Source organism: Bombina bombina, chromosome 4, assembly GCF_027579735.1.
Source record: "Bombina bombina isolate aBomBom1 chromosome 4, aBomBom1.pri, whole genome shotgun sequence".
Lineage (NCBI taxonomy): Eukaryota > Metazoa > Chordata > Amphibia > Anura > Bombinatoridae > Bombina > Bombina bombina.
This window is the reverse complement of record NC_069502.1, coordinates 351,380,753-351,452,841: the sequence shown is the minus strand read 5'-3', so window position 1 is coordinate 351,452,841 and position 72,089 is coordinate 351,380,753.

Below are 72,089 nucleotides of genomic sequence, written 5' to 3'. Positions count from 1 at the left end.
ATTTACCTGTAAAATAAAACCTAACCTGTCTTACAGTAAAACCTAACATTACACTAAAATTAAATAAATTACATTAATCAAATACAATTAACTAAATTACAAAAAATATAAACACTAAATTACACAAAATAAAAAAGAAATTAACACATATTTAAACGAATTACACCTAATCTAATAGCCCCATCAAAATAAAAATGTCCCCCAAAATAATAAAAACCCCTAGCTTAAACTAAATTGCCAATAGCCCTTAAAAGGGACTTTTGCAGGGCATTGACCCAAAGAAATCAGCTCTTTTACCTGGCAAATAAAAATACAAACATCCCCCCAAGAGTAAAACCCACCACCCACACAACCAACCCCCCCAAATAAAATTCTATCTAAAAAACCTAAGCTACCCATTGCCCAGCCATTGCCCAGAAAAGAGCATTTGGATGGGCATTGCCCTTAAAAGGGCATTAAGCTCTTTTACATTGCCCAAACCCTTAGCTAAAAATAAAACCCACCTAATAAACCCTTAATAAAACCTAACACTAATCCCCAAAGATCCACTTACAGTTTTGGAAGACTGGACATCCATCCTCAACCAGCCAACGAAGTCCTCATCCACTCGGCAAGAAGTCCTCAACGAAGCCGGGAGAAGTCTTCATCCAAGCGGCAAGAAGTCCTCAACAAAGCCAGGAGAAGTCTTCATCCAAGAGGCAAGAAGTCATCATCCAGGCGGGCAGAAGTCTTCATCCAGATGGCATCTTCTATCTTCATCCTTCCAGCGTGGAGTGGGTCTATCTTCAAGACATCCGGCGCGGAGCATCCTCTTCATATGGTCCCAGCCATACACTAAAGGTTCCATTTAAGGGACGTCATCCAAGATGGCGTCCCTTGAATTCCGATTGGATGATAGAATTCTAACAGCCAATAGGAATTAAAGGGTAAAAAAATCCTATTGGCTGATGGGATTGAGCTTGCATTCTATTGGCTGTTCCAATGTCCGGAGTGGCAGATTAGGGGTTAATAAATTTATTTTAGTGTTTGCGATGCAGGAGGGCTTCGGCTTAGGGGTTAATTCATAACTACTGACTTTCAGGTGGCGGTACAGATCTTGTAGTTATAGGCTGTTATAGGCTGTACCGCTCACTCGCAATACCAGCGCTGTGGAAGTCCCAGTGAAAAAAGGACTTTTTAAAAAGTGCGGTACTTACGACGGCCAAAAAAGTCCAGTACAGCTATATCTACAACACCTGTAATACCAGCGGTAGTGAAAAAGAGCCATAACAATGCTTTTTCACTCATAACGCACAACTCGTAATCTAGCTGATTGTCTTGTATGTGAAGAACATTTGAATATGAAATATTAATAGCTCCTGTCCAGTTAGCACACGAGCAATAACTCTCGTTTTTTTTCTTCTACGCTCTCCTTTGAATATAACAGGGTGAATGCGTTAGCAATATCCAAAGTCCTGATGTTAGCTTGCATTTGGGCTTCTCTTGCACGCTAAAACTTTAACTTTTAACTTGTAATACATGCGCTAACCCACACCCAAAAAGATTACATCTAGCAAAGATTATGCTCTTGTTTGGGAACAAAATAGCGCACCACTTGTAATCTAGACCCATATGTCTATAAGTTACCAGTTACAGGAAGAAAATTATTAATCTGGAGGATAAAAGTTACTAGTTCACTCAATGTTAAAAAGAGACAAAATTTATTATTCCTACTTAGTCGTCCAGGACTAGTGTACTAGTGAAAATTTAAAGCGATAGATTGATACAGTCACTTCACTAATTTTATATAGTTACGCTTTCTAATTTTATTTGTCCCTTATTTCTAACTAGGCAATAAGCCTGCCCAGAGGGCAGTCTATCTATTTAAGATTACTGAAAAAAATTAAATAAAATTATCAAAAATTTAAAAATTAAACCTAATGTAATACCCCTCTAACAAATACCCCCCCCCATAAAAAAGACCCTAATCTGACAATAAACTATCAATGGTCCTTACAAGGGCCTATTGTAGGGCATTGCCCTAAGTTAAACAGCTCTTTTACCTAAAAAATTACAAAGTACCCCTAAAAGGAAACCCCCCACCCACACAATCCCCCAAAATAAAAAAAAACCTATGTCTAAAAAACCTAAGCTATCCATTGCCCCTAAACGGGCATTTTTATGGGCAATCAGATTTTTTGCTGCTCATTAAAAATCAAAAAAATCCCTAATAAAAAAAAAACCTGTCTAACCCTGAAAAAGGTTCTCACAGTTCCTGAAGTCCGGCGGTGAAGGTCTTCTTCCAGACGGCGACATCTTCATCCAACGGCGACCACATGAAGAGGAACCTCCACGCCGGTCCTGCTCTGTGGCCACCGGTCCTGCTCCATGGCCACCTCCGCTTCGTGCCGCCTTCACTCTGGATGAAGATAGAAGATGTCCTCACGCTGGATGAAGATGTCACTGCCTGGAAGAAGACCTTCACTGCCGGACTTCACGAACTGTGAGTACCTATTTTGTGGGTTAGACTTAAGTTTTATTTTAATTTTTTTGGGTAAGTTTTTTTTTTCAGATTAGGGATTTTTTTAATTTTTTAATGTGCAGCAAAAGAGCTGATTGCCCTTTTAAGGGCAATGCCCATACAAATGCCCCTTTAGGGGCAATGGGTAGCTTAGGTTTTTTTAGACAGGCTTTTTTATTTTGGGGGGTTGGTTGGGTGCAGTGTTTAACTGTTAGGGGGTACTTTGTATTTTTTTTAGGTAAAAGAGCTGTTTAATTTAGGGCAATGCCCTACAAAAGGCCCTTTTAAAGGCTATTGGTAGTTAAGTGTTAGATTAGGGGGTGTTTTTATTTTGTTTTTGTTTAGAGGTATTATTTTAGGTTTAAAAAAATGTATTTTGGATAATTACGTTTATTTTAGATTTTTTTATTTTTTGTAATTTTAGTGTTTTTTTTGTAATGTTAGATTTTTTAAATTTAATCTTAAATCTTGTAAAATAATTGGGGTTAATTTATGGGGTTTTAGGTTAGGGGGCTTAGTGATTGAATTTTTTGCATTGTTCGGGGTTGGCGGTTTAGGGGTTAATATTTTAATTAGGTAGTGGGCGTAGTGGAAGTTTTTTCATCTTAGGGGTTAATAGTGTAATTAGGTAGTTTGTGTTGTGGGAGGTTGGCAGTTTAAGGGTTAATATTTTAATTTGCAGATAAAATGTTAATTATTTTATTATTTTTGCGATGTGGGGGTTAGCAGTTTAGAGGTACATTTTGAGTTAGGTGTTTGTTAATATTTCTTGCGGGCGGTTAGGTTTTTTTTGTTAATACTTTGTGCGGGCGGTTGGGTGTTTTTTTGTAAATACTTTGTGCAGGCGTTTTTTTGTTGTTGTTAATACTTCTTTTTCGGTGGTTAGGTTTTTGTTAATATTTTGTGTGGGCAGTTAGGTATTTTGGCTAAATGCTTCGTTTGGCTCCACGCGTAGACTACATTCTTTTAGCTGCGCGCACAACTGACAACAGCAATGGACGCGTTACAAACACGATTATGATAACTGATATGCAATGTACCAGAAAAAAATAGTATTAAGTAATCATTTTTAAATTAATTTAATTCTCAGCTATTTGTCCTAATATTCTAAATATAAGCTAACAATAGTTAATCAAATTTCTTTAACGGCACATATTAAATTATGTAAACTTTTTTTGCTGTTTTTTTTTAGTTAACTCATTTTATTATTTTATTTCTTCTTTTTGAGAATTGGTTGCAGAAAACATGCCCTATATTAATGTGTTTACTAGCTAATCTTACTGAGGAATAATTATGCTTTCCTCTTTTGTGACTATGTCCTTTTTATGCATGGCAATATATTAATTTTCTTTGAAGCTGCTTACTGGCATATAACATTTCTCCATAAAAAGCTTAATCCTTTTTCCAAGATTTATTTTATTTACTTAAGATATACTTAATATATACATATCTTACTTAATTTTCAACACATACTGCTAGATTACGAGTCTTGTGTTAGCCTTAAAAAGCAGCGTTGAGAGGTCCCAACGCTGCTTTTAGCGCCCACTGGTATATGAGTCTTGCAGGTACAGGTGTACCGCTCACTTTTTTGGCCAGACTCGAAAATACCGCAAATCCACTTACATCAATTGCATATATTTTCAACGGGACTTGCATAGCGCCGGTGTTACGAGTCTGCCAAAAAGTGAGCGGTACACCCTCTCCTGTCAAGCCTGGTACCACATTTTAAAGTCAGTAGTTAAGAGTTTTACACTACAACGCCGTAGCATAAAACTCTTAACTAAAGTGCTAAAAAGTACACTAATACCCATAAACTACCTATTAACCCCTAAACCGAGTCCCCCCCATATCGCAAACACTAAAATACATTTTTTAACCCCTTATCTGCCAAACCGGATATCGCTGCCACTATAATAAACATATTAACCCCTAAACCGCCGCACTCCCGCCTCGCAAACACTAGTTACATTTTATTAACCCCTAATCTGCCATCCCTAACATCGCTGACATCTACCTACATTTATTAACCCGTAATCTGCCACCCCCAACGTCGCCGCCACTATATTAAAGTTCTTAACCCCTAAATCTAAGTCTAACCCTAACCCTAACACCCCCTAACTTAAATATAATTTAAATAAATGTAAATAAAATAACTACAATTAACTAAATAATTCCTATTTAAAACTAAATACCTATAAAATAAACCCTACGCTAGCTACAATATAACTAATAGTTACAATGTAGCTAGCTTAGGATTTATTTTTATTTTACAGGCAACTTTGTATTTATTTTAACTAGGTAGAATAGTTATTAAATAGTTATTAACTATTTAATAGCTACCTAGTTCAAATAAAGACAAATTTAATTGTAAAATAAAACCTAACCTAAGTTACAATTACACCTAACACTACACTATAATTAAATACATTCCCTAAATTAACTACAACTAAATACAATTAAATACAATTATCTAAAGTATGGAAAAAAAAACACTACATCACAGAAAATAATAAAATAATTACCATTTTTTTAAACTAATTACACCTAATCTAATCCCCCTAATAAAATAAAAAAGCCCCCCCAAAATAATAAAAATCCCTACCCTATACTAAATTACAAATAGCCCTTAAAAGGGCCTTTTGTGAGGCATTTCCCCAAAGTAATCAGCTCTTTTACCTGTAAAAAAAGTACAATACCCCCCAACATTAAAACCCACCACCCACGGGGGGGCGGAGTTAGCCCTGTATGTGAGCGGTCACACTCTCCATGAGCTCCGGCTATATCTTATAGATTTATACTTCATTGACCGCTCAGAACAGGTAACTGCACACTGACAGAGAACAGCACAAGAGGTAAAACACCTAAGTCACCTAAAAAGACATAAGAGAAAGCTACAGTGCCATATTCTGTGACATTTAATCGCTGAGGACAGCACAGTGCCTATATTACAGGTGCCATTTTGAGGCACAGGCCATCCTACGGCAACAACTTTGAACGCAACCAGCAACATTAGGGACTTTGTAACCTTTACATGATGGTGAGACACCCTTTGCCCACAGAAATTACAGATCGGCTAGCAGTCTTTATGCGGCAGATGGACAGATGCTTCGAAAATCTACTACTCTCCTTACACCCGGAGAACTCCAGCGCCACTATTACGGTGGAGACACTGAAAGCTGAGCCGCACACCCAGCACAGCATATCGGGTCCTCGGGACCCCATTCAGCCAGATAACGCTACCACTTCTACTAAGCCAAGCCCTTACCAGGGATCTCTATTAGACGCAGCACCACCGCTTACGCCGCCGCAACTTGCCATCGTGCAGAAGCCAACACTTGGGCCTTCGGAAGGGAGGTATCACTGTACTACCCTGCTCCCGCTAGGTCCCGAGCACAGACTGCTTAACATGCCCTGGTATGTACCGGATCTTACTACAGACACTCGACCTCTCGCTTACTCCAATTCCTTTTCTCAAGTACAGGGGAAGATAGAAGGCAGAGAGAGGGACCCGTACATGAGCAGATCGCAGGGTCTCGAAGATTGTATCCAACAGCCCCAGAAACCTCACTCAAGCTGCAACAGAAATTCTTTAAGTCAGAAACTTTTAATAGCTGCTATGTTTCTGCCCCCCAGATTGGGGATCGGATAAACGGGACAGCTCCTTCCTCATGTACCTCTCTTTGGCCTGATTAGTACATGCTGTGAAGAGGAGACATACATATTTAGTAGGTCAATTAGACTGTACCCCACACCGGTTTGATCTGTTAACAGTTAAGACACACAGAGCTGAATCATTTCTCCAGCTTGTTTAATGAGAGTATTATTGTTGTACCTGAGTTTATGCATAGTTTTATCTCCACTAAGTGTTATCCCAATGTTACGGGGAATTTCCTCTCAGCACTCATATTCATTATCTTGTATTCCACCTAGTATGGGACTACTCCGCAAAAGGTTATATTTTTATTTCTCTCACATGAGAAAATTAAGGTATTACTTGTTTAGACTCATATAAGAAGTACTCCTCTCTCTTTGCCGAGCTACTTAAGTTCTAACCCCCTAGACAAGCCTAATAGCATATCTATAATGGTCATGTACACCACAACTCTTCTACTTATTAACCATAAGAGGTGCCTTTCATAACTTTCTCTCTTAATAATACGCCTCCAATCTACTACTCCTCTGACACTTCTTCAGCACTAGACCATACATGCCTCTAACAAGAGCCCATCTCCCCCTCCAATTCTTCTCTTTCCTTTTCACACCTTTTCCCTTCCCTCCCTTTCATCTCTTTAAAGCAGCTTTGTCCTGCTGACCTTCCCTATCTTGCTATCCTAACCACTAGGCCCAAAAGCGGCCTCTTCAAAAGCCAATATCCTCTACCTGTGTTCATAAGATTTTTGGGGTTCAAAAGTAACTCCTCCTATTCATAGAGGATCACATTACAGAAAATAATATAAAAACAGAGGTTTAAAGTAGATGCCTACACAGTTCTAATGTATTGTCTTTATATTATTCAACCGCCTTTTGTATGTTACTTATTCAGTTATTTTTATTGCATGGCATTTTATTAATACTGTATCATTTTCGCAACCTCAATAAAAAATTAAAAAAAAAAAAAAAAAAAAACACCACCCACACAACCAACCCTACTCTAAAACCCACCCAATCCCCCCTTAATAAAACCTAACTCTAACCCCTTGAAGATCACCCTACCTTGAGAAGTCTTCACCCAACCGGGCCGAAGTCCTCAACAAAGCCGAGCGAAGTGGTCCTCCAGACGGGCAGAAGTCTTCATCCAAGCTGAGAAGAAGAGGCGCTCCAAATGGGCAGAAGTCTTCATCCAGATGGCATCTTCTATCTTCATCCAACCGGCGCAGAGCGGGTCCATCTTCAAGACATCCGACGCAGAGCATCCTCTTCTGTCTTCATCCGACGCCTGAATGAAGGTTCCTTTAAATGACGTCATCCTAGATGGCGTCCCTTAAATTCCGATTGGCTGATAGAATTCTATCAGCCAATTGGAATTAAGGTAGAAAAAATCCTATTGGCTGATGCAATCAGCCTATAGGATTGACCTTCAATCCTATTGGCTGTTCTAATCAGCCAATAGGATTGAAGTTCAATCCTATTGGCTGATTGCATCAGCCAATAGGATTTTTTCTACCTTAATTCCAATTGGCTGATAGAATTCTATCAGCCAATCGGACTTGAAGGGACGCCATCTTGGATGACTTCATTTAAAGGAACCTACATTCAGTCATCGGATGAAGACAGAAGAAGATCCTTTGCGTCGGATGTCTTGAAGATGGACCCACTCCGCGCCGGATGGATGAAGATAGAAGATGCCGTCTGGATGAAGACTTCTGCCTGTCTGGAGGACCTCTTCTGGCCAGCTTGGATGAAGACTTCTGCCCATCTGGAGGACCAATTCGCCCGGCATTGTTGAGGACTTTGGCCCGGTTGGGTGAAGACTTCTCAAGGTAGGGTGAACTTCAAGGGGTTAGTGTTAGGTTTTATTAAGGGGGGAATGGGTGGGTTTTAAAGTAGGGTTGGGTGTGTGGGTGGTGGGTTTTAATATTGGGGGGTATTGTGCTTTTTTTTACAGGTAAAAGAGCTGATTACTTTGGGGCAATGCCCCGCAAAAGGCCCTTTTAAGAACTATTTGTAATTTAGTATAGGGTAGGGATTTTTATTATTTTGGGGGGCTTTTTTATTTTATTAGGGGGATTAGATTAGGTGTAATTAGTTTAAAAAAACGGTAATTATTTTATTATTTTCTGTAATGTAGTGGGGGTTTTTTTCGGACTTTAGATAATTGTATTTAATTGTATTTAATTGTAGTTAATTTAGGGAATTCATTTAATTATAGTGTAGTGTTAGGTGTAATTGTAACTTAGGTTAAGTTTTATTTTACTGGAAAATTTGTCTTTATTTTAACTAGGTAGCTATTAAATAGTTAATAACTATTTAATAACTATTCTACCTAGTTAAAATAAAAACAAAGTTGTCTGTAAAATAAAAATAAATCCTAAACTAGCTACAATGTAACTATTAGTTATATTGTAGCTAGCTTAGGGTTTATTTTATAGGTAAGTATTTAGTTTTAAATAGGAATTATTTAGTTAATTGTAGTTATTTTATTTAGATTTATTTAAATTATATTTTAGTTAGGGGGGTTAGGGTTAGACTTAGATTTAGGGGTTAAGAACTTTAATATTGTGGCGGGGACGTTGGGGGCGGCAGATTAGGGGTTAATAAGTGTAGTTAGGTGGCGGCGACATTGGGGGCAGCAGAGTAGGGGTTAATAAATAAAATGTAGGTGTCAGCGATGTTGGGGGCAGCAGATTAGGGGTTCATAACTATAATGTAGGTGACGGCGGTGCCCGGAGCGGCAGATTAGCGGTTAATAAGTATAATGTAGGTGTCAGTGATAGGGGGATGGCAGATTAGGAGTTAATAAGTTTAAGATTAGGGGTTTTTAGACTCGGAGTTCATGTTAGGGTGTTAGGTGTAGACATAAATGTATTTCCCCATAGGAATCAATGGGGCTGCGTTAGGAGCTGAACGCTGCTTTTTTGCAGGTGTTAGGTTTTTTTTCAGCCAGCTCTGCCCCATTCATTCCTATGGGGAAATCGTGCACGATTACGTTTAGCCAGCTCAACGCTACCGTAAGCAGCACTGGTATTGAAGTGAGATGTGGAGCAAAATTTTGCTCTCCGCCCACTTTTCTGCAGCTAACGCCGGGTTTTCTAAAGACCCGTAATACCAGTGCTGTCTGTAGGTGAGCGGTGAGCATAAACTGCTCATTAGCACCGCACAGCCTTACCGACAAAACTCGTAATCTAGCCGACTGTTTGCTTGTGTTAAACCTCAAACATTCATTAGCCCTCTTTTTTCTATCAAGTATATGCTTTCAAGATTTAAAGATCTATAGCCTTATTACAATATATATATATATATATATATATATATATATATATATATATATTGCTCCAGAAAAAAAAGAGATACTGTGAAAAAATGTTTTTCTTAAAAACAAAAATGAATTTTATTTTTCAAAGATAATTAAAAATCATGTAAAAACATGTAAGCTATGTAAGCTAGAATATATATTATTTTTTTCATTTAATAATAAAAAGTACATAAGAATTATTTAATAATTGAGAACATATTTTTTCTTATTTTCTATTTCTTGTGAAGACCGTTGACAACATCATTCACACTTGATTTCTATTGGCAGATCGGATAATTGATAATATGTAAGTTATCCACTATCTTAGTTTTGGGTTGTACTACCATCACCAGAAGTTGATGAATCTTACTCATAAACCTTGCACATATCACTTATGTATGTTACTGATAAGTAGATAAGATATAGTTTTTTTGTTAGTAATCTTTAGCACATGTCACTGGAGAAAAACAATAGCATGGTGAGTTGTATCCAGTGATTTAATGTACCTTTAATTATTTTTCTAAGCCTACTTTAAGATCAGTGATACATGCTTTGAAAAAAAATGTTTACAGTATCATCTGCTAACAACTTTTTTTACAGCCTTCAGCTGATGGATTACAGCAGCTGCAGGCTGTAGAAAAAGCTGGTAGCAGATAATACTGTAAAAGTCTCCCCTTCTCTTACAAAGCTAAATAGCATTTTTCATTTTTAATACCACATGTATGATGATGACATTATTTACAATGGCTTTAATCTTTAAGAAAACTTTCCTCCCAAGATGCATACATTTCAGAACAGATTTAAATGAAATTGTTTAACACTGGTTTTATGATCTGGCCTGTGAACACATTTTACCTGTGTCTAAGATCAATCAATTACCTAAGTGTCCAAGTACATTGTTTTGTTTTTTATCAAGAGACAGGGTAGCTAAAGGTATAGAACTGACTCTTATGGCTAGTTCAAGACCCATTAAAGGTACTCATTGTTTTCAAACATTCAGATACTTATTTCAAAAGATACTGTCTATGACTCTCTTATGACCCTCTCTAACTGTAGTATACTTTACAGTATGTAAAAGTACATGTACTAATTATTGTGCTCAAGAGCAGGACACTTCTCTCCTTTTGCTTAAGAATGTGTCATAACAGACACTTGTAAAAGAGAGTGGTTTCTGTCCCTGCTGCAGTAAAGTATGCTGTACCTTTAAGTAGGCCTAGAAGATTAATTAGGCCTTAATTGGAGTTTTCTTTATATGTTATCTGTTTGCAGCCCGATGTGGGTTGTGTATTATGTAACAAACAGTAAACTATTTCCTGGCTGGGCCAATGATTTCTAACTGACAAGTAATGTTTAGCGTATCTGAATGCTGTGTCTCGGCCAAGACCACGATTATTGGTGGTGATCAGTGTTCCCTCTAAGGCCAGTTTTGTGAGCAGCCCAGCAGTGATACAGTTAATAAGGGAACCACACCTTGCAGTCTGACACTTTATCTCAGATTCAACAAACTTAACACAATTCTAAGTTGTGAAATTAACACACACACACACACATATATATATATATATATATATATATATATATATATATATATATATATACTTTATTGAACACCATACACATATATATATATATGCAGAACCCATCTCATTATCCTAGTTCCTATGCATGTTCAAGACACTATTAAACCATAGACAGACTACCCCCCATTTGATATTGCAATCTAATATCATCTAATTTAGAAATGTGCGATTTGTTTCAGATCGATTCGGAAATTCGGCCGATTTTGTTAAATTCGGAGATTCGGATCGATTTGAATTTCCAAATTCAAATAGTGCCGAATCTACCGAATAAATCCGAATTAGTTCGGATTTATTCGATAGATTCGGATGGCCATGGATTACACTAGTATTGTACAGTATATTAGGTTATATCACTCTGCTATGGGTTACACCTAATATACAGTACATAATACTAGTCTAATACACAGCACATCCCACCTAACATATACCGAAATTCCTAATTTCCGAATCGAATTGAACCGAATCCAGCCAAATTCATTCGAATCCGAATGAATCCGAAACGAATCCGAACCGAATTGATTCAAATTTTTCCAAATTTCAATCGATACGAACCGAAATTCGAAAACATCCGAATCGATCCGAACCGAACCAAATTTTTTCGCCATGCACATGTCTAATCTAATTAAATATCTCTCTATTTTTATGCATCCACAGATGGTGTCACCAGGGATTTATCAAGAACAGTGGTTTCGGTTTCATCGTCATATGATGATCTAATGGAAAAGAAAAACTATTTCGATGGGTGGTAGGAAAATCTTCACCATGAATCATTTCCAAATTCATAAAGACATGTAACCTAAACAAGAAGAACGGCATCAAGCCGACTTCACCAGGAAGAGGGTAACTGACTGACAGCATCAAGCCAACTTCACCAGAAGGAAGGACGGTAGTATATTGTTATGTAGCCCAAGCCCAGGTAAGTTTTGCTACTAATCCTTTTTTATCTTAATTCTCAAACTAAACCTAAACTTACTATCCTTATATTAGTTTATTTGCTACTGTACTTACTTGGTCATTAATTCAACCACCTTAATGTAACCCATAACTAGTAACAAACTATTACTAATTCCTGCAAATCCTTCATCTCATCATCATTTTACTCTTACAAACTTGTACTAAAACCTTAACTAACCTACTAAACCTAAAACTACTACCTAATCACAACAGGTCATTACTTATTAACTTATTAATTTACTAACCGTGTGCAAAAGTGATATACAAGTGATATAAATGAATGTTGCGTGTGTGGAAGAGAGATTGTTGATTGAGCATGTGAAAATGTGTGTATGGTTGCTGGTTTACACAATACCATGGTGTTACTGACACTACAAGAGTAAAACCACATTGAGCTAATTCAACCAATGGCAAGTATGTGTGGTATGGGATTGTGTGTAAAGAGTAAAATAGTTGACGCAATAACATGTGGTGTACTGACACTGCCTGAGTAACACCCCATTGTGCTAATTTAAGCAACAAGTGTGTATGTATGTGACTGTGTGTACTGTGTGTTGTATTTGTCCTTTGTGTTATTATTTGTAACCTGTACTAATTTTATTAACAAAAACACTGAAACCATGTGACAAACCACAAATTCACTCAAATTCTGCCAACGTGTATTGCATGTGCCTGGGGGGTGGAGGTGCCTGGCTGATTGTTTAGAAAATGCATTGAAGGTGTAACATAAAGAGAGTTACACCTGGTATGGGCAGAGGGAAAAATGTTAATGCCCAATGCCTGTCATTATGAGATCCTAGAATAAATGAAAGAAGGGATTCTCACTGGAGTGGGTGCCACTTCAACCTGTCTAGTGCAGAACTGTTTTTGTTGGGTGCTTTGTCAGGGTGTCTGGAGAGACCACTGCACTGTGTAATGGATTGTTGTTGTTTTTTCCCTCAGATTTGTGGTACCATGATGCCAGCCGGTATACTTAAGTTTTGATGGCAATGTTATGAGAGAGAATTTCCTGGCATAAGAAAGTACCCCTTCAGAGGTAAGAACATAAAAATAAATTTAATATCTCCGCTGTACGAGCCATGAACTTCAGCTTCTTCAACAGGGCATCTTCAAAGGTGTGTGTTCTGCACAAACAATAACATCCATATTTTCTTTTCCATCATAGGTTTTGGTGGAATATAAGAAGCATGCAACTTTTAAGCTTGTCCTCTGTCCTGGCTGCTTGCTTAGGTACTGTACATTTAAGTTTTTTTTTTTTGTTTGTTTTTCTAAAAATGCACAGCACAAAAATTAAATGTATAAATAAAAGAATAAGTTTAAAAATTAAATAGAATGACAAAGCTAAAGCTAATATAAATCAACAGCATAAAGAAGTGGTGAACTAGTCATTCTAATACTGGTAGGGGTTGCTATAAAGTTGTAGAGAATGTATAAGGCACATGTATAGTGCAGCTAAAATCTAGTGTGTCTAACCCAATATTACCAGATAATTCACAAATGAGGTATCAACATTGGAACTTCAATACCAAAATATTATCAAGGGTCACGCATAGATCATAATACAAACAATAGTCTCTATAGGATAAGTCTCTTTATGATCGAAGGACAACAAAAGCTGTGGCTGCTCTCTGGAAAGCTTGTCTCTATCAGATGGGTTTCTGAAGAGGGGAAGAAATACAGAGGTGCCTCTAAGTTCAATATCACCAAGCGGGGTAAAATCAACAGTATGTATATTGATGTATACACTCACATTTGGTGAAGCACACTGTAGTTCAATTGTGGTAGACCGAGACTTTTGAGTTGTTTGGCTGACTCCGACCTCTGGTATCTCCAACAGATGAAGTGGTGCAATTTCCTCACTTCCTTAGTATGAAGCCCCACATCCAGCAGCTACTCCTACTAATTGTCAGCAAATTCCCAATAGTTTAGAGGGGGTATGAGGGTAAAGACCTTACAAAGACCAGAGCAATAGCAGTAGTATGTTTAAAACAGATGTAATATAAAAACATATTAAAAACAGTGACACGGTTCCTCAGACTGTATATTACTACACTACCTATTTAAAAAAAGTCTCCTCCAATCAATCCTATGTCATTGATACACCTCCTCATGTGACGTCAAACAGGTGAGCAGCGTGCAAAAAATTCCATAATACTAATATCCTACTCTTCTTGCAACTATTGTTGACCAGACAAAGGGCGATTTTAAACTTATTATTATTGCATTAATGTGTACAGGATATCAGTTTTGTCACAAGCGTGTTTATATGGAATTCTCATGTAATAGTATACAGTATATATATATTTATATATATATATCATATAGTATTACATTGGCATAAACACATAAAATTGTAGTAAAAAGCGATGAACAAAACTATCTGAATGCAACTACCAAAATGTGCAAATTTGTTACTCGGCCGTTTTAGTAACCGGTCCATTTGTCTAGTCAGCATGAATGACTGAATGAGCCAAAATTCAAACAAACCCATATTTGTCCAAGACAGAGGGCTCGATGATTGAAAGCTTTTTTTTAAAATGATATGATGTAAAGATGTGCGCACTGGAGTACGAATATAATATCGTAATGATTGAAAGTGTTCAAAATTGATTGCGTGTATGTATTCAAAATGGGCGTGTTTTCTTCATTCGACATAAGCTGCAAATGTTTTTTTTTGCGTTCCCTCACACTGGTGTTTACAGCAGGGTCCTGTGAAGAAAATTCATTTTGAATTATTCCATGTTCATAATCATAATCTACATCAATATCTAGATTATTTTCCATGGCTAAATTATGAAGCATACAACACAAAGTTATTATGTCTGCAGCCTTTGTCGGTTGATATTTCAATGCTCCTCTAGTTTTATCGATACAATGGAACCTACTCTTAAGAAGTCCAAATGTACGTTCAATAGCTGATCTTGCTTTTGAGTGTGCGTCATTGAACTTCATTTCTTTTCTGTTTGCTGGTTTGGAGACAGGTGTGATTAACCATTTGTAACATGGGTATCCTGCATCTCCTGTTGGATGAATGATTTATGGTTAGTATTACAAATAATTTATTTTATGTATTAGACAATTAAAAATCTTAGTACATAACTTACCAAGTATCAAACCATTTCCACAAATTCGTGCATTCATATCTTCATAAAGGAGTGATTGCTTTAGAATATAAGAATCATGTGTACTCCCTGGAAAAGCTGACAACAGAGAAATAATTTTGTATTTGTGGCCACATACTACTTGAGTGTTTAGAGAGTGCCACCCCTTTCTGTTAAAATATGTTTCTGGATGATTAATTGGTGCACAAATTTGTATGTGTGTGCAGTCAATACATCCTAGAGTATTTGGTATTCCATAATGTTCATAGAAATATTCCTTAATTATATTTTTTTTCATTTTCAGTAATTGGAAATGTTATAAATCTGTAGATATTCTTCTTGAAAACATTAATAACCTGGTTAAGAAATCTGGAAAAAGCACTTTGTGACACACCTGTAATTGAACTGGTGGTACGTTGGAAAGAACCTGTTCCCAAAAAATGAAGTGTGGTCAGTAATTTAACAATTCCTGGTATTGCTCTATTTCTCCTTGTTCTAGGGCTCCATGTACTAAGCCGTCAATTCATCCGTCATTTTAGACGCGGATAAACTCGCCGTTACTCGCCGCGGGCGAAATGGTGTCCGCTGTCACTATGTACTAATAATCCCCCAATAAATAGACAAGTCTAGCCCGCCGCGAGCAGTGGCGGATTATTGATAAATTTGACGCCTCGCTCGCCGCGACTAAGCTGATGTACTTAACTTTCAGTTGAATTGTCTGGCCAATTATTAACACGTGACATGCAAGGTGTCACGAACATCATAGTAGTCGCGGGAATAGAATTTTGCTCCTATAAAAGTTCAACTTATCTAAACAACTTTATTATTGTTCAAAAATTTTTGAAGAGGGATAACAGAGCGTTATTTTTGTAATATTTATTTACAATTTGGATATGGCTTCATCTGGATCTGATAATATATAAATATTAATATAAAAATAATTATAAAGATTGACAACTATACAATACAAATTTAAAATATAGATTACTCTTTAATTACAGTCGACAAATTTGGCGCAATTTATGTACATGGAAATGAGAGACAAATTAGACGCCAGTTATGCTGTACAATGCTGATATTACTGCCTTTTATATATGTCTAGACTGGCGTCTAGATTGACTTTCCTATTGTTTTGTACCTTGCCCGCCACCTAAAAGGTGGCGAGGCAAAAATAACGAGGTGGGAGCGGAAATTGTAGCGAGCGGACAAATAGATTTTTTAGTACATTCGTTTTTGGCGAGTTGGTGGTCAAATGTGTCTAATTACAGTGAAAAATGGAGAGGTAGCGAGGTTTGGCGGATAAGTACGCTCGCAATTTTAAAGATGCGAGTTTGAACATAGTTGACGACTTTGTACATATCAGTTTGCGAGTTTTGACGCAAGATTTGTTGCGGGTAGCTCGCTGACTGCTTAGTACATGGAGCCCCTAGGATCCAAATCATCTTTAAATAATTTGTAAAGGGAAATTATAACAGTTACCGAAACCTGGCTATCTCTTTCCGACACAGTTTCAACTGCTGCTCTCACACATGGTGGTCTTCACTTTACCATACCCCTAGGCCAGGTGAGAAACGTGGCGGTGGTGTTGGGATCCTGCTCTCCCCCTCTTGCACTTATCAGTACCTACCTCCAATCCCATCTCTCTCCTTCTCTTCCTTTGAAGTCCACTGTATTCGCCTGTTCTCCCCCCTCTCCCTCAAAGTGGCAGACATCTATCGCCCTCCCGGACCTACCTCCCATTTTCTTGACAACTTTACCGCCTGGCTTCCTCACTTTCTCTCTACAAATATACCAACCCTAATTCTTGGGGACTTATACATTCCCATTGACAACCCATCTGCCCCTGCTACCTCTAAACTTCTTTCACTTACATCCTCCTTCGGTCTCTCACAATCCACCCTATTCCCTACCCACCGTGATGGACACTCCATCGACCTGGTATTTTCCTACCTCTTTTCTATATCTGACCCCACCTGTCGCCCCTTTCAGACAATCACCTGGTCACCTATAATATTAATGCAACAGCTAAACCAACTCCTCCATCCCGCCCCCACAGCTGTAGAAATCTGCATGCGGTGGAGCCGCTCCAATTTTCAAAAACTATTCAAGATCTCCTCCCTCACATTTCCACTATAACCTGCCCTGATCTCGCAACATCCCACTATAATAAAACTCTCTCCTCTGCACTAGACACACTTGCCTCTCCCCATCTGCGCAAAACATCACGCCGTCAGTTGCAGCCCTGGCACTCTCAGCAAACACGCTATTTGCAAAAATGCTCCCATTCTGCTGAGCGTGTCTGGAGGAAAACTCACTCTGAACCTGACTTCATACACTATAAGTTTATGCTTCATTCATACACTTGTGCCCTTCACTTAGCCAAGAAAACCTATTTCTCCTCCCTTATATCTACTCTTTCCTCAAACCCTAAACGACTCTTCTCCACCTTTAACTCTCTCCTCTATGCTCCTGCTCCACCCCCCTCATCTGTCTTTAGTGCTCAAGACTTGGCAGACTACTTTTTAAAGAAAACACTTTCTATCCGAGCAACATCCCAGCACCAACCTGCAATACTCCATCAACAGGCCCTGCTACTCCCTCTGCCACCCTCTGCATCCTCCATCCAGCCACTGAGAATGAAGTTTCCTCCTTGCTATCTTCCTCACGCCTCACTACCTGCCCACTCGAACCTATACCTTCCCATCTAATACCATCCCTATCTTCTACCCTCACTCCTACTCTTACTCACATCTTCAACCTATCTCTTTCTACCGGCTCATTCCCATACTCAAAAAACCCTCCCTTGTCCCTAATTCTCCTGAAAGCTACAGCCCGATATCACTGCTCCCACTAACATCAAAACTCCTTGAAAAACTAGTTTACAATTGCCTAACCTACTTCCTGCCCACCAACTCCTTGCTTGACCCCCTGCAATCCTGATTCCGCCCCAAACACTCAACTGAGACTGCCCTTACCAAGGTTATGAACGATCTTCGCTCTGCTAAAAATATTGTCCACTACTCCATACTCATCCTACTTGACCTCTCAGCTGCCTTCAACACAGTTGACCACCCCCTCCTCCTACAAACCCTTGGCTCTTTTGGCCTCTGTGGTACTGCTCTTTCCTGGTTTCACTCATCTTTCTCACAGGTCTTTTTCTGTGTCATTTGCCAATGACACCTCCTCTCCAACGCCTCTGTCTGTTGGAGTACCTCAAGGATCTGTTCTGGGTCCTCTACTCTTCTCCATTTATACTTCTTCTCTGGGTAAAATTATCAACAGTTATGGCTTCAAATATCACCTCTATGCTGATGACACCAGGATCTACCTTTCCACCCCTGCTCTCTCTCCCTCTGTCCTTTCTCATGTCAGCAACTGCTTATCTGGTATTCCTTCCTGGATAGCCCCTTCTTCTTATCCCCCCTCAAGCTCTACGCCGACCTGTGACTTCTCTATCCCTGTTGACGGCATCACCATTTCCCCATCGCCCCAAGTCCGCTGCCTCTGAGTTACACTTGACTTAAATCTATCCTTCATTCCCCATATCCAATCACTTTCTATATCCTGCTGCAACCATCTACGCAACATTTCCAGATTCAACCTTTTCTGTGCACTAACGCCACAAAGCAAATAATCCACTCCCTTGTTATCTCCCGACTTGACTACTGCAATAACCTACTTACTGGCCTTCCTCTTTCCCGCCTCTCCCCTCTTCAATCCATCATAAATACCTCTGCCAGGCTGATCCACCTTTCCCGTTGCTCTGGATCTGCTGCACCTCTCTGCGAGTCCCTTCATTGGCTCCCCATAGACAGCAGAATTAAATTCAAAATTCTCACCCTTGCATATAAAGTGCTCACCAAATCCGCTCCCTTCTACCTATCCTCTCTAATCAACAAGTATACTCCAGCCCGCCCACTAAGATCCAACAATGACCTGCTCCTTGCTTCTGCGACTATCACCTCCTCTCATGCTAGACTGCAGGACTTCTGTTGTGCAGCATCTATCCTCTGGAACACTCTCCCTCATGCTGTCAGGCTTTGCCCAAATCTTTCTTCCTTTAAATGCTCTCTGAAGACTTTTCTGTTCAGAGAAGCCTACCACCCAACTCAATAATATTCCTTTTACCTAACAACATTTCCCTCCTCTAACTCTGCATTAACATCTTTCTCAATCTTGCAGTCCTCACCTCCTGTTTCTCAACCTCCTACCCTTCTAGATTGTAAGTTCCCACGGGAATAGGCCCTCGATTCCTTCTGTATGTGTTTGTAAATTCTGTCCTGTCTCTTAGTCTTAGAAGTTTTATACTTTTGTTTTATTTAAATGATCTGTATCCATGGACAGCGCTGTGGAATATGATGGCGCTTCATAAATAAAGTATAATAATAAAATTTGTTAAATCGGAATCTTTGAAATACAATATCATCAGGCATGTCACTTAAAAATTGTCTTTCTCTGTATGTTCTGGGCCTGTATACCCTGTGTGTCCTCGTGGTTGTTGGTTCTGAAATTAATCACTGAGATTGTTCAACATCATTTTCATTCAATATTTCTATCATATTTGTATGATGTGTTATCAACCTCCTTCTTCTCCTTTGAAATCTTCTATGTTGAAATAATGTATAATATATATTTTCTGCCATCTGTAATTATAAATATTAAATCGAATTTTAAATTAAATATTGTAGTAAATTTAAAATCATATTTTTCGAAATCATTTTCGTAAACTTAACCTCGTAAATTGAATTTTGCGCACTTTTTTAAAAATTACGTCAAAATATTTATAATCTCGATAATTGCTTATTCCAACGCTCTTTGATCATGTCATTTTTGATCATTGCACATTTTTTAATAAAGTTTTACGGGGAAAACATACGCAATCATCCTTCGCTATTTCAATATAAACTTCGTAAATTTGTTTGTGAATATTCCTAACTGCAATTATTACGTAATTTGACATTATAAAAGTCTCCTTTTTATGGCGCAAAATTTTCTATGCTACTTTCCTGAGGAAACTTAAAATTCGATTTGCATTTTCCAAAGAAAAACAAGTGTATATAAATTTCGAAAATATTAACAATGGTAAGTACATATAATCCACCATATTATATATATTTATTGTATATGTTATTTTACATTTACTTTTATGTATTAATAGAAATATGACACATTTAATGCTAATGTTATTTTATAAAATATTTTTTTTTAAAAATGTATTCATAGGTTCTACCAACTGGAGTATCATCACAAAATAGTGAGTCTGGTAGAAACCCTGCATTCACAGAAGAGGAAAATCTTGTATTAGCACAACAAATGCAAATGTATTATGATAAACTGTTTGGATCCATGTCTGCAAAAACTTCTAATTTTGAAAAGAATTCAATATGGAAAAAAATTGCAAAATCTGTATCAGCTGTAGGTGTTAGGCCCAGATCAGTGACCAAATGCAAAAAAGATAGTCTGATTTAAAAATTAAAGTTAAAGCAAAAATGAGAAAAGAAAAAACTGAAAGAATGAAAACAGGTGGTGGAACATATGTACCAATCACATACTCTGAATCTGAAAAAATAATTAGAGAATTAATCCCAGCTGCAATGGTTTCTGGAGTTCCTGGACTAATGGATTAATATTGGTGTAAGAACAGATAATTTTGATTATGTTTCTGGATAATGTAATTTAAAATATGTATGTGAAATAAGAAATATAAAATAAAAAAAAAACACATTTTTTTATTTTTTTATTTTATATTTCTTATTTCACATACATATTTTAAATTACATTATCCAGAAACATAATCAAAATTATCTGTTCTTACACCAATATTAATCCATTAGTCCAGGAACTCCAGAAACCATTGCAACCAACTGTTGAAATACAATAAAAACGATTAAAAAAAAAAAAAAAAACACATTTCTTTTTTAGTGGCAGAATAACAAAATGAAAGTTCACAAGAAAATCTTGAGACACCATCATTGGATCGTAATGAATCTAATATTAATGAAAATGAAATGTTTGATAATTTAGAATGTAATATAACTAATAAAGAAATAAGCATTGAAAGTGAACTACCACCCAACAATATATCATCTCAAAATGAAATACCAATAAATGTAGTGTTGGATTTATCACAAGCCACATTTTATAATAGTAACATAGAACAGGAGGAGGAAAACAACAATAGCAATGAAGCTGAACATACAATTATTTATTTACAAAATGAAAATAATTCATTACCATCAGAAAATGAGAACAATCCTGAGGACAATGAATTGTATAAGGATGTTGGTGAATTTAGTTATAAATTAATACAACATAATGATTTATTACGCAACAGACTTGAGATTATGAATAACACAATGCTTGAATTTAAGGAAGAAATAGTTCAACAAAATCATGCTATCAAAAAATTAAATGTTTCTGTTGAAAAAAGTAATACACATTTGGAACACATTAGTGAGTCCTTAAAATCAATAGCTCAGTCAATGATTTTTCTATGTCAAAAAAATGATTGTACTAATACTCCTTTAAATTTAAATGTTAGTTCTTCAGAAAATCCTGAAAATTTAAATTCATTTGTAACCGAATCAACTAATTTAGGTAATTTAGATATTGATGGAATAAATTCTGATGTTATAATTTCTGATGGAAAAATAAAAGGAAATCAGAATTCTGATGGTAATCTTCCAGCTAGTAAAAAAAACAATAAGTAAATATAGAAAAAGAAAATAAATTTAATATGTGTATATTATTATTCTTTGAGTTAAACATAGTAATTTAAAATAAATGAAGAAAAAATATATGTAAAATATTTGTAAGGTTTATTTTTGAAAAATATTAAAGGGACAGTGCACACAAATATGCAGACAAATATGTGTATTATAAACTAATATAAGTAAGAACATGATTTGATAATGATATATACATCCATGTTCATTAATTATATAATCATACTTGTGAACACCCCACACTGAAATCATAAATCAAATGTACATGTCCATTTAATACATGTGCGAAAAATATGTAATGTGTTGTATGGTGTATAACTCAAGAAAATAAAGAGACCAATTGTAAACATTCTTTTTATTAACTTTCAAACAAACAAACAAAAAAACCAAACATAAGATATTAATGTGGATGATAATATGGTCCACCACGTGTTTTAACCCCAGAATAAAATGCCCTTCCTGCCCACCTTCTTTCTCTGAACATCATAGCACACTGTTCTTTTTGATTTTTCAATGATTCTGGTTAAAAGTCTTCTTATTTTTTGGTTGTGAACTTTATTTTTTCGAAAATGGTGAAGCATTGAGTCGTTTATAACTGTGATATTGGTGTTTATATTTTCTAGCAAAACACACATTTTATCAAATGTATTCTCTTCCCATTTTCCTGTTAGAAATAAAACAAATATCATATTAAACTACATTAAAAATGTAATTGCACTAAACACAAATTTAAAATATTGTTATGATAAAGAAAAAAAGAAAAAATGAATTGATAGTTCATGTGTTAAAAATAAAAAACCGTGACAACAATGTAATTTTATTTTTACATTTAAATAAAAAAATGCACACACATAAGTGACATTCTTTATTAACACGTAAATTAACATTCTAAGGTGTAAATGAATACATACCTTGTTCATGTAGTTGAAAATCTTCTGCATTGTCAGCATCAACCACATTTGAACTAATTGCATTTTCATTTTCATCATCTTTAAAAATAAAAAAATTAAATCAGTTAGAAAAATATTTATATATTATTTTCTATATGACAAGTAGTGAAAATAAAATATTGTGCATCCATTAATGTATAACAAATCCCTTTTATGGATGCATAATTAATAACCATCCATTACAAGTGCTTTTAACATTATTTACAAATCAGAAGCAGGTTTTTGGGGTTAAACTTTGCAGATGTAAGGAGATATCCTAACATGTTATAAATCAGGGGATTTACGTATTGGTCTATAGCAGAGCTTTCCAAACTTTTAATGTCGGTGACACACTTTTTAGACCTACATCATTTTGCGACACAGTGATTCAGTTGTACTAGCAAACAGGAGGTTAAACTAACTTGTTTTAAGAGATACGGACACATACATACAGTAAATGATATAATAACGAAATGTATTTACAAGTAACAGTATGTATGTGCAAGAATTAAAAAAAAGCGTCCCCTTCCTATCCATATATCAAGAGCAGGAACAGCAATGCACTACTGGGAGCTAGCTGCAAAAAAACCCCACTGACTTCTGACTTCAGCTCAGCGTTTAAGCTGCCGCCCTCAGAGCTCGGTGAGTCCGATTGACTACTGCCCACGCTGCAAACACACTGCTGTCCCACTCACTGACTACACATGCAGCCACGAGCCGATTGAGGAGACTACACGTGCAGTCAGGTGCCAATGTGCCCCCAAAGCCACCAATGGGAATAGTTTCAGTTCCCAATTGGTTAAGATGATCTGTGACCCACAAGGTATCAATCACGTGTCAACCATGTGATATGCGTAGCAGGCAGGCGGAAAGTCAGAAACCAAAAAAAAAAAAAACATTAAAAAAAATTAAAATTTTAAAAAAATTGTGCTGAAGCAGGGACACACCTACACACTGCTGCCGACACACTAGTGTGTCCCGACACACAGTTTGGAAAGCACTGGTCTATAGGGAACTTTGTCATCTAAGAAAAAATAAATATATATATATATATATTCGAAAATTACAATGCTTAAAGGGACACTGCACCCACTGATAGAGCATGCAATTTTAAGCAACTTTCTAATTTACTCCTATTATCAAATTTTAATTGTATTCTTGCTATCTTGATTTGAAAAAGAAGGCATGTAAGCTAAGAAGCCAGCAAATATTTTGGACAGCAGTTGTTTATTTGTGTGTGAACTTATCCAACAATCAAGAAGAACAACCCAGGTAGATCGTCAAAAATGTGCTAACAACTAAACCTACATTATTGCTTTTCGAATAAAGATAGCAAGAGAATGTATAACATTTGATAATAGGAGTAAACTAGAAGTTGATTAAAATTGCATGCTGTATCTTATTCACAAAATAAAAAATGTGGGTTCATTGTCCCTTTAAATTGATGTTTAAACTTACATGCTAAATGATTATAAAATAAAAATATATACATATATACCGGTAATGATGAATTCCAGATTTTGAATTTCTGCAATTTTCAAATTGGTCACTTTCACGTGCTGCCTCAGTGCTTTCAGCAAGTAATGCTGGTGATGTAGTAACTTCTTGCACTAAATTAAAATAAACTTTATGTAATTTTTTTATAAGGAACATGATATGTTAACTAAATAAATTTAAAAAAAAGAAAATTACCTTCATCCACATCCTCACTATTATTTTGCTGTGAAACATCACTTTCTAGGCCAACAGAGACATCTACATGTTCTTCACACAAGGGAGAAGTCTGGGAAGATGATGCTGAAGTAGACTGTTGCTCAATGTCCACATTAGGCTTTACAGACATTAAAAGTTTAATAAATATTCTTTCATATTTTAAAAATCACCTCCTCCTCTTATTCTTTCTTTGAACTTTCCTTTTAATGTCTGCAACCCTTTTGCGACATTGAGCCACAGTTTTTAAATGTGTGGCATTTAAATTGACCATTTCAGCAATATCTTCCCAGATTGCATCCCTTGTCTTTAAACTAGTGTCACGCCTCTGTGGTCCAAAAAGCATGTCATAGTTTGGCTCCAAAGCAGATACAAGGATTTCGTTCTCCACAACTGAAAACCTCTCAGCAACCATTTCAAATATCTCATCAACTGCCTCACAGATAAAATATGATATCTATATAAATATACATGTAACCAGAGTAAAATGTAAAATACGCTGTGATTGGAGAATATTAAGGAAGTACTCATAAATATGCGTACATAAATGTATTGCAAGGTATTATGGTAACAGAAAAAATATAACAGTAAATATGATTGGTTAACAAATATTGCACATTGAACATTTTTTATAACATATACCCAATTTCGTAATAATACAAATGAGTGAAAATATTATCTAAATAAAGAACGTAAAAAAATGTATTGTACAATTTCAATAAAAAGAATAACAAAATATAACCAGAACAGTAAAAGCAGAATTCATTGTGAAGGAGAGTTTGATTACAAAGGAGAGGGCGTAAGATGGGCGTTCCATGGGCGTTCCATAGGCGTAACATGAAGGCCATAGGTTATAGTCACTATTTCCACATATCCATTACTTAGGCCTCGATGATCAAAAGTGCAACAAGGCAACAAAATATTCCAATGGATACACTGATATGTTGAGCGAGCCTGTCAAAATGTTCCAAGCTCCAGACATAGCGGCCGAGTGGCATTTACTAAACATGCCATTGGTCGACGATGGCTATAGATAACACAAAGGATCGCCGCCCATATTGGTGATGAATAGTATAATTTCCTTTGCAATATAACTGCCATGCCTAACCACTAATTCTAATACCTGAAACCGAAGTACCCCATATTGCAAACTAAAACTACACTAATAAATATCTAAACCACCACATACCCACAGCAAGTACCTATCCAATTAAACCCTATACCGCCACTTATCCAGCGCAAGTAAACTATTAACCCCTACACACACACATACCCACCAAAAGTACTAAGCTATTGGCCCCTATACCGCCACAAACCCACCAAAAGTACTAAACTATTAACCGCTATAACGCCACATACCCCAAACGCAAACTAACCTAACACTAAACCCCCCTCAGTCTTAACTAAATCCCCTAAGATACAAAAAAACAAAATTTATGCTTACCTGATAAATTTCTTTCTCTTGTGGTGTATCCAGTCCACGGGTTCATTCATTACTTGTGGGATATTCTCCTTCCCAACAGGAAGCTGCAAGAGGACACCCACAGCAGAGCTGTCTATATAGCTCCTCCCCTAACTGCCACCCCCAGTTATTCGACCGAAGACAAGCAAGAAAAAATGAGAAACTATAGGGTGCAGTGGTGACTGTAGATTAAAAATAAAAAACACCTGCCTTAAAGTGACAGGGCAGGCCATGGACTGGATACACCACAAGAGAAAGAAATTTATCAGGTAAGCATAAATTTTGTTTTCTCTTGTAAGGTGTATCCAGTCCACGGGTTCATCCATTACTTGTGGGATACCAATACCAAAGCTTTAGGACACGGATGAAGGGAGGGACAAGGCAGGAACTTAAACGGAAGGCACCATTGCCTGCAAGACCTTTCTCCCAAAAATAGCCTCCGAGGAAGCAAAAGTATCAAATTTGTAGAATTTAGAAAAAGTATGAAGTGAAGACCAAGTCGCCGCCTTACAAATCTGTTCAACAGAGGCCTCATTTTTAAAAGCCCATGTGGAAGCTACCGCTCTAGTGGAATGAGCTGTAATTCTTTCAGGAGGCTGCTGGCCAGCAGTCTCATAAGCTAAACGGATTATGCTTCTCAGCCAAAAAGAAAGAGAAGATGCCGAAGCCTTTTGGCCTCTCCTCTGTCCAGAGTAGACAACAAACAATGCAGATGTTTGACGAAAATCCTTAGTAGCTTGTAAATAAAACTTTAAAGCACGAACCACGTCAAGATTGTGTAATAGACGTTCCTTCTTTGAAGAAGGATTAGGACACAGTGACAGAACAACAATCTCCTGATTGATATTCTTATTAGATACCACCTTAGGAAGAAACCCAGGTTTGGTACGCAAAACTACCTTATCTGCATGGAAGATCAGATAAGGGGAATCACACTGTAAGGCAGATAACTCTGAAACTCTTCGAGCCGAAGAGATAGCTACCAAAAACAGAACTTTCCAAGAAAAAAGCTTGATATCTATGGAATGCAGAGGTTCAAATGGAATCTATGGAATGCAGAGGTTCAAACTGAACCCCTTGAAGAACTTTAAGAACTAAATTTAAACTCCATGGTGGAGCAACAGGTTTAAACACAGGCTTGATTCTAACTAAAGCCTGACAAAACGCCTGAACATCGGGAACATCTGCCAGACGCTTGTGCAGAAGAATAGACAGAGCAGAAATCTGTCCCTTTAACCTCTTAAGGACATATGATGGAATTTTTCCGTCATAAAACAATTGAGCAAACTGAAAGCTGTGTCCTTAAAGGGTTAAGGAACTAGCTGACAATCCCTTCTCCAATCCTTCTTGGAGAAAAGATAATATCCTAGGAATCCTGACCTTACTCCATGAGTAACCCTTGGATTCACACCAATGAAGATATTTACACCATATCTTATGATAGATTTTCCTGGTGACAGGCTTTCAAGCCTGAATCAAGGTATCAATGACCGACTCTGAGAATATACGTTTTGATAAAATCAAGCGTTCAATCTCTAAGCACTCAGCTGCAGAGAAATTAGATTTGGATGTTTGAATGGAGCCTCAGCGGCAGAGTCCATGGTGGAAAGGATGACATGTCCACCAGATCTGCATACCAAGTCCTGCGTGGCCATGCAGGTGCTATCAAAATCACTGAAGCTCTCTCCTGCTTGATCTTGGCAATCAGACGAGGGAGGAGAGGAAATGGTGGGAACACATAAGCCAGGCTGAAGGACCAGGGCACTGCTAGAGCATCTATCAGCACTGCCTGGGGATCCCTTGACCTGGACCCATAACAAGAAAGCTTGGCGTTCTGACGAGACGCCATCAGATCCAGTTCTGGTTTGCCCCATAGTTGAATCAGCTGGGCAAATACCTCCAGATGGAGCTCCCACTCCCCCGGATGAAAAATCTGCCGACTTAGAAAATCTGCCTCCCAGTTCTCTACTCCTGGGATATGGATAGCTGAGAGATGGCAAGAGTGAACCTCTGCCCATAGAATTATCTTTGAAACCTCCAACATTGCCAGGGGGCTTCTTGTTCCCCCCTGATGGTTGATATAGGCTACAGTCGTGATATTGTCCGACTGAAATCTGAAATGGTCACTATAGTCCACTCTGGCCTGCGGAAACTCATTCCCCTGGACAGATGTACACAAGATAACCACCAGAGAAGAGAATCCCTGGTCTCTTGATCCAGATTTAGCAGAGGGGACAAATCTGTGTAGTCTCCATTCCACTGATTGAGCATGCAAAGTTGCAGTGGTCTGAGATGTAGGCGGGCAAACAGAACTATGTCCATTGCCGCTACCATTAGGCCGATTACTTCCATACAATGAGCCACTGATGGCCGAGAAGTGGAATGAAGAGCACGGCAGGAAGTTAGAAGCTTTGATAACCTGACCTCTGTCAGAAAATTTTTCATTTCTACTGAATCTATCAGTGTTCCTAGGAAGTAAACTCTTGTGAGAGGGGAGAGAGAACTCTTTTCTTCGTTCACCTTCCACCCGTGAGACCTCAGAAAGGCCAGAACAATGTCTGTATGGGACTTGGCGATTTGAAAAGTCGACGCCTGTATCAGAATGTCGTCTAGGTAAGGAGCCACCGCTATGCCCCTTGGCCTTAGAACCGCTAGTAGGGACCCTAGAACCTTCGTAAAGATTTTTGGTGCCGTGGCTAACCCGAAGGGAAAAGCCACAAACTGGTAATGCCTGTCTAAGAAGGCGAATCTGAGGTACTGATGATGATCTCTGTGAATTGGAATGTGGAGATAAGCATCCTTTAAGTCCACGGTAGTCATATATTGAACCTCCTGGATCATAGGGAGGATGGCTCGGATAGTCTCCATCTTGAAGGATGGGACTCTGAGAAATTTGTTTAGGATCTTGAGATCCAAGATTGGTCTGAAAGTTCCCTCTTTTTTGGGAACTATAAACAGATTTGAATAGAAGCCCTGCCCCTGTTCCTCCCTTGGAACTGGGTGGATCACTCCCATAACCAGTAGGTCTTGAACACAACATAAGAATGCCTCTCTCTTTATCTGGTTTACAGATAATTGTGAGAGATGAAATCTCCCCTTTGGAGATGAAGCTTCGAAGTCCAGAAGATATCCCTGGGAAACAATCTCTAATGCCCAGGGATCCTGGATGTCTCTTGCCCAAGCCTGGGCAACGAGAGAAAGTCTGCCCCCTACTAGATCTGGTCCCGGATTAGGGGCTACTCCTTCATTCTGTCTTAGAGGCGACAGCAGGTTTTTTGGCCTGCTTCCCCTTGTTCCAAGCCTGGTTTGGTCTCCAGACTGGTTTGGACTGGGCAAAATTTCCCTCTTGTTTTGCATTAGAGGAAGCTGAAGCTGCGCCACTCTTGAAGTTTCGAAATGAACGAAAATTATTCTGTTTGGTCCTTAATTTATTAGACCTATCCTGAGGAAGGGCGTGACCTTTTCCTCCAGTAATATCAGAAATGATCTCCTTCAGGCCCGGCCCGAATAGGGTCTGTCCTTTGAAGGGGATGTTAAGAAGCTTAGACTTTGAAGTAACGTCTGCTGACCAGAACTTAAGCCATAGTGCCCTGCGTGCCAGAATGGCAAAACCTGAATTCTTAGCCGTTAGTTTGGATAGATGAAAAACGGCGTCAGAAATAAAGGAATTAGCTAACTTGAGAGCTTTAATCCTGTCTAAAATATCATCTAACGGGGTCTCCACCTGTAGAGCCTCCTCAAGAGACTCGAACCAAAAAGCCGCTGCAGCAGTAATTGGGGCAATGCATGCAAGAGGCTGGAGAATAAAACCTTGATGGGTAAAAATTTTCTTAAGGAGACCCTCCAATTTTTTATCCATAGGATCTAAGAAAGCACAACTGTCCTCAACGGGGATAGTTGTACGCTTAGCTAGGGTAGAAACAGCACCCTCCACCTTAGGGACTGTCTGCCACGAGTCCCGTATAGCGACATCTATGGGAAACATCTTGTTAAAAGCAGGAGGGGGAGAGAATGGAACACCTAGTCTATCCCATTCCTTAGAAATAATTTCTGAAAACCTCTTAGGGACTGGAAAAACATCAGTGTAAACAGGCACTGCAAAGTATTTGTCCATTTTACACAATTTCTCTGGAACTTCAATGGGGTAATAGTCATCCAGAGTCGCTAAAACCTCCCTGAACAATAAGCGGAGGTGTTCAAGCTTAAATTTAAAGGCTGTCATTTCAGGATTGGACTGAAGTAACGTCTTCCCTGAATCTGAAACCTCACCCTCAGATAGCAACTCCCTTGCCACGGCTTCGGAACATTGTGAGGGTGTATCGGACATAGCTACTAAAGCGTCAGAAAGCTCTGTATTTGTTCTAGCCCCAGAGCTGTCTCGCTTTCCTTGTAACCCTGGCAGTTTGGACAATACCTCTGTGAGGGTATTAGTCATAACTGCCGCCATGTCTTGTAAGGTAAACGCATTGGACGCACTAGATGTACTTGGCGTCACTTGAGCGGGAGTTATAGGTTCTGACACGTGGGGAGAGCTAGATGGCATAACCTCCCTTTTGTCATTCTGAGAAACCTCTGGTGATAAATCTTTAAATGCCATAATATGGTCTTTATAATTTATAGAAATTTCAGTACATTTGGTACACATTCTAAGAGGGGGTTCCACAATGGCTTCTAAACATATTGAACAAGGAGTTTCCTCTATGTCAGACATGTTTAACAGACTAGTAATGAGACCAGCAAGCTTGGAAAACACTTTAATAAATGTGAAACAGCAATTAAATAAAAACGGTACTGTGCCTTTAAGAGAAAAATAAACTATCACATAAACTGCAAAGCAGTGTTAAAAAGTAGAAAACTCTTCGACATTTTTACAGTGTGTATAAGGGACTAAAGCAGCATTGCACCCACTTGCAAATGGATGATTAACCCTTTAGGCCCCAAACCGGATTTGAAAAACGTTAAAAAACGTTAATAAACAGTTAAACACCTTGCCACAGCTCTGCTGTGGCTCCTACCTGCCCTCAAATACGATTTAGGAAAGAAATAAGCCCTCTATAGTGGTCCTCAGATGCCAGAGGAATCCTTTGGGGAAGCTGGATGTCTCAGTCTGAATATGAACTGCGCATCTAGAGCGCAAAAATAGGCCCCTCCCACCATGCACTCAATGTTAGAGGGCCTTAAGAAAATACTCCTAGGAGTATCTGACTAGCCATGTGGAAACTAGGCCCCAAAAAAACGATTTATCACCCTCAGAGAAAAAAAACGTTCTTTCTATATAACATGTAAACGTTTTGTCACTAAGAAATATGAGTATTAACATGAATATTACCCTTTGTTGTAAGCATGATCCAAGTCGTTGTTAAATCACTGCATCAGGCTTACCTCAATTATACAAGGCTCTGTCAGCATTTTCTAGATCTTATCATCTCTCTAGAAATAAATGTACTGAACATACCTCAAAGCAGGTAAACTGCAAACCGTTCCCCCAACTGAAGTCTTTCCCATACTCTTCAGTTATGTGTGAGAACAGCAATGGACCTTAGCTACAAACCGCTAAGATCATCAACCTCCAGGCAGACTCTTCTTCTAATTTCTGCCTGAGAGTAAAACAGTACAACGCCGGTACCGTTTAAAAATAACAAACTTTTGATTGAAGGTAAAAACTACACTAAGTCACCACATATCTCTTGATACTTCCTATCTTGTTGAGAGCTGCAAGAGAATGACTGGGGGTGGCAGTTAGGGGAGGAGCTATATAGACAGCTGTGCTGTGGGTGTCCTCTTGCAGCTTCCTGTTGGGAAGGAGAATATCCCACAAGTAATGGATGAACCCGTGGACTGGATACACCTTACAAGAGAAATTACAAATTAAAACGAAACCGCCAAAACCCCAAATGCAAGCTAACCCTACTCTACCTAACACCTGACACCCTCCCCAAGTTACAAAAAATACTAAACTACAGTACCCAAATTAAAAAAAACACAATTATACATAAAATGAATCTATATGCCCCATGAAATAAAAAATTCACCCAAAACAATAAAACCCCTAAACCCTAACACTAAAATAAATTACAATAGCCCTTAAAAGTGCCTTTTGTAGGGCATTTCCAAAAGTGATTTCAGCTCTTTTACATTTAAAAAACAATTACAAACCCACCCTCTATAATACAAGTAACCCCCACCCCTCAAAATAATAAAATCTACTTAAAAAGCATATCCTAGATAACAAAGGAAAAATATAAAATCCTATTCTTAAAAATAAAAAAACACCCCAAAATGATCTGAAATTGGGCCCTCTTCATCCCGGCTCCTGGTGCCGGGGGCCCACCTTTGCAGCGGCAGAGGTGGACCTCTTTCAACACCTCCGCTCCACATCTTCTTTTCTTCGGCTCTCTTCCGCAAGCCTTCGTTGTCATGCGGTCGCCACCGCACACTGAAATTACGTAAGTGCGGAACCCCTTTATATATAGGGGCACCACTTAATTTTAAGTATTTCATATACATTAAAATGTATTTATGTTAGCTTGTTGTGTTTATTAGTGATAACATATATATATATATCAGTGACAAAGGTTACACCTTGGAAAGATGTGTCAGTGCTGGGAGATGTTTTTAAGTGTCCCTCGACTAAGTTGTTCCTATTGAGCTTCTGAACTTCTTGTTGAGCTCTATGAACAACATGGTTAGGATATCCTCTTTTCTTTAATCGATTGCTGAGTTCAAACGATTGTTCCTGGTAAGTGTGATCTAAAGTGCAATTACGTTTGACCCTTACAAATTGTCCCTTTGCAACAGCAAAAGGAACATGCTGAGGATGACAGCTGTGGGCATGTAGCAATGCATTGCCCGCTGTGGGCTTACGATAGATTCTACTAATGATTCTACCTTGTGCAGTACCCTCCAATGTGATATCCAGGAAGTTAGTGGTATTCTTACTTAACTCAGAAGTAAATTTAATACCAACATTGTTATTATTCAGAGAGTCAACAAATTCTGAGAATTCTGAGTCCCCGCCACACCAGATGAGGAGGAGGTCATCAATGTACCGTCCATAGAAATGGATCATATGTCTGTAGGAGTTACTATCTCCATAGATGTGGGACAGCTCCCACCAACCCATAAAAAGGTTGGCATAGGAGGGGGCAAACTTAGCCCCCATAGCTGTCCCACACCTCTGGAGATAGAACTCCCCCTCAAATTTGAAATAGTTATGGGTGAGCAGGAAACGCAGAACTCTCAGAATGTACTCTTGGAAGTTTTCACTAAAATCTGAATAATTTTTAAGAAAAAAGGCCACTGCTTCCAAACCTTTCTGTAAGTGCGGAACCCCTTTATATATAGGGGCACCACTTAATTTTAAGTATTTCACATACATTAAAATGTATTTATGTTAGCTTGTTGTGTTTATTAGTGATAACATATATATATATATATATATATATATATATTTATATATATACAGTTTTTCACAAAAGTGAGTACACCCCTTACATTTTTGTAAATATTTTATTATAACTTTTCATGTGACAACACTAATGAAATGACACTTTGCTACAATGTAAAGTAGTGAGTGTACATCCTGTATAACAGTGTAAATTTGCTGGCCCCTCAAAATAACTTAACACACAGTCATTAATGTCTAAACCGTTGGCAACAAAAGTGAGTACACCCCTAAGTGGAAATGTCCAAATTGGGCCCAATTAGCCATTTTCCCTCCCCGGTGTCATGTGACTCATTAGTGTTACAAGGCCTCAGATGTGAATGGGCAGTAGGTATGTTCAATTTGGTGTTATCGCTCTCACACTCTCTCATACATGGCACCTAATGGCAAAGAACTCTATGAGGATCTGAAAAAAAGAATTGTTGCTCTACATAAAGATGGCCTAGGCTATAAGAAGATTGCCAAGACCCTGAAACTGAGCTGCAGCATGGTGGACAAGACCATACAGCAGTTTCACAGGATAGGTTCCACTCAGAACAGGCCTCGCCATGATCGACCAAAGAAGTTGAGTGCACGCGCTCAGCTTCATATCCATAGGTTGTCTTTGGGAAATAGACGTATGAGTGCTACCAGCATTGCTGTAGTGGTTGAAGGGGTGGGGGGGCAGTCTGTCAGTGCTCCAACCATACGCCTCACACTGCATCAAATTGGTCTGCATGGCTGTCATCCCAGAAGAAAGCCTCTTCTGAAGATAATGCACAAGAAAGCCAGCAAACAGTTTGCTGAAGACAAGCAGACCAAGGACATGGATTACTGGAACCTTGTCCTGTGTTCTGATGAGACCAAGATAAACTTATTTGGTTCAGATGGTGTCAAGCATGTGTGGTGGCAACTAGGTGAGGAGTACAAAGACAAGTGTGTCTTGCCTACAGTTAAGCATGGTGGTGGGAGTGTCATGGTCTGGACCTGCATTAATGCTGCTGGCACTGTTGAGCTACAGTTCTTTGAGGAAACCATGAATGTCAATATGTACTGTGACATACTGAAGCAGAGCATGATCCCCTCCCTTCGGAGACTGGGTCGCAGGGCAGTAATCCAACATAATAATGACCCCAAACACACCTCCTATTAAACCACTGCCTTGCAAAAGTAGCTGAGGGTAAAGGTGATGGACTGGCCAAGCATGTATCCAGACCTAAACCCTATTGAGCATCTGTGGGGCCTCCTCAAATGGAAGGTGGGGGAGCGCAAGGTCTCTAAAATCCACCAGCTCTGTGATGTCGTCAAGGAGGAATGAAAGAGAACTCCAGTGGCAACCTGTGAAGCTCTGGTGAACTCCATGCCCAAGGGTTAAGGCAGTGCTGGAAAATAATGGTGGCCACACAAAATATTGACACTTTGGGCCCAATTTGGATTATTCCACTTAGGGGTGTACTCACTTTTGTTGCCAACGGTTTAGACATTAATGACTGTGTATTGAGTTATTTTGAGGGGACAGCACATTTACACTGTTACACATGCTGTGCACTCACTACCTTACATTGTAGCAAAGTTTAATTTCTTCAGTGTTGTCACATAAAAACATATAATAAAATATTTAGGAAAATGTGAGGGGTGTACTCAATTTTGTGAGATACTGTATGTATGTTATAATAGTCAGTAGTATTAAATTATATTTTTACATAACAGGCATGTAGTTATGTAGAAATATAATGTTAATTTTACTGTATTTAATAACAAATTTTAAATGTGTCAACATTAATTACATTTTAATTTATATACAAATATTTAAACAATATGCATTCTACATAACAATGCATCATTTTAAATATTAAATATTTATGTGTAGGGCCTTAAGATTTTACAATTAGTTTTAGGTTATGTCAGTTAAGGGGCCAAAGTTTAAATTAGATGCATAGACATGTACAATGCATGTTGTTTAAAGCATTGTATATTTTTTATAGACTAAAATGTATTTAATGATGCTTCTATTATTTTAAACATATAAATTCACATATATATTTATGTTTGAAATAATAGTAAGCAACCAATAAATACCTTTTAAGATTTCTACAATTCTTTAAATAATTTACATTGTACATGACAATGCATATATTGTCAAGGAAATGTGGTAAACCCCGGAGGGCAAGCAAAACTCCCGTCCAGCGCTTCTTAAAAGGGGTGCCGATCAAACAGGGTGCAGGGGATCAAGTCACCCTTTTAATATGCTGTCAGCAATTTTAAGAGGCACCTAGGGTCACCACTGGTTTGGGAAAGCTACCAACTTGGAGGAATGGGGGACACTTCAATTCCGGTCCCCCATTCCTTTCAGAAGGTAGAACCCCCCCAAAAAAAGAGGTATCCCTATGTGCCTCATCAAATTGCCGTCAACATACTAAAAAGCAACTTGATCCCCTGCACCATGCTCAATCGGCACCCCTTTTAAGAACCAGATGGACCAGAGCTCAATTCTGTTCTGGCACTGAGTTCCAGGAGCCTGTCAAGGCTGGTGTGGTTTTACCAGCCTTCCGGCAGGCAGTCACCAGAGTTTTAGCCCATCTCTGTGACAAATTATTTAAACATTGATTATAACTTTAGTGACACAGCTTCATATTTATAATGGGGAGGTTTATTATTTAGTATAGTTTATTATAGTGAGGCATTTTTCATACAGTAGGCAGTATGTGGGAGTTTGCTGGGGTGTTCCAGAGAAGTGTAGTTTAAACAAACTTAAGTGTAGGCAGTATTAGGGACTTAGCTTGGTGTTCCGGGGGTGTGTAGGTCAGGCGTGACTTAGGTTTAGGCAGTCAGGGGGGAGTTAGCTGGATGGTGCAGGGGGAGTGTAGGTTAGTTGTGACATAGGTGAAGATGGTCGGTGGGAGTTAGTGAAGTGGAACAGGAGGAGTGTATCTTAGGCGTTATGTAGTTATAGGCATTATTGAGGAGTTTGCATGGCATGCTAATAGGAGTAGTCTGCACTTTGATTTGGACACATTGACACAAGATCAATATGTTCAAATCAGCGAAGTGCAGGTTGCGAGGAGGGTAGCGGTCATGTTTGTCTCACCAGCGATTAGCTATCGAGACTACATAACCTGAGATAGTTAGTGTAGGTGTAATTAAACATAGGTCCCCACTGCAATATTTAGAGTTCGCCTACACAGAAACAAATTTTAGTTTCAGTGAGCACACTGTCTGTGTTGTGTAAGCCCAATAAAAAAGCCCCCCCCCCCCCTTGAGCCACAGCAATATGCCGATGAACAGCGGTGGTGACGTCACATTCCCATTGACTTCTAGGGTAGAGACATAGTAGCTTGCCCCCATTGCTCGGACACGCCCCTTTTCTTTGAATGTCAATGCTTTGAATATCGGGGCCTTAGTATCTCTTTAACACTCAAAATTCATAACAAATTTATGGTTTCAGGATATTGCAAATCTATGTTTTTTTCATGATATAAAAAATCTGTCTTTTTGTGGTTAAAATTATTTATTTTGGGCCAGATTACAAGTGGAGGTGATTTATGCTAGAATGATTACAATGACTTCAGAGCTCTGGATAACTGTTTCACAAACAAAAAAAGATGCAAAAAACACATCAAAAATGCATTACAAAGTATAGTTAAACTAATAATAACACCATCATAAAATTAATTAAAGGGACAGTCAACACCAGAATTTTTGTTGTTTAAAAAGAAAGATAATCCCTTTATTAACCATTCCCTAGTTTTGCATAACTAACAATATTATAGAAATTCAATGTTTACCTTGTATCTATGCCTCTGCAAACTGCCCCCTTATTTCAGTTATTTTAACAGACTTGTTTTTTAGCCAATCAGTGCTATCTCCAGGGTAACTTCACGTGCATGAGCTCAATGTTATCTATATGAAACACATGAACTAATGTCCTCTAGTGGTCAAAATGCATTCAGATTAGAGGCAGTCTTCAAAGTCTAAGAAATTAGCATATGAACCTCCTAGGTTTAGCTTTGAACTAAGAATAACACGAGAATAAAGCACAATTTGTGATAAAAGTAAATTGGAAAGTTGTTTAAAATTACATTCCATATTTAAATCATGAAAGTTTTTTTTGGACTTGACTGTCCCTTTAATAAAAAATATTGCATACAAAAGTTATAAGGGCTCAAAGATAGGAGGTCTCAGGTGTTAGAAAAAAGGCAGGCTTTAACATTGAGATACATACATATACTTGTCTATATTTGTATGTATATTTATATGTCTATACTGTATATGTATAAATATGTATTTACAGTATCTCACAAAAGCTAGTACACCCCTCACATTTTTGTAAATATTTTATTATATGTTTTTATGTGACAACACTCATTAAATTAAACTTTGCTACAATGTAAGGTAGTGAGTGTACAGCCTGTATAACAGTGTAAATGTGCTGTCCCCTTAATAAATAACTCAATACACAGCCATTAATGTCTGTGAGTACACCCCTAAGTGGAAATATCCAAATTGGGCCCAAAGTGTCAATATTTTGTGTGGCCACCATTATTTTCCAACACTGCCTTAACCCTTGGGCATGGAGTTCACCAGAACTCCACAGGTTGCCATTGGAGTTCTCTTCCATTCCTCCTTGACGACATCATGGAGCTGGTGGATATTAGAGACCTTGCGCTCCCCCACCTTCCATTTGAGGATGCCCCACAGATGCTCAATAGGATTTACGTCTGGAGAAATGCTTCGCCAGTCCATCACCTTTACCCTCAGCTTCTTTAGCAAGGCAGTGGTCAAATAGGAGTTGTGTTTGGGGTCATTATAATGTTGGATTACTACCCTTCGGCCCAGTCTCCGAAGGGAGGGGACCATGCTCTGCTTCAGTATGCCACAGTACATGTTAACATTCATGGTTTCCTCAATGAACTGTAGCTCCCCAGTGTCAGCAGTATTCATGCAGGTCCAGACCATGACACTCCCACCACCATGCTTGACTGTAGGCAAGACACACTTGTCTTTGTACTCCTCACCTGGTTGCCACCACACACGCTTGACACCATCTGAACCAAATAAGTTTATGTTGGTTTCATCGGAACACAGGACAAGGTTCCAGTAATTCATGTCCTTAGTCTGCTTGTCTTCAGCTAACTGTTGGCGGGCTTTCTTGTGCATCATCTTCAGAGGAGGCTTTTTTCTGGGATGACAGCCATTCAGACCAATTTGATGCAGTGTGAGGCGTATGGTCTGAGCACTGACAGACTGCCCCCCACCCCTTCAACCTCTGTAGCAATGCTGGCAGCACTCATATGTCTATTTCCCAAAGACAACCTCTGGATATGAAGCTGAGCACGTGTACTCAAACGCTGTATGGTCTTGTCCACCGTGCTGCAGCTCAGTTTCAGGGTCTTGGCAATCTTCTTATAGCCTAGGCCATCTTTATGTAGAGCAACAATTCTTTTTTTTAGATCATCAGAGAGTTATTTACCATGAGGTGCAATGTATGAGAGAGTGTGAGAGTGATAACACCAAATTTAACATACTTGCTCCCCACACCTGAGACCTTGTAACACTAACGAGTGACTTGACACCGGGGAGGAAAAATGGCTAATTGGGCCCAATTTGGACATTTCCACTTTGGTGTGTACTCACTTTTGCTGCCAACTGTTTAGACATTAATGACTATGTTTTGAGTTATTTTGAGGGGCCAGCAAATTTACACTGTTATACAGGCTGTGCACTCACTAATTTACATTGTAGCAAAGTGTAATTTCTTTGTTGTCACATGAAAAGATATAATAAAATATTTGCAAAAATGTGAGGGGTGTACTCACTTTTGTGAGATACTGTATATGTGTATATTTGTATATACAGACACATATAGACATATAAACACATGAATATATATATGTACACATATATAGACATAAATTAGAGCTGTTGCAGTTAAGTAAATGAAAACATATAAAAGTTTATTTATGCAATATCATATTTAATAAAGGTTTTAACTATTTATTTAGTGTAAATATTTCACATTCTAATGTTCTGTACATAGCAGAATATGTTCTAAGTATTTATAAATATATATTCCTATATATATATATATATCTGTATATATCTGTGTATATATATATATATATATATATATATATATATACTGTATAAATATATATATATATATATATATATATATATATATATATATATATATATATATAGGTGGCCCTCGTTTTACAACGGTTCAATTTACACCGTTTCAGAATAACAACCTTTTTTTCCAGTCATGTGACTGCTATTGAAAGCATTGAGAAGCAGTGCATTTATTAAAATAGCCAGTAGGTGGAGCTGTCCGTTTGTGTTGCAGCAATGCCAAGCAAGCTGAAATTAATCAGTTTAACCAGACCTGAGCTATCGAGCAGATTTCAAAGGAACAAGATCTTCCTGTCTATAAATCAGTTCAGATTGGAGTGCATAGAAAGAACTGTTTGCAGAAAAATGCAAGTGAAGTCTGTGTTGTGGGATTATTTTATTAGGTTTATAATGCTGTTTAGCTAATGTTTTTGTTCATTTAACTTAGTTTAATTATATATTCTGTGTTGTGTGAATATTTTATTAGGTTTATAATGCTGTTTAGCATTTAAAGTCTTCATTTCAAAGCTTTAATAATGTATTAGGTGTTACTTATGATAATTTTGAGAGGGGCCTGGAACCTATCTCCCTCACTTCCTATTGACTTACATTATAAACCGGGTTTCAATTTACAACGGTTTCGATTTACAACCATTCCTTTTGGAACCTAACCCTGGCGTAAACTGAGGGCTACCTGTATATATATATATATATATATATATATATAGATAGATAGATAGATAGATAGATAGATATACAGTATATTGTACAAAGAAACAGATATATGTACAAATATTTATTTTAGAATAAATAGAACATATTCTTCTAGGTGATGAAGTTAGACTTTTTGCACCTGTCGGGTTAGCACACAATCAAACACAGTTTACTTTCAACTCATAATACGAGCGCAACCCAATGTGCTCAAAAAGCTTACTTCTAGCGCAATTAACATGGGAGAGTAAATTAGCTCTCCACTTGTAATCTGGCCCTTAGCGTGAAATGATTAACAATGCCTTTAAAAGTTTTAGAGCATTATTTTAGTTTGTTCGTAGAATTTTAAGAAAACATTTTTACAATAAAAATCTGACATGCTTTATTAATAGACTGGCACATAAATTTAGCTAAGTAGACAGACAGGTTGTGGATTTAAAATAGTGCACAGTTTCTTAAGATATGTAATTTTTTTAAGTAAGAACTAGATTGAAATGAATAGTTACAACAGAATAACACAAATCTTGCTTCTTGTCACTTTTACATCTGGTACAAAATCTGACAATCCAGAAGTATTGTAAATTTCTTATTTTTCAGGCAACACAGAATGCTTTTCATGCTTTTCATGCTAATAATATTTGTGTCATTGTAATTTACATAACCACATTTAATCAATATACTTTATTTTGATGGACAACAAACATCATTTAAATAGAACTAGAAACAACTCATATTTGCCATAAGCTTAAATGGACCTGCTACACTAAATAATGAGTAGTACCTTTTTTGTGAAGCAAATCAACTTTAGTGACTATGTAAAAGTAAGAAAGGAGCAGCTTTAGAAAGCTTGTGATCAAAGTCACTATAACTCTGGTATCTGAAAAGTAAAAGTGACCCCCATACCATAATTAAACCATACCCTTACCTCATAGACTACTGACCAAAACTCCTAATCTGACTCCCATCACATTAAACACTTACTGGACCTCCAACATAATTAACCATAACTGAAAGCCTCCCAGACCTCCAGTGTAATAAATCCTTATCTTCCTTGGTTCCTGTAACCCTACCTTAGTTAACACTTGACCTTGCGATACTTCTCTCCAATTAAGTTTCTTTTATTCTTTAAGATTGAGTCATACAGTCTTTAAAAAATGTATGACTCCAAAAGGCAAAACAGGAGTATCATTATAACATTGAACACATGACTGCTGTACTACAATGCTGTAGCGAATTTTATATAAAGAGCTTAAATTAACAAGCAGTAAAGATACTTTAGAGCTCTTACGTTGCAGCCTTGCTAATACATTCCTGCTTATTGCACATTTTAAGAAACACATTAATTTAAGGTAACTGGAAGGTTGAGCTAAAGCAATGTCTGTGTTGCACAAGGATATACTTGTGCAAAGTTAAATGTGAGCATTATTTGTACAGTGCCTGCTGCCTGCTCGCTGCAATCATGGGTGGACAAATTCCCAAGTTGGGAACCTTTTTCACCTGTGTTTTAATAAATGGGAACCAAAGCGTGTAGATCACTATCTGTTATTAACCATTCCTTTCTGGAGCTAAAATTTAATAAGCCTTTAATTATATTTCCCTTATATGTTTAACTTGATTTTTGTGTAAAAAGAATGCAAACAATTTTCTGCATAAATGGCAGTGACTCATTTAGAGTAATGCAAATGTAATTTCTTACAATCTTTTAATTACATTATATTTAAATTCTAGAGATGTAACTTAATTCTCTTAATTTTAATCAGCCTTAAGAGATTCTAAATTATTAGTGCTTAATAAATAATTTACTTTTACAATCTAATATATTTTATTACATACAAGAATATATTTTCTTCCAGAGCTAAAAGATTGTTGTGTTGGAAAAAAGGTTAACTAGCAAAAAAATACAAATCATTATGATTCTAAATACATTTTTGGTATATGTTGAATAAAAATATAAATTGCCCCTGTAAAGAGTTTCACTGTGTGATACTTAATCTGAAAATAGCTTTGTATTACAAAAAAAGGCAATCAATAGTATTCAGCCTTTCAAAGCCAAACACCTAAGAACTGCAGTGTAGAAAAAAAGCATTATAAAACATTTGAATCAGAGATCCACAGAGCTATAACCTCCTACTTGTATTTTTATTGGACAAACGAAAGCAGCAGGAGAAACTTCAAGAACAAGTATTGTTCACCTTGTGCCAAGTTGACATTTCTTTCTTTTTTGTGTTAGTCCACTGTGGAAATCGGAATCCGAGAATAGAAACAAAGTATATGGACAATTGTCATTTATCTCTTGTAAATTTATTTTTAAAAGAGCACAAATTGACTCTCAGCAGTAGTTAATATGACACGTTAATACATGTGACCATCCTTATAGCTGAAGTTTTTTTTAAAAATAAGGAGCAATATCTATAATGTTGAGTTACCTCACTCAATAGCACTTTTTATTGACTCTTCAGTATAGCAGAAAATGATCAAAGAAAATGTGTAGGGTATATTTAATTGTGCTTTTGAGTTAAAACATTCACTAACCTTGTCTGTTTTATCGTTTATAATCTGTTTAAATTTGCAATTTATATTCAGTCAACATTGTTGTGGGATGTTCTATTTATTATTTAAATAGAAAAAAGGTCATACATCATAGAGCATGATAAAACCGGAAATATATATATATATATATATATATATATATACAGTATGTATAAATATATATATATACATATATATTATATATCTATATATATATATATATATATATATATATATATAGAGAGAGAGAGAGAGAGAGAGAGAGAGAGAGTGAAACAGGCAGTTGCATGAAATGACAACAGTAATAAAATTCAAAAAGTTCCACTACTGTACACATACACAGAGGTAAAGGGGCCTATTTATCAAAGCGTCAACCGAAAATCTGCTGGAAATCCTCATCTTAATAGTCGCTAGATTGATCTGCCGTAGTTATCAAAGCGTCAAGATCGGCAAATGTTGAAATTTGTGATGTAACATACGATCACGCTGTCTCAATCCGATGCAGATCGATGCGAGTTGAAAACCCGTGGAATTTGAGCGGAATCATGTTCATTCGCCCTCTTATTTGCCACTATTTGAAGCTCTCACAAAGTTATCAAAAATTCTATGTACTTTAGAGCACAGTGGTTAAGAGCTTTATGAACCGGCGTTAGCCCAGAAAGCTCTTAACTCCTGGCTTTTTTCTGCGGCTGGAGTCTTGACGTTAGAGTTCTAACGCTCACTTCAGCCAAGACTCTAAATACCGGCGTTAGAAAGATCCCATTGAAAAGATAGGATACACAATTGACGTAAGGGGATCTGCGGTATGGAAAAGTTGCTCCTGGAAAGTGAGCGTTAGACCCTTTCCTGACTGACTCTAAATATCAGCGGGTGGCCAAAACCAGCGTTAGGACCCCCTAACGCTGGTTTGGACGGCTAACGCAGAACTCTAAATCTAGGCGATTATGATCTAGTTATGCCCATTAGTGATAGGTACATACACATATAATATTGGTGACACTATGCATATATACTTGTTCTCTGGGATGGAGAATTTGGCTAAACAAGCGTTTAATGCATAGATTAAGAATTACATTGCTAGCTCAGGTGTATTAACAATTACATATGACATATTTCTTATTCCCACACTTGTGCTACAATAGACTCCATTTGCCTATGATACTCTCGGGCTAGTCTTTGAGATCGCTTGTTGCTGTATTTATGTACTTATAGTGTAGTCCTATTAAGGGCGTTTAGCGCTATTATGCTTAGTACTATGAGGAGATCCATACACATTAGGATGTAGAGTAGCGTGCATGTTATCTATTATTAACATGTAACACACATATTTTCATTGAACAAGTGTTCTATCATCAGGTGTAAATATATTAACATTGGGAGCATTGACTTATGTTCATTGACAATACTACACATAGGTTATTTCTCTATTAATTGTGCAGGTTGGTGGTTTCTGTTTGCTTGTACATCCTATGCACACAGTGATCCTAACAAGGAGGATTTATTAGCAGTCTGGTTCAGTTTAGAATTGATATGCGCAGGGTTGCTGGGAGACGCTCAGCTGCTTTGTAACCCGTTCTACTTTGCTTTTTAGTTTGTCCCTGGTGAGATGCTATCACTGACCATTGGCGCATGCACAGTTTTGCCATTAGAATGCCAGTGTGCATTCTTGCTTTGGATTATCACTGCACAGTGTGGGGTATAAATATGGGGTAAGTCTATAACATGTAACATGTTTTTTATGGTCTGAGGAAGGGGTTAAACTCCCCGAAACGTCACTAATAAAGAAAACTATTTCTCCAATACTGGTGAGTGCCTTTCTATTGGATTGACTGTATCTGTATGTTTAAGAGCACCCTGGAAGCTTCTAACAAATTGGGAGTGCTGGTCTGTGAGTAATATACTATATATATATATATATATATATATATATATATATATATATATATAGACGTACTATACATAAACACACACATTGGAGACCTTCCCAGTCAAACACTTTGTCATATACCATACCTCTTTTTAGCCCTTTAAAACCTTTTTTTATTAATATTAAAATATTTTATTTAAAAGTGTATATATCGGTGTAATACTTTATTGTAATATGTTTTTGATGTGTTTTGTGAAAATATTTTATTTTACCCTTACACTTTAGTTCAAGTCTAAAGTCATGCAGTGGCGTCACTAGGGGGGTGCGGGTGGTGCGGACCGCACCAGGTGACACCATCAGAGGGAGTGACACCAGATACGATACGGGTCCTGCAGCTCCTGCAATTACTGTGTGTCAGTGCTCTATGTACCAACAGCCACTTACTCAGCTGTATTGAGGGACACCGTAACATTTAATACTGGCAGCGCACAGCCTTGCACTGCAGGTTTTGGAAACTGCCTCTGCTCACTAGGGCCATTTTAAGGGGCGAGCAAACCAGGCACTTGTCTGGGACGCAGGCAGGGCGAGATTACTTTAGGGCTGGTGTAGCTGCTGTTCCATGATAACTGGGAGTTTGGAGGCATTTTTTTTATTTTATTTTTTTAAATACATCATTTTTGGTATTATAATTTTGTATGCATGATGCAGAGCACCCTGCCCTATTTCACACTTTCTGCTTCTGTGATCTGGGTCCTGCCCCCTTCCACAAGCGTGGGCTTCACTAGAAAGAGGAAAAGATGCCAGCCTGGTGTAGCTGCAGCTCCATGATAACTGTGAGTTTGAAGGCAGTTTTTTTTTTTTTAATACATGGTTTTTGGTATTATTATTTTTGATGCATGATGCAGGGCACCCTGCCATGTTTCACACTTTCTGCTTCTGTGATCTGGGTCCCGCCCCCTCCCACAAGCGCAGGCTTCACTAGATAGAGGAAAAGATGACAGCCTAGAGGTACTAGAATTACATATTGAGGAGCACTGGTAGGAATTTTAGTTCTTTTACTTTACTGCTTAAATCTTTTCACTCATTTGCTGTTTATTATAATGATGAGTGAGCACACTAACTAGGAATGTCAGTATTTTGCTTTCAGTAGCTGCTGCCCTTACTGGGATAAAAAAAGGCAATGCTAGTTCCTCTGTTCATATAAGAACCTCTTCTAGTACAATTTATTTTCCCTCTGACCTCAATTAAGCATCTGCAAGTTGGTGAAAGGTGACTGGTCTCATATAATAGCAGTCAGTGCTGGATGTCTGATTGCAGCCCTTAGACCAAAGCCACAGTTCTCCTGTGTCCTGTCACCACCAAAGGTACTCAAAGGTGACATCTCCTACTTGAGTTGCTTTTTTATCTTTATTTAATATCATATATTTGACTGTCATGGTCGGATGTTATTCTACACGGGTGAAGTTCTTACATATCATATGTAGAGGAGCTTTACTTGTGTATGGTGGAATTATGATTATGAAAATGTGTTCTCACTTTGTTCTTGAACTGGAAAATGAAAGGTATTTTGTATGTGGATTATTTGATCACTTTTTATGTGCAAAAAGATGTTGACAGTCACAAAATTTACAGTACAGCGTCCACGTTCGTGTATAATTTCCTAAAATGCTGGTGGTGGGCTAGCCTTGGGATACCCCATATATCTATAGGCTGAGAGAACCTCAAAGGGTTAATACTGATTGATATGCTATATTTTTAACATTATTTTTAAAAAATCATGGGTAACACCATGATTCCCCGCACTGGGTGACACCAACCCTAGTGACACCACTGAAGTCATGCTAAATATACTAACACAGTTTCATCTTTCGCTTGAGCATAATCTAGAACTTTCAACTTGTAATGTGAGCGCTAATTAGCACAGTCGCAATTTCCATTGAAAGTATCCATTTTGCTAGAGAAATGTTGGTCAAACTAACGATTCTCTAGCAAATCAGTTTTACCATGGCCTTGTAATATCAAGTTGTTTTGTGAGACAAAAGGTACTGTCTGGCTATTGGGACTTTTTACAAGGAAGACTAATTTTGCAGAACTTATGAAAGCAAATTTTGCAGAACTTATGAAAGCTGTTTCTCAATAGCCGTATGAGACAATCTGATTCAGTATTTCAGTACTTAGGTGTATTTTTTATGATTCAGTATTTCAGCACTTAGTTGTATTTTAATAATTAATAATTTTCATTCTTTGAGGCTTAATATCTATACCTAGCGCTGAGTAGTGTTCTGGTGTCGCAAGTTGTTCACTTGTCTTAGCGTAGTACAGCAATATTGCATATTGCACCCCATGCTATCATTAGTGCGCCATTTGTAAACAGACTTTTTACAGTAACTGACTTTTTACACTAAGTAAGACTTTTAGATGGCAAGAAAACTATGGCTGGATTACTGCTGACATCTCATCATTGCACACTAGTATTCTACAACACTTAGGAATACATTTCTTCTTAGACAGAGAGTTAGGATTGTATATACTGGCTAGACACTATGACCTAGATTTGGAGTTTGGCGTTAGCCGTGAAAACCAGCGTTAGAGGCTCCTAACGCTGGTTTTAGGCTACCTCCGGTATTTGGAGTCACTCAAAATAGGGTCTAACGCTCACTTTTCAGCCGCGACTTTTCCATACCGCAGATCCCCTTACGTAAATTGCGTATCCTATCTTTTCAATGGGATCTTTCTAACTCCGGTATTTAGAGTCGTTTCTGAAGTGAGCGTTAGACATCTAACGAAAAAACTCAAGCCGCAGGAAAAAAGTCAGTAGTTAAGATCTTTCTGGGCTAACGCCGGTTTATAAAGCTCTTAACTACTGTACTCTAAACTACACTAACACCCATAAACTACCTATGTACCCCTAAACCGAGGTCCCCCCACATCGCCGCCACTCAATTAATTTTTTTTAACCCCTAATCTGCCGACCGCCAACTACGTTATCCTTATGTACCCCTAATCTGCTGCCCCTAACACCACCGACCCCTGTATTATATTTATTAACCCCTAATCTGCCCCCCACAATGTCGCAGCCAGCTACCTACAATAATTAACCCCTAATCTGCCGACCGCAAAGCCCCGCCACCTACGTTATCCTTATTTACCCCTAATCTGCTGCCCCTAACACCACAGACCCCTGTATTATATTTATTAACCCCTAATCTGCCCCCCACAATGTCGCAGCCAGCTACCTACAATAATTAACCCCTAATCTGCCGACCGCAAAGCCCCGCCACCTACGTTATCCTTATTTACCCCTAATCTGCTGCCCCTAACAACGCCGACCCCAATATTATATTTATTAACCCCTAATCTGCCCCCCACAACGTCGCCTCCACCTGCCTACACTTATTAACCCCTAATCTGCCGACCGGAGCTCACCGCTATTCTAATAAATGTATTAACCCCTAAAGCTAAGTCTAACCCTAACACTAACACCCCCCTAAGTTAAATATAATTTACATCTAACAAAATTAATTAACTCTTATTAAATAAATTATTCCTATTTAAAGATAAATACTTACCTGTAAAATAAATCCTAATATAGCTACAATATAAATTATAATTATATTATAGCTATTTTAGGATTAATATTTATTTTACAGGCAACTTTGTATTTATTTTAACCAGGTACAATAGCTATTAAATAGTTAAGAACTATTTAATAGCTACAATAGTTAAAATAATTACAAATTTACCTATAAAATAAATCCTAACCTAAGTTACAATTAAACCTAACACTACACTATCAATAAATTAATTAAATAAACTACCTACAATTACCTACAATTAACCTAACACTACACTATCAATAAATTAATTAAATACAATTCCTACAAATAAATACAATTAAATAAACTAGCTAAAGTACAAAAAATAAAAAAGAACTAAGTTACAAAAAATAAAAACATATTTACAAACATAAGAAAAATATTACAACAATTTTAAACTAATTACACCTACTCTAAGCCCCCTAATAAAATAACAAAGCCCCCCAAAATAAAAAAATGCCCTACCCTATTATAAATAACTAAAGTTCAAAGCTCTTTTACCTTACCAGCCCTGAACAGGGCCCTTTGCGGGGCATGCCCCAAGAAGTTCAGCTCTTTTGCCTGTAAAAAAAAACATACAATACCCCCCCCAACATTACAACCCACCACCCACATACCCCTAATCTAACCCAAACCCCCCTTAAATAAACCTAACACTAAGCCCCTGAAGATCATCCTACCTTGTCTTCACCTCACCAGGTATCACCGATCCGTCCTGGCTCCAAAATCTTCATCCAACCCAAGCGGGGGCTGGCGATCCATCATCCGGTGGCTGAAGAGGTCCAGAAGAGGCTCCAAAGTCTTCATCCTATCCGGGAAGAAGAGGCGATCCGGACCGGCAACCATCTTGATCCAAGCGGCATCTTCTATCTTCATCCGATGACGACCGGCTCCATCCTGAAGACCTCCACCGCGGACCCATCTTCTTCCGGCGACGTCCAACTGAAGAATGACGGTTCCTTTAAGGGACGTCATCCAAGATGGCATCCCTCGAATTCCGATTGGCTGATAGGATTCTATCAGCCAATCGGAATTAAGGTAGGAATATTCTGATTGGCTGATGGAATCAGCCAATCAGAATCAAGTTCAATCCGATTGGCTGATCCAATCAGCCAATCAGATTGAGCTCGCATTCTATTGGCTGATCGGAACAGCCAATAGAATGCGAGCTCAATCTGATTGGCTGATTGGAATCCTATCAGCCTACCTTAATTCCGATTGGCTGATAGAATCCTATCAGCCAATCGGAATTCGAGGGACGCCATCTTGGATGACGTCCGTTAAAGGAACCGTCATTCGGCTAGTAGGCGTCGGGAGAAGAGGATGTTCCGCGTCGGAGGTCTGCAAGATGGATCCGGAAGAAAGAAGATTGAAGATGCAGTTGATAGAAGACTTCACCCGGATCATGGACCTCTTCAGCTCCCGCTTGGATGAAGACTTCATCCGGATCATGGACCTCTTCAGCTCCAGCTTGGATGAAGACTTCAGCCGGATCATGGACCTCTTCAGCCCCCCGCTTGGATGAAGACTTCATCCGGATCATGGACCTCTTCAGCTCCCGCTTGGATGAAGACTTCAGCCGGATCATGGACCTCTTCAGCCCCCCGCTTGGGCTTGGATCAGGACATCGGAGGAGCTCTTCAGGACGGATCGGTGAACCTGGCAGGGTGAAGATAAGGTAGGAAGATCTTCAGGGGCTTAGTGTTAGGTTTATTTAAGGGGGGTTTGGGTTAGATTAGGGGTATGTGGGTGGTGGGTTGTAATGTTGGGGGGGGATTGTATGTTTTTTTTTACAGGCAAAAGAGCTGAATTCTTTGGGGCATGCCCCGCAAAGGGCCCTGTTCAGGGCTGGTAAGGTTAAATAGCTTTGAACTTTAGTAATTTAGAATAGGGTAGGGCATTTTTTTATTTTGGGGGGCTTTGTTATTTTATTAGATGGCTTAGAGTAGGTGTAATTAGTTTAAAATTGTTGTAAGATTTTTCTTATGTTTGTAAATATTTTTTTATTTTTTGTAACTTAGTTCTTTTTTATTTTTTGTACTTTAGCTAGTTTATTTAATTGTATTTATTTGTAGGAATTGTATTTAATTAATTTTTTGATAGTGTAGTGTTAGGTTAATTGTAGGTAGTTTATTTAATTAATTTATTGATAGTGTAGTGTTAGGTTTAATTGTAACTTAGGTTAGGATTTATCTTACAGGTAATTTTGTAATTATTTTAACTATTTTAGCTATTAAATAGTTCTTAACTATTTAATAGCTATTGTACCTGGTTAAAATAAATACAAAGTTACCTGTAAAATAAATATAAATCCTAAAATAGCTATAATATAATTATAATTTATATTGTAGCTATATTAGGATTTATTTTACAGGTAAGTATTTATCTTTAAATAGGAATAATTTATTTAATAAGGGTTAATTAATTTCGTTAGATGTAAATTATATTTAACTTAGGGGGGTGTTAGTGTTAGGGTTAGACTTAGCTTTAGGGGTTAATACATTTATTAGAATAGCGATGAGCTCCAGTCGGCAGATTAGGGGTTAATAATTGAAGTTAGGTGTCGGCGATGTTAGGGAGGGCAGATTAGGGGTTAATACTATTTATTATAGGGTTAGTGAGGCGGATTAGGGGTTAATAACTTTATTATAGTAGCGCTCAGGTCCGGTCGGCAGATTAGGGGTTAATAAGTGTAGGCAGGTGGAGGCGACGTTGTGGGGGGCAGATTAGGGGTTAATAAATATAATATAGGGGTCGGCGGTGTTAGGGGCAGCAGATTAGGGGTACATAGGGATAATGTAAGTAGCGGCGGTTTACGGAGCGGCAGATTAGGGGTTAATAATAATATGCAGGGGTCAGCGATAGCGGGGGCGGCAGATTAGAGGTTAATAAGTGTAAGGTTAGGGGTGTTTAGACTCGGGGTACATGTTAGAGTTTTAAGTGCAGACGTAGGAAGGGTTACCGCATGGCAAACAATGGGGCTGCATTAGGAGCTGAACGCGACTTTTTTGCAGGTGTTTGGTTTTTTTCAGCTCAAACAGCTCCATTGTTTTCTAGGGGAGAATTGTGCACGAGCACGTTTTTGAGGCTGGCCGCTTGCGTAAGCAACTCTGGTATCGAGAGTTGAAGCTGCGTTAAAAATGCTCTACGCTCCTTTTTTGGAGCCTAACGCAGCCATTCTGTGGACTCTCAATACCAGAGTTATTTTTATGGTGCGGCCAGAAAAAAGCCGGCGTTAGTTTTTCGGGTCGTTACCGACAAAACTCCAAATCTAGCCGTATGTTGGAGATGTATTAAGATTCCTTCTTACACATAATTACTTCATATTCAATGATGAGTATTATAAGCAGATTCGAGGGACAGCCCCGGTGTTTGCAAATGTATATGTAGCATGGTGGGAATTGACATACATATATTCTACATTGAATCCATGGCATGAAATAATTAAATTTTTTGTTTGTTACTTAAACAACCTGCTCTTATGTTGTGTAATATCCAGTGGATAATAACTTATTTAAAGATTTTATGCATTATTTGAACAATTATGAATTGGGTTTAGAATTCACAGGACTTTACAGCAAAGATGAGGTCAACTACTTAGACCTTACCCTACAAATCTTAAATAATCATAATAACTCATAATAATCACTAGTGCATATAGAAAATCTACTGCAGGGAACACCATTCTACATGCCTCTTCTCAGCATCCCAAAGACTTGATACAAGCAATACCTAAGGGACATTTAATTTGATTCGATTACGAAGAAACACCAAATCAGATATACTCTATGACCAACAATCCATAGACTTAAAAGAAAGACTTTAACATAGGGGCTATGATCCATTAGCTTTGACAGAGTGTAGAAGAAAAGTAACATTTTATAATATCTCTAATAAAAGAAAAAACACAAAGGGTAATGAGAATAGATTTGAAGATGCTATATTATTTACAACGGGATACACACAGCAATATGATACTATTGTAAAAATCCTAAAAAAACATATACACATTTTATCGAATGATGAAGTGGTACGTCCTTTTGTTAAAAAGTGTAGATATGTTTCAAAGAAACCTAGGACTCTGGATCAATCTATTTCACCTAGTTTAGTAAAAAGTAAAAAACAAAAGAATACATCTGATTGGTTATGCAAAAAAAGGAAATTTTAAATGTGGTAAAAGAAGTTGTAATACCTGTTTAAACATTGTACAAGGGGATTGTTTCATCTCCAGTGCAGATAACAGGCAATACTTTATTGATTTTTATGCTAATTATGGTACCACATTTATGATGTATTTGCTAACCTGTAATCTTTGTAAATTGCAGTATGTAGGTAAAACCTCACGTGAAGCTAGGAAATGATTTGGAGAACACACAAGAGATGTGAAGAATTATGTTAAAGAATCAGCAGTAGCACACCACTTTAATAGTTTCCATTTAACTAATGTAGTAGATATGTCTATCCAAATAATAGATAAGACCATTACGCCACTTAGAGGAGGCAATAAATATAAAATATTAGATAAAAAAGAATTGTTCTGGATGTTAAAGCTACATACACATTATCCAGAGGGGGCCCTAAATTGGCCCTAAATTGGAAGCCAGCACAGATTTATACTTAAATCCTATGCAATATATCTTCATTAAAATGTGTAGATTTAGTAAATGCTAATATGGAACCCAGAAAAGATATCTGACCAGTTTTTACTTTTGTGTTATTTTTCTTTAATTATTATTATTATTTGTTATTATTATGATCCTTTGGTTTTGTCCATCTATTTCTTTTTTAAATAAAAAATAGTGAATATGAATAGTGCTTATTAAAAGCAAAATAACAGATAGCTGCACTTACTGTTTTTGAGGGGCTAATGAAGATTTGGCAATGGATATTGTATACCTTGCCAGAATTCAAAGGCCACTATAAGTATTCATGCTTATAAAGAAAAAAGATGATGATTTCTTATAGATATAGTTTGTCTCTGAAAGGGATATAAATCCTTACTTTCCGGAAGCAAAAAATAGCTATAAAATGAGTGACACATTTGTAATTCAGGTGATTGGCATCCAATAGGAATTACTCTTAAATCCATATACTGTATATACCCTTGAGCTACTCTATAATTATAATGCACAACAATACAAGTCCAGTTAGACAGGAAAGCAGAATTGGAACTGACTGTTCTGTTGTGTTTCAACTCAGTAAAGCACTGATTCTAAAGTGATAGGTCTGGCAGGGGAAAATTCTGAAAAGCTTAGGGGGTTGCTAGCTTATAGGTCAGTGTTTTGTTGAATAGTGCAATATGGAATTGTCATGCGTCAGATAAACTTATTGTAAATCCAGATCTTCTCAGTTGTCTAGAGCAGTGCTGAATTGTGCCTTGCATACTTCTCCATGCGCAAATGTAATGATGTATGCCATAATATCTTGCACAAGGGTAAAAAATGAGTTTCAGATCTGTACCATGAGGAGGACCATATAATTTGCTATATTTTTATAACATAGCAGTACTGCATGTCCCTGCTCCATAGCAGATAGTTAAAGAAAGTTTCTTTAAATGAAAGCTTGCAAGAATATTAAAGGGAGCCAAACCAACCAAATGAATAAAAACAAACCAATCTATGAGTGATAAGGTTCTTGTATAGTATAGTCTTCTACCCACCGAGTATAATTAACCTTTAATCACTCAGAATTTTTTTTTATTCTTCTCTTCCTGGATTATTTTAATATAATTTTACCATGGAAGCTAACATGAATATAATGCCAGGCAAGAATTTATAACATACAGTACATATATCTGTATATTATAAACAGTGTTTCAAATACTGCTACCATGTATTATTCGAGACCTGTGCATGCATCTCTTCTCTTGGTATCCTTTGATAAAGAGCATACCCAGTTAGGCTCAAAGTAAATTTGACAATAGAAGTACATTTTTTTTTTTTGAATTGCATGCTCATTCACAACATTTTAATTTTAACTGTCATGTCCCTTTAAATGGACAGTCTAATCAAAATTAATCTTTCATGATTCAGATAAGGCATGCAATTTTAAACAACTTATCATTTTACTTTAATCATCAAATTTGCTTTGCTAAACCACAACATTCTCTCTGTCTATAATGTCTTTGTTATCTATATAGTGAATCTTGGTTTTTGTAGCTCTGTTTGAAAGTATATCATATTTTTTATTTTATTTTTCCTGAATACCATTATAATTAACAATTTTTTAATGTTAACTTCTGTAATTAAAGGGACAGTAAAGTCATAATTAGATATTCATGATTTAGACAGAGCATACAATTTTAAACATCTTTCCAATTTACTTCTATTATTTAATTTGCTTCCTTCTCTTGTTAGCCTTTGCTGAAAGGTTTATCTAGGTAAGCTCAAGAGCAACAAATAACCTCGGTTTTTAGCTATTGATTGGTGGCTGCAAATATATCCTAATTGTCATTGGCTCACCCATGTGGTCAGTTAGAAACCAGTAGTGCATTGCTGCTGCTTCAACAAATGATACCAAGATAATGAAACACATTTGATAATAGAAGTAAGTGGAACATTGTTTAAAATTTGGTAATTATTGAATATAAGATCTTTATTTCTCATAATGTTTTAATCATTACTGGTTTAATTATGCATGAATTAAGTATAAATCCTGTATGTTTACAGTGTTCCTGAAAGATATTCCAATATCCGACAAAATTTAGAAAGATAGCAAAATAGATTTTGATGGTAGATAACCATAGGCCCAAAAAATCTCCCAAAATGTCCTTGTTTGTCTTAATTGGTGGTTGAAAAAATCTTAAAATCCATCTAAATGGCCACTTCATTAAAACCTTCCTCCAGCAGCTAAAGATTCCCTCCTCGATTAACCACTAACCACCACATACTCATTGCAAGCAAACCTTAACCACCAGGAGGTATGTGATTGGGGGTTGTGGAAGTTTAGGGGTTAATAACAGTTACATGTTTTTACATTAAAGGTTGTGGAGGTTAAGTGCTTAATAGAGTTGCCCTAGAGGGCTTCCTATGGTACTTATGTTGATTAAGTGGATTATAGTAGCTATGTGAATAAGTAAAAATTTTGGTTCAGACAAACTGAAATTTTAAACCCTTTCCAGTCCTCCCACTTTTTTATGTATTCCCTTTATTTCGGATAAATTTTGCCAACAACAATTGTTTGTTAACAAAATTCATTAAAACAAATTAGATGCATAAATAGAAAACCAAAAACTACCTACACTATTTTACCTCTAAACTGCCACAACCAAAATATTAATCCTTAAACCACCACAACCAAATTGAAAAAACCTGCTACACATTTGGCAGTAGAGAGATTTTTGACAATTTGATTTTCCATAATGTATCAGAATGTAGTCTAGGTAAGGAGCTACTCCTGAGCCCTGTACAATAAGGTCCGAGAAACTTTGAGAAGATTCTTGGTGTTTTGTGCAGGTGCAAGACCAAATGGGAGTGGCCCACATTGGTAATGCATGTTTAGGAAGGCAAATCTGAGAAATTTTGTATGATCCCTCTGAATAGGGGTATGCAAATAGATATCTTTAAAGTCTATGGTAGACAAACATTTATCCTCCTACACTAAAGGTAATATAGTGCAAAGCCAAGTTAAAACTTTCCTAAATTTGTTCAGTTTTACGATCCAAGATTGACCTGTAAGTCATGTCTCTCTTTGGAACAATGAAAAAATGCTTAAATATATCCCCTAAATCAGCTCCTCACAAGTGGACAGGAGTAATCACTCCCATGGCCTAGAAAGTTACACATGCCAAGAAAGCTCTGGTCTGTAAATGAGACAAGAGGAGTCTTCCTGGAGGAGGGCGAGACTGAAAGCCTATGCGGTACACCTAGGAAATTATGTTCAGTACCCAACAAACTTGAACTGAAGTTTCTCAAACCCTCATGAAAAGGTCAGTCTGTCCCCTTCTAGAATGGAGTCTGGGTTGGGGGCTGTACCTTCATACCAATTTGGAGGAAGGGATGGCTTTTTTTTTTTTTGTCTGTTTGGACTTAAACCAAGAGGAACCAGGCATCCACGTGAACTTAGAGTTGTCTGACTTCTGAGACACCAAAGATGAGAATCTTTGCATCTTGGAATTAAAAAAAGGAGTGAAATTGTCAATCCGACTTAACCCTGCCCTTATTTTTTTGTCTTGTGGCAGGAAAGCTCCTTTATTTCTAGTGACTGCATCCATGATAGAATCCAGTCCAGCCCCAAAACAAGATCTTTCTCTGAAATTGGAGGGAAAGAAGTCTGCCTTTACATATTATAGCAGACCATGACTTCAGCCAGAACAGTCATAGCAACACTCCTGGCAATTATGCAAGTTATTTTAACAACTGCATCTGAAATTAGACTACTTGCAGTCTTGACCAACCTCAAGCGATCCTGAATTTTATTAAGTGAAGCTTTTTGGGAAATAAGGTGAGAGATGTGGTCACACCATACTGAAGTAGCTGCAGATATGTAGACTACCCAAACAGCTGGAGAAAACATAGCTAAAATGATCTCCTGGGGAAACCTTACAATTTTCTGTCCATAGGATATTTCAAAGAGATACGGTCCTTTAAAGGAATTGTAGTTTGCCAAGCTAAAGTAGAAATAGCACTGTCCATCTTTGGCATATTCTTCCATGCCTCATCATTTTCAGAGATCCCTATTTTGGGACTACCTTAAAGAATTTAACAAACTTTTTCACAGATTGTTTGTCAGCAGGTGATTATCACATCTGCAAGGCAAGTGAAAACTTCCTGGGTTTCTTAATAAATGTTATAAGCTGAGGCGGAGGATTCTGATTAAAATTTTACTCATGGAGGGTACCGGGTACATTGAATGTTCACTCCTTAGGGGGAAAAAACTGCACTAGGCACTAGTGCACTAGTTTTTAGGCTTTAAAGTTGGTGGGAGTTGGGATTTAGAAAAAACAGCACTGTAACGTGCTTTTACATTGTGGTCTATGGGAACTGTGTGTTCCCATGGACCGCAATGTAAATATATATGTACAGTATATGATTATATACATATATATATTTGTATGTTACTATGTGTATATACACATATTAACACATAGATATATATGTATATATTTATATACATATATATTTAAAAATGCTGCCCATCGTTGCACTACTTACCTCCTTCTCTTACCTCCTTCTGATTCAGTCTGGAACGGCATCAGAACAAGGCTCCTATAGGAGCCTATGGAAGCATGCTCTCATGAGTGCAATGCTTCTTAGCAATGCAAACTAGTAATAGCAGAGCACATTATTGTGCGCTGGTATTACAAAGTGGTGCACTAATATTTAGTGCTCTACTTGTAATCTGGTCCTAAATAATCTGCTACAAATGCAATACTATATGACCCTGTCTAGACACAGTCTCAGCACATAGGTTAATAAGCAGAGTAGAGGGACACACAAACATGTTTTAACATGGCAAACACATATAAGAATGGGTCAGTAGATCACCAAGGGATCAGTGTTATGTCCTTAGACTTTAGCTGCACCAGTTTTCTCCATACTTAGTTAGAATAGTAAGAACAGGCAAGTATAGTTAGCAGCACATAAATCCAGTATAACAGGCACAGAATAGGTTTAAACCCTCAATGGGGCATAACATATTGTCACAATGTAAGGCTAAAGTCTCTGTGAGAGAATCAGAAAAAAATGGGTACTGTCTCATTAAGAGAAATAATTGTACTTTAAAATATAAAAAAAATAACAGTCTGTGTCAATAAAGTGTTAAACAAATACACATTTATGCAACACATTAGTTATATAGTGTGCTTACCACTCTATGGCTCTGAGGTGAAATTGCAGTGTGTTATCAAAGATGGCCTCTGTCTGTGAGGAAAAGAAAAACAGAGCAAAGTGGCGGAAAAAGTTAACTCCCTAAGCTTTGCACATAAGAAAGCTCAGAAACATCTAAAAATGAACTCCAAGTGTTCAGAAAAAAATCTTGATAATCTGAGAGGCTGCTGATATATACAAAATACGAGAATTAATTTAAAGAGAAAGTATCTCATTTTTACTGTAAATGAGTAAAAGTACTCCAAAATATAAACTGTATGTAGTGTTATCTGGCGTAAGTAATTATGTCCCCTGGCTATGTGAAACATGCTAATAACCTGCGGGCTATGTGAGTGCAAGTATCAACTTACCTGTCAGCACTCACTCTACTGTGCTTACTAATCTGCAGGAAACCTGGTTTCAGTAGAAGAGCCCATCTTGTGTAGTATGCACTGGCACAGAATCTATGGAAGAAATACTTTGATGCACCAACAGTAGGAGGCTGCTGGTATAAAAAGTTGAAAGAATATTTTTGTGCTCGCATGAAACCGGGCGTGTGCAAAAAATTAACCAGAGGATATTGCATTTGCGATATCACAGTAACCTCATTGATCTCAATGGAGCAGCGATGTTCAAAAAACCTAACACCTACACTTGCATGTTAACACAATTGCAAAAAGCCCCTATTCTTATAATCCCTAAACCACCACTCCCCCATCGTAAAACCACCCTACTACACTATTAACACCTAAACCACCACACCCTCACCACAATACACCCCCTACACTATTAACCCTTAAACCACAACACACCCACCGCAATAATACCCTACTCTGTTAATCCCTAAACTGCACATCCAACTACAGAATAAACCCCTTCTCAATTAACCCCTAAACCACCATTTCCCCATCACAAACTACCCCTTACCTATTAACCCCCTAACCATCATAACCCTTGTCACAAACTACCCCTAACCTATTAAACCCCTAATTGCCACAAACCCTCATTGCAAACTGCTCCCTAACCTCCTAACAGCTAACCCACCAAGACCCCTAACCTAAGACCTTCTAAGTTTCAAAAAAAATAAAAAGGTTAGCATTACCAAGAAAAAAAAGAAAACAACCAGTACATGCCCTATCCTAAAACTAAAGTCTCCTTGAAAAAAGCCCCCTCCTAAAAAACCCTATACTAAAACTAAAACCTACTCTTAAAATTGCCCTAAGTTAAGTAAACAGCTCTATTGCATTAAAAATCCCTATACTAAAATAAAAGTAACTGTCAGGGTACCAGGAATCAGACTAAGACGTAAAGTGCAAAAATAATGACACCTTTATTAATAACAAAAAATAATAAAAAGTCCACAAGCCAAATGACAAGCCAGGAGTCAAAACCAGAGCTGGTAGTCAGACAAGCCAACTCAGGAGTAGTCAGACGAGCCGGGATCAGGAACTAGGTAAACAGCAGAGTCAGGAACAAGCCAGGGATCAGGAACCAGAAGGGACGTCAGACAAGCCAGGTAATACACAGGAACTGGAACACAGGAACTCAAAACAAGTCTGAGATAATGCAAGGGCAAAATCATACTGAAAAGCGGCCCTTTAAATAATAAGTGTGACATCAGGTTCCTGGGACTGCAATCTGTCTCACACTGATGATGTTCACCAGTTTGACCATAAGAGGGTGCCAAGATGAGAGAGCAGTGCTACACACTCTGAATCAGATTCAGTGAGAGAGGTAAGTAAAATGGCAGCCAGCAGCAGTAGCAAAAAACTCCTCCCCTGCGGGAGGACAAAAGGCTTATTGGGGAAACGGGCATGGAAGGCACGGAGAAGGGCGGGAGCATGAACATCAGATGAGGGGACCCATGAATGCTCCTCAGGACCGTAACCCCTCCAGTGAACCAAATATTGTATGCGACCACTGGACATACGAGAGTCAATAATGCTGCTGACCTCATATACTTCCAAATGAGAGAGCAGCTTTACACATTCTGCATCAGACTCAGTGAGCGAGGTAAGTAAAATGGCAGCAAATAGCAACCAAAGCAGGGTGAAACCCTGACAGTAACACCCCCCAAAAAAACCCTATTTTTTAAAAATCTAATTTAAACACCGCTCCACTTGTAATATGGACGTAAAAAGTTCTGCAATCTCATGAACACAATTGTGCAAGGAGCGCAAATGATTGAGCGCCATCCATAATCAAGCCCTAAATCAGATGCTTCTCACATTAAAAACTGAAATATCAAATGTCATATAAGGACACAAAGTAGGGCAGCTTATTTAATTTATTTAAAAAAATGAATGCTAGGAAGAAAATGATAAAAAAGTGAACTCATAATTCTTACAAATAAGCTTATCACAAAGATCACTGCAGCAAGAATGTTTATCTAAATAGGCAGCTTCCTAGTCTTGACAACCTGCTTGTATTGTGTTAACTCGCTGCATGTGTGCCTCGTCCTCAGATAAGCAACACACTTTGCTTTTTTTAAAATAATTATTTTATTTTATTTAAAATATGCTCCATAATACTTCATCAAAGTCCAAAAAGACATAAGTGAATAGCAATGTATATACATTGTACAGAGAATATCATAGTATACTTATCACTTATTGAAATGTATGTACAATGTGCAAAGAATAACATAATATGCTTATCAATTATTTTAACAATACGGTTCCTTGACATGTTTTGAAAGTTTTCTGAATTCTCTTCATATTTACCTGAAGACTATAGGTACCATACTTACGGCTAGATTTAGAGTTTGGCGGCCAAAGGGGTGCGTTAGCTACGCTGGCTTTTTTTCTCCCGCACCTTTTAAATACCGCTGGTATTTAGAGTTCACAGAATGGCTGCGTTAGGCTCCAAAAAGGGAGCGTAGAGCATATTTACCGCCACTGCAACTCTAAATACCAGCGTTGCTTACGGACGTGGCCAGCTTCAAAAATGTGCTTGTGCACGATTTCCCCATAGAAAACAATGGGGCCGTTTGAGCTGAAAAAAAACCTAACACCTGCAAAAAAGCAGAGCTCAGCTCCTAACACAGCCCCATTGTTTTCTATGGGGAAACACTTCCTAAGTCTGCACCTAACACACTAACATGAACCCCGAGTCTAAACACCCCTAACCTTACACTTATTAACCCCTAATCTGCCGCCCCCGCTATCGCTGACCCCTATCGCTGACCCCTGCATATTATTATTAACCCCTAATCTGCCGCTCCGTACACCGCAGCAACCTACGTTATCCCTTTGTACCCCTAATCTGCTGCCACTAACACCGCCGACCCCTATATTATATTTATTAACCCCTAATCTGCCGCCCCCGCTATCGCTGACACCTGCATATTATTATTAACCCCTAATCTGCCGCTCCGTACACCGCCGCCAGCTACATTATACCTATGTACCCCTAATCTGCTGCCCCTAACATCGCCGACCCCTATATTATATTTATTAACCCCTAATCTGCCCCCCACAACGTCGCCTCCACCTACCTACAATAATTAACCCCTAATCTGCCGACCGGATCTCACCGCTACTATAATAAATGTATTAACCCCTAATCCGCCTCACTCCCGCCTCAATAACCCTATAATACATAGTATTAACCCCTAATCTGCTCTCCCTAACATCGCCGACACCTAACTTCAAGTATTAACCCCTAATCTGCCGACCGGAGCTCACCGCTACTATAATAAATGTATTAACCCTTAAAGATAAGTCTAACTCTAACCCTAACACCCCCCTAACTTAAATATAATTTAAATCTAACGAAATAAATTAACTATTATTAAATAAATTATTCCTATTTAAAGCTAAATACTTACCTGTAAAATAAACCCTAATATAGCTACAATATAAATTATAATTATATTGTAGCTATTTTAGGATTAATATTTATTTTACAGGCAACTTTGTAATTATATTAACCAGGTACAATAGCTATTAAATAGTTAATAACTATTTAATAGTTACCTAGTTAAAATAATTACAAAATTACCTGTAAAATAAATCCTAACCTAAGTTACAATTAAACCTGACACTACACTATCAATAAATTAATTAAATACAATACCTACAATTATCTACAATTAAACCTAACACTACACTATCAATAAATTAATTAAATACAATACCTACAAATAAATACAATGAAATAAACTAACTAAAGTACAAAAAATAAAAAAGAACTAAGCTACAAAAAATAAAAAAATATTTAAAAACATTAGAAAAATATTACAACAATTTTAAACTAATTACACCTACTCTAAGCCCCCTAATAAAATAACAAAGCCCCCCAAAATAAAAAAATGTCCTACCCTATTCTAAATTAAAAAAGTTCAAAGCTCTTTTACCTTACCAGCCCTGAAAAGGGCCCTTTGGGGGGCATGCCCCAAAGAATTCAGCTCTTTTGCCTGGAAAAAAAAAAAAACATACAATCCCCCCCCCCAACATTACAACCCACCACCCACATACCCCTAATCTAACCCAAACCCCCCCTTAAATAAACCTAACACTAAGCCCCTGAAGATCTCCCTACCTTGTCTTCACCTCACCGGGTTCAGCGATCAGTCCGGAAGAGGGTCCGAAGTCTTGATCCAAGCGGCGGCTGAAGAACTCCATCATCGGGCTGAAGTCAAAAGTCCATCATCGGGATGAAGTCTTCTATCAAGCGGCATCTTCAATCTTCTTTCTTCCGGAGCGGAGCCATCTTCTTCCCAGCCGACGCGGATCCAACCTCTTCAACCGACGCCTACTCGCCGAATGACGGTTCCTTTAAATGACGTCATCCAAGATGGCGTCCCTCAAATTCCGATTGGCTGATAGGATTCTATCAGCCAATCGGAATTAAGGTAGGAATATTCTGATGGCTGATTGGATCAGCAAATCGGATTGAACTTGAATCTGATTGGCTGATTCCATCAGCCAATCAGAATATTCCTACCTTAATTCCGATTGGCTGATAGAATCCTATCAGCCAATCGGAATTCGAGGGACGCCATCTTGGATGACGTCATTTAAAGGAACCGTCATTTGGCGAGTAGGCGTCGGTTGAAGAGGTTGGATCCGCGTCGGCTGGGAAGAAGATGGCTCCGCTCCGCTCCGGAAGAAAGAAGATTGAAGATGCTGCTTGATAGAAGACTTCATCCCGATGATGGACTTCCAACTTCAGCCCCATGATGGAGTTCTTCAGCCGCCGCCTGGATCAAGACTTCGGACCCTCTTCTGGACCGATCGCTGAACCCGGTGAGGTGAAGACAAGGTAGGGAGATCTTCAGGGGCTTAGTGTTAGGTTTATTTAAGGGGGGTTTGGGTTAGATTAGGGGTATGTGGGTGGGGGGTTGTAATGTTGGGGGGGGTATTGTATGGTTTTTTTTCCAGGCAAAAGAGCTGAATTCTTTGGGGCATGCCCCGCAAAGGGCCCTTTTCAGGGCTGGTAAGGTAAAAGGGCTTTGAACTTTTTAAATTTAGAATAGGGTAGGGCATTTTTTTATTTTGGGGGGCTTTGTTATTTTATTAGGGGGCTTAGAGTAGGTGTAATTAGTTTAAAATTGTTGTAATATTTTTCTAATGTTTGTAAATATTTTTTTATTTTTTGTAACTTAGTTTTTTTTTATTTTTTGTACTTTAGTTAGTTTATTTCATTGTATTTATTTGTAGGTATTGTATTTAATTAATTTATTGATAGTGTAGTGTTAGGTTTAATTGTAGATAATTGTAGGTATTGTATTTAATTAATTTATTGATAGTGTAGTGTTAGGTTTAATTGTAACTTAGGTTAGGATTTATTTTACAGGTAATTTTGTAATTATTTTAACTAGGTAACTATTAAATAGTTATTAACTATTTAATAGCTATTGTACCTGGTTAATATAATTACAAAGTTGCCTGTAAAAAAAATATTAATCCTAAAATAGCTACAATATAATTATAATTTATATTGTAGCTATATTAGGATTAATTTTACAGGTAAGTATTTAGCTTTAAATAGGAATAATTTATTTAATAATAGTTAATTTATTTTGTTAGATTTAAATTATATTTAAGTTAGGGGGGTGTTAGGGTTAGAGTTAGACTTATCTTTAAGGGTTAATACATTTATTATAGTAACGGTGAGCTCTGGTCGGCAGATTAGGGGTTAATACTTGAAGTTAGGTGTCGGCGATGTTAGGGAGAGCAAATTAGGGGTTAATACTATTTATTATAGGGTTATTGAGGCGGGAGTGAGGCGGATTAGGGGTTAATACATTTTTTATAGTAGCGGTGAGATCCAGCAGAATAGGGGTTAATTATTGTAGGTAGGTGGAGGCGACGTTGTGGGGGGCATATTAGGGGTTAATAAATATAATATAGGGGTCGGCGGTTTTAGGGGCAGCAGATTAGGGGTACATAGGGATAACGTAGGTGGCCGCGGTGTACGGAGCGGCAGATTAGGGGTTAAAAATTTTTAATATAGTGGCGGCGATGTGGGGGTCCTCGGTTTAGGGGTACATAGGTAGTTTATGGGTGTTAGTGTACTTTAGAGCACAGTAGTTAAGAGCTTTATAAACCGGCGTTAGCCCAGAAAGCTCTTAACTACTGATTTTTTTCTGCGGCTGGAGTTTTGTCGTTAGATTTCTAACGCTCACTTCAGCCACGACTCTAAATACCAGCGGTAGAAAGATCCCATTGAAAAGATAGGATACGCAAATGGCGTAGGGGGATCTGCGGTATGGAAAAGTCGCGGCTGGAAAGTGAGCGTTAGACCCTTTCCTGACTGACTCCAAATATCAGCGGGCGGTAAAAACCAGCGTTAGGAGCCTCTAACGCTGGTTTTGACGGCTACCGCCCAACTCTAAATCTAGGCCTTAATGTTTAACCTTGTTGGAGGGGGGGGGAGGGGAAAACACACTTTGCTAATGCAATACTTTTTTTTAGGTGATTGACATAAACTATGATTTAAATATCCCACTACCACTAACCCTTTTTTATGCAGGCAGGCTTCCTTTCATATGGTATAATAAAAATGTAACTTCCCTTGGAAAATATCCCAGCATCAAGTAATCTGTTCGTTATTAAAAGTGATTCAACATATTTTTTTTTTTTTTTTTTTTGAGAAATGTTTATTGGATGAAATAAGGCATTACAGAGCAATGTAACATAAAATCACATTTGTCATGGAGTGCAATTAATACAATAGTAAAACAAGCTTATGTAGGTAGCGTGTTAATAATTGCTTATAATAGTAGTCCATCATCCATTTTTAAATAACTCGCATTTTCTTGTTATTAGTCAATCTTATATAAAACAACAACATTAAAACAACAGAACTATGGTTGGTCACGAAATGGGTATTAATCCTGGGTGTTTTTTTTTTTTTTTGTTTTTTTTTTGTTATGCTCGTATGTATCTTGTTCTGGGTGTGTCGTATCTGGTCTTAAAGGGCTATGTGGCAGCATGTAGATTTAATGAGTGTGCATACGTGATTCCCAATAGAATTGTATATTATGGTATGTTTCCATGTCTCTGCGAATGAAATAACCGTATTCTTCTAATAGTATTGTGTGTTCCATGAGTGCTTCCCAGGCTTGGTATGTGGGGACTACTTGTGATTTCCAATTGGCTACTATTAGGGATCTTGCCGTGTTTAATGCTAACTGAATCAATTTCCTTCTTATTTTACATTTACATTTTGGGAGTAAGTTTAATAGGGCTGTAGGGAGTTGGATCTTATATTCATTTTGTTGATTGCCTATGGCTTTAATATATTCTCCAACCTGTTGCCAGAAGGGTTGAATGAGGTTACATGCCCACCATATATGAGTCATGGTGCCCTTCTTACCGCATCCTCTCCAGCACATGTCTGAAGCTGCCGGGTAGATCGCTTTAACCCTTGCTGGGGTAAGATACCATCTGGCCAAAATCTTAAAATTTAATTCCAAGGACTTGGCTGATACTGACGATTTCTTTGTGTTGTGGAATATGTGGTTCCATTCTGTCTCAGTCAATTCCCTGTCTATTTCCTTGTGCCAGCGGTTAACATACGCTGGCCTATCTGGTTTATGCATGCCAACTAGTGTTTTTTTCGCCCAGGCTAAAGTATGTCTCAGTGACTGGTCTTGTAGACATAGGTGTTCAAAAGGGGTGGGTTGTCTGGTTATCTGTTCTTTATCTGTAGATGTAGTTAGGTAGTGGTCTAGTTGGTAATATTTCAACCATTTTGTAAAGGTTCCCCCTAACACATCTCTTAGGTCCGATCTCGGTCTGAGTTTTGTACCTTGTAAGAATTTATATATAGGAGCAGTGTACCCTATTTCCCATTCTAACTGTTTATTCAACTTTTGTTCTAGCCCTCCGTGTAGCTCGGCGTTGGGTGAGACTGGGGACATGGGGGATCTAAGTGACGAAATATGCTGAACCTTAGTTATAAGACTATCCCATATCTCAAAGACATGGTGGAAAAGCGGGTAAGACCCTATCCAGGGTGGCCTACTTCGTTTATCTACCCAGCACAGCACCCCTGGGGACGGGGATTTCAGGATTTGAGAATCCAGTGCCACCCAAGCTTTATTATCCAGATTACGGTGCCAATCCAAAATTCTTTGTAGGCATTTTGCTTTATAGTATGTCTCTATTTTAGGGAGTCCTAGGCCGCCAGTCTGGGTAGAGCGATACATAGTGTTTTTAACAATTCTAGGTTTGACTTTCCCCCAGACGAATTAATTTATTAATTTTTGGAGCATATTACGGTAGGAATTAGATAGTGAGATCGGTACTGTTTGGAGGACGTATAAAATTCTGGGTAATACCGTCATCTTTACAGCTTGAATACGTCCCCACCATGAGATTGTTTTGTCACTCCACCTAGTTAGTTCTTTTTTAAGTTCCCTATACAAATTCTGATAGTTCCGCTCAAATAGTACTTTGGGCTTAGGCGATAAATAAATCCCTAAGTATTTAATGGCCTTTTTTTGAGGACTAAATGGGCAACTCTTAAGAATTTCAGAATATTTGGCTTGTGGTACAGATATATTCAGTATCTCGGACTTTTGGTCATTTAACAAAAAATTTGAAAATGATCCAAACTCCCTAAACTCTTTTAGTACTTCAGGTATGGACTCAGTTGGATTGGACAGAGTAAGCAACACATCATCTGCGTAAAGCGATAATTTGTAGTCATCTTGCCCAATCTTGATTCCTGATATCTTCCTATTCTGCCTGATTTTTTGGGCCAAGATCTCCATGCTCAAGACAAACAAAAGTGGGGAAAGGGGGCAGCCCTGGCGGGTACCGTTATGTATATGGAACGCTTCTGATAGAATGTTATTAACTTTTACTTTAGCAGATGGGTTGCGGTATAAACTAAAAATTCTATTAATAGTAGTTTCCTTAAATCCTGCTTTGCCCAGGACAGCCTGTAGAAATTTCCAATTTAAGCGATCGAACGCTTTTTCAGCGTCGGCGGAGACAACCACCATCCCGACTCTGTGTACTTTGGCATATTCTATTAACTGTAAGGTCCGGATGGTGTTGTCTCTCGCCTCCCTTCCAGGGACAAAGCCTGCTTGATCAAGATGTATAATCTGGGGAAGAACCTTGTTAATACGCTCTGCTATAATCTTTGCAAATAACTTTAGGTCTGTATTGAGCAAGGAGATGGGTCTATAGCTGCTGGGTAGACTGGCTGGTTTGTTTGGCTTGGGTATCACCGAAACATAGGCTTCTAGGCATTCTGTAGGGAAATATCCTGTTTCATCTACGTGTTGAAATGCTTGTAACAGGTGAGGCGCTATGGTTAATCTGAACATTTTATAATAATCATTAGAATATCCATCTGGCCCGGGGCTCTTATTATTGGGTAAAGCATCTATCGCGTCCAAGACTTCTTTTAATGTCAGTGGGGCGTCTAAGTTGTCTGCCTCTTGTGAAGATATTTTGGGGGTATCTATAGAGTCTAGGTAGGCTCCAAGGTCATCCTGATTGTTTATAACATTTTGATTTGTAATATTATATAGTTTAGAATAATATTGACCGAAAGCGTTTGCTATGCTTTTTGGGTCTATTTCAGTTTGTCCCCTGTCATTTTCAATTTTAAAAATATGGGTCTGGAAAGCTTTTTGAGAGAGAGCCTTTGCTAACCATGTGCCTGCTTTATTATTATTATGGAAATACAGTTTTTTTAAGTAGTATGCTTTTTTAATTGCGTTTTTCTGCAAAAGCTTCCTAAAGGCCTCCCTAGCTTCATTAACCGATTTTGTAATATCTGATTTCTGGGGGTTGAGTTTATGTTGCCGTTCTAGAGATTGTAGATTAGCAAGTAGTTTGTCATATTCTGTGTTATATTGTTTTCTTAGGAGTGTTTTTTGTTTAATAAGCTCACCCCTGATCGTTGCTTTATGTGCTAACCAGTTAGTGATACTGTTCGTGTCTGCTGGGGAGTTGTATAAGAAGAAATCTGTAATGTTGGACTCAATTTGTGTTTTGATCACTGGGTTATGTAATATAGTGGGGTCTAGGCGCCAAATGGCTTGACGCTGGGGAATCGTTGGCCACATAAGGTCCAAGGTGATTGAAGCATGATCCGACCAAGAGATCGGGAGGATCTCCGTGTCGATAGCTTTTGCTATATTATTATGATCTACTAACCAGTAGTCTATTCTTGTGTAAGATCGCCCTGGATGTGAATAAAAGGTGTAACTTCTTGTTTTAGGATGGTGTAATCTCCATACGTCTATTAACATTAGTGTATCTAGTGTATGGGTGATATGAGACCTATGCTTTTGAGTAAATTGACTCTTACCTGTGGAGCTATCAGTGTTCGGATTCAGGGTCATATTGAGGTCTCCTCCTATTATTACCATACCTCTCTGTATTTCTCTTAATTTGTTTAGTGCTTTGTTAAAAACGTTAGTTGCTTTGTGTTGGGCGCATATATATTCATTAGTGTTAGGGGGTTGTGGTAGAGAGTTCCCACTAGTATCAGAAATCTGCCTTCTTCGTCAGAGTGTTGCTCTAAGAGCTGGAATGGAAGTTCCTTGCTTATTAATATGCCTACCCCATTCTTCTTAGTGATATTGGAGCTGAAATATTGTTGGGTATAAAGTTTAGAGTACAATTTGGGACTTCTTTGTTTAGCGAAGTGGGTTTCTTGTAAAAACACCATCGCTCCTCTCTGTTTTTTAAACCAAGCTAGAGCAATAGATCTTTTGTTTGGAGAGTTCAAGCCCTTGCAATTTTGTGAGATAAGTTTTATGTTGTAAGCCATTATGTATGGTGTCCCGCCTCCCCCCCTGTAGTGTTATGCAGCTTGTTACCTGATTCTAAGTCTTCTATTGCCCAAAAAGGGATAAGTCTTAATGTCTGATGAGCTTCCAAATATTCTTCCCAGTACATTTCTGACCAACCAACCAACATAACCTGTGAAAACTCTAGAAATAAACAAAACAACATTGTTAACAACAAAAAAAATTTTTAAACAGTAATACAATTTACACTCTCCCTGTATCTATGGAGAGTGAACACCAATAAGTTGGGGAGATGCAAAGACCTAAATTGGTCCAGACACAGTTGGGGCTACCTAGCTGTATGTTTGCATTTATTTGTTATTATTTTTCCTTTTTTTTTTTTTTTTTTTTTTTTTTTTTTATGTTATTTATTATCAATTTGAAGCCTTACGCATAACTTCCTTTATTTATTTGTTACTAGGATACATTGAAAGTCTTAGCGCAGGAAAGTTTTCTGTAGTCTATGAACAGTCTGTCCCTTCATGTTTTCAGGGAGACTTCAGTAGTAACAACTCACCCTGATTGTCCAGGAAAAAATGGAGGCAACCAACCCTTCTTTGAAGACTGATCATGGCTTGTTTCTAGCCGGTGGAGTCCAGACTATCCATTCTCTGTAGTTGGAGTGGGTGATGAGCCAGATGCAGCTGGCTCTCTCATCCTTTTCCTTTGTACTGTTTGCCAGCGTGGTCTTTGATGTAGTGGTCTTGCTTCTTCTATGTTCTTGTCTTCACGTATTGAAGGCAGTGAAGGTTGCGGTATACCAAGCTGAGAGCAGAAGGATTCCAGGTCTTCCAGAGATTTGTAAACATGCATTCGGTTATTCTTTAACACTTTTATACTAAATGGGAAACCCCATCTATAAGAGATTCCTTTATCTTGAAGGTGTTGTGTTATGAATCGTGTTTCTTTTCTGTTTTGTAGAGTAAGTGGGCTGAGGTCCGAATAGAGTTGTAGTTGGTGTCCCTGGTATGTTATCGATTGTTGTTGTCTCGCAGCTTTCATTATCCTCTCTTTGTCGGTAAATTTATGAAACTTTATGATGACATCCCTTGGGGGGTCTGTATCTTTGGGTTGTGGTCTTAGTGCTCTATGAGCACGATCCAGAGGAATTTCTGTGAAATCAGGATCTCTTAATACTGTTTTGAACAAATCCTGGAGGGAGGAGGTCAGATTTTCTGGGACAATTCTTTCTGGTAAGCCTCTAATCCTTATATTCTGCCTCCTCCCTCTATTGTCCAGATCTTCAAGTTTCTCCTGTAGGAAAGATATTTGGGCTTCCTGTGCTGAAACTTTTCTATTCAGTAGGTCAATATCAGAGGTCTGAGATTCGGATTGTTCTTCTAGGTATTCCATCCTGTTACCTAATTCGCTAACCTCTTTCTTGACTTCTGCCAGGCCATCTTTGATCATGCGGCCCACTTGGTGTATAAATGAAGAAAAATCTTCCTTTGTGGGTAAATCTTTAAGGTCAGCTCTAGATAGTGGTGTATCTAGTGTGTATTCTTGTTGATTATCTGCCTCCTCTGAGGTCTGCAAAGAATCTTCATCCTCTGTTGTTATTGTGTTTGCTGCTTTGAAAAACATGTTCATTTTGTTGGTGTTGGTCTTAGGGTTTTTCTCCCCTTTTGGTGCTCTCTTTGATGTCATTTTAACAACCTGGAGTGTCTCTGCTGGGGTCTGCTTATATAGGAGCTTTGTCTGTTCTAAGGTGCTTTTCCTATAATCTACAATTCACTTTCTGTGTTAGGTCAGGGTTTTGTTTCATATATCAGGGAGCTATCTTTTCTTTAATTCTCTGCTCTGGTTTGTGAGTTTATATGTGAGCCTTCACAGCATTGAGGTGTTCTGTGTTGTAGATTATGGGTTAATGCAGTTAAGCCTGAGTCTTCTTTCTCATATCATAGAGCTGCATTTATAACAGAGGAGCAAGACTTTGTTAGGTATATTTCCCAGACTTGTTATTTATCCCTTGATTTACTAATTAGTCATTTAAGAGTGATGCCTGTAGTGTGGGTCATCTATAACCAGCGTGAAGGTGAGGCTAATACTTGTAAGCTGATCCCTTCTTCATTCCTCTGTCTCTCTACGTGTGTATCTGTTTATACGTGTCAGGCTTTCTGATTTAGGTAAAGTGACTTGCATATAGTGTAACTATGTTCCGGAGCAAGTTAGTTAGCCTCCTGTGTGCTGATCTTTGCCCGGTTTCCGGTACCGTTAGTTTTATTGAACACTACAGCTGAAGTTTTACAATGTCCTTTTATTTATACATAGCGCTCATTGTATGTGCGCGAGTAACATGGAGAGGCCTCTACTCACATGACCGGGAAGACTGCCGGCTATGGTTCAAGTGAGTCCTCACTATTTAGTTAGTTTCTGCAGATCCGGAGTCTCCTTGTGTCAGGCCGCTTCTAATTATCAGTCCGTCCGTTATTGAGGTCCGTCTGCCATGCAGTCTGCTGTTTAACGCTGTAATAGTAATGGCGGAGTTTGGCACCTCTTTTCTCTTTACATCTTGTCGGAAGCCGTGACACTGACTGTTGCGCTTAGTTGAGGTATTTAAAGTGGTGCCGCAAGGTTATTAGTCATTTCAGTGTAGTTCAGCAAACATAAAGTATTAAACAAAGGAGTTTATCCCCAATCTGTGTCTCTAGACTAGTGGAGCTTCACTGTTTTGCGGCCATTTCAGTCCATGGTCGGCTCCGCCCCCCCGATTCAACATATTTTAATATACAAATGTAAGTTACAATAAAAGTGGAAACGAAAAAATCAACAGAAAATTAGAAACAAATCTAGATATGAAATTAAATGTGGTGTGGAGAAACATTTTAAGAGAATTTTTTGAGCATTATATTGCAATGTAGGCATCT